A 72089-nucleotide genomic window follows, 5' to 3' on the forward strand; every position below is an offset into this window, starting at 1 on the left:
CCTTTGTCTTGATCACGTTGAGGGATAGGTTATTGTCCTTGCACCACATGGTCATGTCTCTGACCTCTTCCCTATAGGCTGTCTCGTCGATGTCAGTGATCAGGCCTACCACTGTTGTGTCATCAACAAACTTAATGATGGTGTTTGAATTCGTGCCTGGCCGTGCAGTCAGGAGTGAACAGGAAGTACAGGAGGGGACTGAGCACGCACCCCTGAGGAGCAGCGTGGCAAATGTGTTGTTACCTACCCTTACCACCTGGGGGCGACCCGTCAGGAAGTGTGCAACCAGAGTGAAAAAAACTAATTATTCCATTTCTATTCATCACATGAAGTTGTTCAGTTTATGTCTCAGTTGTTGAATCTTGTTATTTTCATCCAAATATTTACAGATGTTAAGTTTGAGCCCCTTTTCTCCCCAATTTTGTGGTATCCAATTGTTAATAGTTACTATCTCGTCTCATCGCTACAACTCTCGTACGGGCTCGGGAGAGACGAAGGTCGAAAGCCATGCGTCCTCCGAAACACAACCCGAAACACAAGAAGTCGCACTGCTTCTTAACACAGCGCGCATCCAACCCAGAAGCCAGCCGCACCAATGTGTCAGAGGAAACACTGTGTACCTGGCGACCTGGTTAGCGTGCACTGCGCCCGGCACAGGAGACGCTAGTGCGCGATGAGACAAGGATATCCCCACCGGCCAAACCCTTTGCCTGGGCGCAAACCCAGCCTGGGCGCGAACCCAGAGTCTCTGGTGGCACAGCTAGCTAGTGCCCTAAACCACTGCGCCACCCGGGAGCTACAATGGGGGAACAATCAGAATCAGATTCTTCAGTGGTACTGTGAGAACTTGCTGCAGACAAAGGACTTATGTTAGCCCCAGGTTTAAACTTGGCTTCTGTGAGGAGGGAGGCATCAGACTGGGATTTTGAAAGTAGAGAGCAGCCTTTGGGCCCCAGTCTGTTTGAGAACACATGTCAGACTACACGTCAGTAAGAGTTCCACAGGCATGTCTACTCTCATTTAGTCTCTTCCTGACAGACAGCTGAGGAACATCATGCCAAAGAATGATCGCATGTCACATGGGATGGTTGATGTTGAGGGAATCTGTCCATCTCTTTCTCTCTCACTCTCCCTTTCTCACACATGTATATCCCCCCCCCCCCCCACACACACACACTCACACACAAACTTAACTAACGTGTTACAGTACAGTGAACAATATCACCTCAATATCATCTGATTATATTTGGGTGAAATAGCACCGTTCATGGACCACACTTTATAGCTTTAGCACTGGAGTGGGAGTGTAAGAATGACGAACAGGTGAGTGACGGTGCATTTACTCAGACAAACCTGTGCTTTATGATCACTATACACACACTTAACCTGCAACACAACAAACATTTTTAGCCAAGCTAAGAGTAAGTTATTTTCAATTTCCTCAAGACTCTTTCCAACTGCATTGGTCAGCTGCGACATCAGAGTCATTAATTAACACATTGGATGTGTCCCAAATGACACCCTATTCCCTTAATAGAGCACTACTTTTGAACAGAGCCCTGTGGGCACTCTACGGAATAGGGTGTCTTTAGGGCCGGCACCATTGAGTCAGGGAGTAACTGGTGGAGGGAAACTCACTGACCATTCGACCATGCTACTGGACTGGTATGTATTGATCTCAGCAGGTAATAAGAAGAGCCAATTGGAAATAACGATTCCTTCTGTACAGATGAGCAGATATTGCTGGGAGAAATAATCTGTGAGATTGGATTATTTTTTGAAACACAGACTGGAGGATCTATAACGATAGGGCCATTAGTGACATCTTCTATTACTCATTATCTTGGACTATCATCTGTTTATCTGTTCCTCGGGGCTCAAGGGCCAGAAAACATTCTGAAGTCAGTCTTCTAGTCTGCCGAGGTGTAATGAGGTCTCCACACACACACACACACACACACACACACACACACACACACACACACACACACTGTGTTATTATGAGCTCCCTGACGGGCTCTCTCTCCGGCATTACTGTTGAGCCACCGGAGCATCCCTCATAACAGGGCTACGACATGAGAGCTGAGATGAACAAAAATAAATCCCCTTAGTAAACATACATTATTAATTGACTTCAAGCTTCCACATGACTGTTGCTGTAGTGTAAGGTCATCTCTTAAAATATTTGAGCATACACATTTCTGTGTGTGCAACAAGTTCTCACAGTACCACTGAAGAATCTGACATTTGTCTATAAATGTCAAATTTCGAAGTTAAATTAAGTTTAGGCTTTCATTCTGAATTAAGGGTTAATACAAGTCTAAACTGTGAATGGGGTGGGGGTCTCAACACACACACACTCACCCACACACTGTGGCATTATGATCTCTTTGAGGGGCTCTCTCCTCTGTTACTGTTGATCCACGGGACATCGGCGGATGTGGTGGATCGAGACACATCCAAAGTAAACTGATGGATTTGGATGGGGATTCTTTTATGTTACTTAGATTAACGAACTGGTGCATCAATTGACTCTAGGGGGTTATGGTTTGGGTTAAAACAAAGCAACTGCACTGTTAAGTTTAGGCATTAATTCTAGCACTAGGATTGAACACACAACCCTCGGTGCCAGAGCTCGCTGCTTGATGGTAATAGTGCTCACCGTTGCCCTTAGGGGCCGGTTTTGAAGTAATCTTCCGATGTCCTGCTTACCTGAACAGACGTCACATTTTTGCAGTGGATCTTGAGCGACCTGGCTGGAGTGTCTGTGTTCTGTACGTGGTGTCCATATGCAGCAGTCTCACTGTTCTGTATTCACACTGCTTCCAAGTGGTGCGGATTTGGCAAAGCCACAGCTCCCTGTGTGTGGTGTGTGTGTGTGTCTGAGAGTGTGGACCATTAACATTACAGAGTGAGAGGGAGAAAACAACGGGCAAAGACCAAACAAGACCCCTCACTGGTTCAGCAAGGATTGGACAATATCAAGTACCCCTAGGCTCGCTTTTTACTGCATCAAGCACAGTAATGTTGACTGGCTGGCATTGCAGCAGGAGATGTCAATTATGACATGTTTTTGTGCTTCCAACAAAAAAAGAATGTGAAGTTCAAATAAAAACCTTGGGGTTGTTCGGTTTCCAAATATCATGGGCCATTGCCTTTACAGGGCTAGCTGAAGATCTTTTGTGTTCAAGTAAGTGATGGGGAAAAAAGCATCTTAGGAAGGAGTTATTCCTTTGTTGACTGCTGTCAAACTCAATTTGACAAAAGAACAGCACTAAGAGAGCATTAAGAGCCTAGCAACTAAATGTACTGGCGCTGACACTCAGTGTTTTCTGTTCTCAAAATACATCCTTGAATTGTTTTCTGGTACCATAACTACCTCTGTGATAAGGTCTGGTTAGACCTAGAACACAATGAATGACAATTAAATGAGGAATGGGCCTGGTGATGTACAGATAAACTACATAATACTCTACTTATCTACTTATATTGTCAATAAAACAAGTGCAGGGATACGGCTGCAAATGTATGTTAAAATGCATAGATCATCTGTAGCGTTAACAACCAAATCCCTTTAGTAATTCAATATGTACTGCAATTTGATACTGCAGTTGAAATAGTTTTTAAAAATAGTTTCTCAAGAGATGAAAGGGCTCCCTGCTCTAGAAGGCATGTGACAGGAAATTAAAAACATTGTCATACCACAGCTATAAAGAGACAACACATCGACGAGGCCGAAGTGGAGCGGGTTGAGAGCTTCAAGTTCCTCGGTGTCCAAATTACTACCCACTGGGCACAAACGTCAATTCAATATCTATTCCACTTTGGTTCAATGTAATTTCAATGATAGGACGTGGAAACACCATTGATTCAACCAGTTTGTGCCCAGTAGGTAAGGACTTAAAATGGTCCACACACACATACAGTTGGGACCCCCTCAGGAGGTTGAAAAGATTTGGCATGGGCCCTCAAATCCTTAAAAAGTTCTATAGCTACACCATTGAGAACATCTTGACTGGCTGCATCAGCGCTTAGCATGGTAACTGCACCGCCCTAGATCGCATGGAGCAACAGGGGGTGGTGTGGCCGAGCTCCCTGCCATCCAGGACCTTTATATCAGGCGGTGTGGAAGGAACACACGGAAAATGGTTAAAGACTCCAGCCACACAAGCCATAGTTTTCTCTGCTTACGAATGGCAAGCGGTATCGGAGCACCAAGTCTGACACCAAAAAGCTCCTGAACAACTTCTATTCCCAAGTCATGAGACTGCTAAATAGCTAACAAAATGGCTACACAAACTATCTGCATTGACCCTTTTATTTTATTTACATTTTTACACTGACTCTATGCACACTCACAGGACTATACACACTCACTCATACACACTGACACTCCAACACAGACACTCACACACTTATTTTGCTCACACCCATAACACGCACATACTTTCATACTGACTCTACTCACACACAGTCATCATATACACTGCTGCTACTCTGTTTATCATATGTCCTGATGCCTAGTCAACTTACCCCTACCAATCCAGTATCCCTACACATCGTAAATGGTACTGGCACTGACCCTGTATACTGTAGCTTACTTACTTTCTTGAGTTCTTCCATCAATTTATAATGTGTTTTTGTTCTACTTTACTTATTTTATATTATAAACTGGGTGGTTTGAGTCCTGAAAGCTGATTGGCTGAAAGCCGTGGTATAGCAAACCATATACCGCGTGTATGACCAAAAACATTATTTTACTGTTTTAATTACATTGGTAACCAGTTTATAATAGCGAAGGCACCTCTGGGTTTTGTAGTATATGGCCATTATACCACAGCTAATGGCTGTATCCAGGCACTGTACATTGCGTAGTGCATAAGAACAGCCCTAAACCGTGGTATATTGGCCATATACTGTACCACACCCCCTCCTGCCTTGCTTAAGTATAATATTTTTACTCCTGATATTGATTACTGCATTGTTGGGAAAGAGCATGCAATAAAGACATTTCACTGTACTTGTGTACTCAACAATAAAACTTGAAACCAACAAAAAGCACTCTGCTCGGTACTGTAGACCATCTAAGGTAAAGGGTGTACTGGAGCTACTGTATGTGCTGTACTGTTACAGCAGTCAGTTGGATAGGAGGAATGTTGTTTTTATATTGTATCTCCTTAATTGGAGGAGGATATTTGGCTCGGTCTCTGTAAAAGGTAAAAAAGCTGCAGAATGCTTGCTCTCAGCTCTAATTGTGGTGCGTCGTATGAGAGCCTGTGTGTGTGTGTGTGTGTGTGTGAAGAGCCTCATCAGTGAGACTAGTGAGAGGTTTAATGCAGCTTTTCTCAATGACCTTCTCCAGATATGGAGTCTGACCTTTTACTCTTCTAATTTTATTAAACGGTTATTATTACTTCCTTTATCAGCTCAATCACAACTCTCCATTCTGTAAAACAACTTCAACAATCTCTCATCTTCTCGCTCTCTGCCTTTCTTTGTCTCGCTCTCCCCTCATTTCGTCTCACTCATCTCCCAATCTTTCTCCCTCAAATCGGTCTTTCCCTCTCCCCTCTCTGCCGTTGGATTTCTCTCTCCATATTTTCCCTTTCCCATGTCAAATTAAAATAATAATGGAATGCATAGTGATACCATGGAGATCTAAGATGTTTGTCTTTCTCTCAAGCGGCATAGGCTTTTATTATGATAATGCAATTTTATTCATAAAAGCAATTCTGCTGCAATCATTTTACAGGTGTGAAGAAACATATGTGTTGATTGAAATAACAGAAATGGGTAGAAGAGGCAATATTATTCATTTACCTTTACCCGTTTCCTGCAGAGCACAGCAGAAGCAGAACATGTGTGATGAGAATAACTTAAAAACGTGCATTATGGGTTACTCAAATGCAATGGGGTTGTCCCATTTTCACAGTTAATTTATCGGAAAATAAATATATATATATAAAAATTTAAAATCTATATGATTTCCTGTATAATGTACCATCTACTGCCCTCAAACTCAACTCTGGACATTGAAGCCAATTACACTGCATTTTTTCATTGTTCCCATCTAATCAGGGACTGATTTAGACCTGGGACACCAGGTGGGTGCAATTAATTATCAGGTAGAACAGAAAACTCCGTACCTGGTAGGGTAAGAGTTGAATAGCCCTGATCTACCGTATATTATGCACTGTATAGGGAGTAGGATGCCATTTGAGACACATCCTAGGTGTACTATAGGACTGAATTTAGTCCTGTATGACCAGGCGAGGTTGTGTGACTGGCATCTCACTGATCCACCTGTTTGAAGAGACAGTGAGAGAGAGAGACACAGAGAGAGAAATACATTGTTTACTGGAGAAACTGACCTATTCATCACACCAAATATCCACCAATGAAACGCTTCAGTTTGTATTTCTCCTGAGGGATCTCCCTATTCTCCCAACCTAGCCCTATGAATCTCATATCCCGTACAGAATTTCATCAAATTGGGGTTTTATGGATATAAATGCAGGACATAAGATTACTGTGTATGAATTATTAAAGGATATACCAGTAGGGAGAAGTCCACAGATAAACACTTTATAATATGGTAATATATTATAGATAACATAATCTAAAGACTACGGTCATCAGGTGGGACCCTGTGTTGTATCAACCATAATGCATTGCTAGAGCTGTTCCAAGCTATCATCCTGCTGGAAACAATACAGCAACGTGTGGTCGTCCAAGTGAGTTTGAAATAGAGTCAGGGATAGGGTCGCAAAATTCCAGGAACTTTCAATCAATTCCCTGGTTTTCCAGAAATCCTGGTTGGAGGATTCTTGATTTCCTGCTTATTCCTTCCCAATTCCAGGAATCCTCCAACTGGGATTTTGGGAAAACCATGGAATTTATTGAACGTTCCCAGAATATCATATCAGCAACATGTTATCTATGATGTCCAATATGAACAGAATATAACCCTGTAGCTAGTAGGCTACATCTGAAGGGTTTAAACACAATATATACACACTTTTCACATGTGTTTTTTCATCAGAAATGATTGGTATGGGGACCTTCATTTGGGTGTAAAATATGACTATTCTCAGATTTTTCATTCATAGGTTTTTGGTTGAATATCCATTGTTTCGCTGGAATGGATTGTTCGTATCCTGTATATGTGTCTCTGATATGTGGTTGTCTCACTGAGCTATCTTAAGATGAATGCACCAACTGTAAGGTGCTCTGGATAAGAGCATCTGCTAAATGACTAAAATGCAAATGTACATGTTTTACATACAGCTCTCATATTACTGTATTGAATTATACGAAAAATACATAAATATTGATGTCACAAATGTATCATTTGAACAGTTCTTTCTTAAAAACAAAACAAATATGCTTTAAGTGAGAATAGGCATTGGTCTAAAGCCGAAAAAGAAATTCACATGAGCACCACAATGCCAATTCCACCAATACTCTAACAAGGTTTTCCAGCACACAGCTTTGACCTACTACAGTAGCTATGTTGGTATTGTACTGCAAACTATGTGTAGGCAGGTTGCTTAGGGTTCAAACCTTCTCAAATAGACAAATTCATACTCTTAGAGAAGGTGCTTCCACAATAATGTGATTAGTACCGCATACAAGATAAAGTTTTGGATTCTTCACACACCACAGTACGACATTATCCCATTACACTATCTTTACAAGCTTTGATTTTATACTTACAGGACTGTAAGTTGGTGCATGCCTGTATTTCCTTAAACCTTTATTTTAGCAAAACATGTCATTGAAACAAATATATCATAATTGTCACGCCATGGTCTAAGTATTTTGTGTTTTTCTTCATGTATTGGGTCAGGCCAGGGTGTGGCATGGGGTTTTTGTATTGTGGTGTGTTTTGTCTTGGGGTTTTGGTGTGTATGTATTGGGATTGTAGCTAGTGGGGTTATCTAGCAAAGTCTATGGCTGTCTGAAGTGGTTCTCAATCAGAGGCAGGTGTTTATCGTTGTCTCTGATTGGGAACCATATTTAGGCAGCCATATTCTTTGAGTTTGTCGTGGGTGATTGTCCTTAGTGTCCTGATGGCCTTGTTCTGTGTTAGTTTACACAAGTATAGGCTGTTTCGGTTTTCGTTACGTTTATTGTTTTTGTAAGTTCGTGTTTCTTTATTATTTAATAAACATGGATTGCAATAGTCACGCTACATTTTGGTCCGATCCTTGCTACACCTCCTCGTCCGAGGAGGAGATAGAAGAAAGCCGTAACAGAATCACCCACCACCAACGGACCAAGCAGCGTGTCAACAGGCAGGAGCAGCCCAAAGAGGAGATTCGCTATAAGGATTTCTGGACATGGGAGGAAATCCTAAACGGAGAAGGACCCTAGGCTCAGCCTGGAGAATATCGCCGCCCCAAAGAAGAACTGGAGGCGACGAAAGTGGAGAGGCGCCGGTATGAGGCGGCAGCACAGCGACTCGGAAGGAAGCCTGAGAATCAGCCCCAAAAATGTATTGGGGGGGGGGGGGGGGGGGGCTCAGGGAGAGTGTGGCAGAGTCAGGAGTCAGACCTGAGCCAACTCTCCCTGTTTATCGTGAGGAGCCAAGGAGGAGACCAGAACCAGAGCCGGTGTTGGAGATGAGCGAAGCAGAGACTGTGAAGGAGTTAATGGGGAAATTGGAGGAGAGAGAAATGAGGGAGTTGCTGTGTTGGTGCTCTTTGCATGGAATTCGCCCGACGGAACGTGTCGGGGATTTGATGGCACCTGGGTTAGCGCTCCATATTCGTCCTGAGGTGCGTGTTAGTCGGCTGGTGAAATTGGTGCCAGCCTCACGCACCAGGCCTCCTGTGCACATCCCTAGCCTTGCACGTCCTGTGCCAGCACTACTCTCAAGATCTCCAGTACGCCTTCACGGTCTAGCCCATCCTGTGCCACCTCCACACTCCAGCCCTCCGGTAGCAGCTCCCCGCACCAGGCTTCCTGTGCGTGTTCTCGGTTCAGTACCACCAGTACCAGCACCACGCATCAGGCCTACAGTGCGCCTCGCCTCTCCAGCGCTGCCGGAGCCTTTCTCCTCTCCTGCGCTGCCGGAGTCTCCCGTCTGTTCAGCGCTGCCAGAGCCTTTCTCCTCTACAGCGCTGCTGGAGTCTCCCGCCTGTTCAGCGCAGCCAGAGCCTTTCTCCTCTCCTGCGCTGCCGGAGTCTCCCGCCTGTTCAGCGCAGCCAGAGCCTTTCTCCTCTCCTGCGCTGCCGGAGTCTCCCGCCTGTTCAGCGCAGCCAGAGCTGCCAGCCTGCATGGAGCAGCCAGAGCTGCCAGCCTGCATGGAGCAGCCAGAGCTGCCAGCCTGCATGGAGCAGCCAGAGCTGTCAGTCTGCATGGAGCTGCCAGTGTGCAAGGAGCTGCCAGTCTGCAAGGAGCTGCCAGTCTGCAAGGAGCTGCCAGTCTGCAAGGAGCTGCCAGTCTGCAAGGAGCTGCCAGTCTGCACGGAGCCGCCAGAGCTGTCAGTCTGTAAGAAGCCGCCAGAGCTGTCAGCCTACATGGAGCAGCCAGAGCCGCCAGTCAGCATGGAGCAGCCAGATCTTTCAGTCTGCCAGGATCCGCCAGTCTGCCAGACTCTTCCAGATCCGCCAGACTCTTCCAGATCCGCCAGACTCTTCCAGATCCGCCAGTCAGCCAGACTCTTCCAGATCCGCCAGACTCTTCCAGATCCGCCAGTCAGCCAGACTCTTCCAGATCCGCCAGTCAGCCAGACTCTTCCAGATCTGCCAGTCAACCAGACTCTTCCAGATCTGCCAGTCAACCAGACTCTTCCAGATCCGCCAGTCAGCCGGGATCTGCCAGATCCGCCAGTAAGCCGGGATCTGCCAGATCTGCCAGTCGGCCAGGATCTGCCAGTCGGCCAGGATCTGCCAGTCGGCCAGGATCCGCCAGTCGACCAGGATCCGCCAGATCCGCCAGTCAGCCAGGATCTGCCAGTCAGCCAGAATCTGCTGAAACCACCAGCCAGCCAGGATCTGGTAGATCTACCTACCTGCCTGAGCTTTCTCTCACTCCTGAGCTTTCTCTCACTCCCGAGCTTTCTCTCACTCCCGAGCTTTCTCTCACTCCCGAGCTTTCTCTCACTCCCGAGCTTCCCCTCAGTCCCGAGCTTCCCCTCAGTCCCGAGCTTCCCCTCAGTCCCGAGCTGCCTCAGTACCGAGCTGTCCTTCAGTCCCGATCTGCTCCTCAGTCCAGTGGGGTTCTGGGTGAGGACTACTAGGCCATGGTCGGCGGTGAGGGTGGACTATCCAGGGACGCGAGGAGAGGGGACTAAGACATTGACTGAGTGGGTTCCACGTCCCGCGCCGGAGCCGCCACCATGGACAGACGCCCACCCGGACCCTCCCTATTGTTTTGAGGGGTTTTGGTGTGTATGTATTGGGATTGTAGCTAGTGGGGTTATCTAGCAAAGTCTATGGCTGTCTGGAGTGGTTCTCAATCAGAGGCAGGTGTTTATCGTTGTCTCTGATTGGGAACCATATTTAGGCAGCCATATTCTTTGAGTTTGTCGTGGGTGATTGTCCTTAGTGTCCTGATGGCCTTGTTCTGTGTTAGTTTACACAAGTATAGGCTGTTTCGGGTTTTTGTTACGTTTATTGTTTTGTAGTGTTTAGTGTGTTTGTCATTAAACATGAATCGTAATCTACACGCTGCATTTTGGTCTGACTCTCCTTCACACCTAGAAAACCGTAACAATAATAAGAAATATTTTTAGTCAGTAGGTGCCCAACATAACAAAACGGTGGTGGTGTGTTGGACACAGTAGATCAGATAGATGCATTCCTGATTTCTGTAATTGGTAGCTCACCTGTGTAATAATAGGCTCAGAACCACTTGCCTTTCAAACATGGCCCTGTTTTATCAATTGCTTTGAGGATCAACGGACAGTTCATTACCTCTGTCAAAAGAATGTGAGGCTTAAAGTTATGCATCACCAGTTATAAAGATGGTGATGCAAAAACAATACACATTTACAATAGGCCTATATCTGAAAATACATAAAGCCAAATGATACTGTAGACATACAGTGCACTCAGAGTATTCAGACCTCTGGACTTTTTCCACATTTTGTTACGTTACAGCCTTATTCTATAATCGTTTAAAAAAATACAAATTCCAGGCAGAAGCCACTCCTCAGTAAAAGGCACATGACAGCCCGCTTAAAGTTTGCCAAAAGGCACCTAAAGACTATCAGACCATGAGAAACAAGATTCTCTGGTCTGATGAAACCCAGATTGAACTGTTTGGCCTAAATGCCAAGAGTTATGTCTGGAGGAAACCTGGCACCATCCCTACGGTGAAGTTTGGTGGTGGCAACATGCTGTGGGCGTGTTTTTCAGCAGCAGGGACTGGGAGAATAGTTATGATCAAGGGAAAGATGAATGGAGCAAGTAGAGATCCTTGATGAAGCCCTGAGTGCTCTAGAGCAGGTTATCAGACTGGGGTGAAGGTTCACCTTCCAACAAGACAATGACCCTAAGCACACAGCCAAGACAACGCAGGAGTGGCTTCGGGACAAGTCTCTGAATGTCCTTGAGTGGCCCAGCTAGAGCCTGGACTTGAACCCGATCGAACATCTCTGGAGAAAGAAAAAAAAATAGCTGTGCAGCGATTCTCCCCATCCAATATGACAGAGCTGGAGAGGATCTGCAGAGAAGAGTGTGGTGTGCCAATACAGGTGTGCCAAGCTGGTAGCGTCATACCCAAGAAGACTTGAGGCTGTAATCACTGCCCAAGGTGCATCTACGAAGTACTGAGTAAAGGGTCTGAATACGTATGTAGATGTCATATTTCCATTTATTTATTTATTTTTATACATTTGCAAAACATTTGGGGGAAAAAGTTTTTGCTTTGTCATTATGGGGTATTGTGTGTAGATTGATAAGGGGAAAAAACGATTTCATTCAATTTTGTCTAACAACATTTTTAAAAAGTCAAGGTGTCTGAATATTTATAGAATGCACAGAATAGCGTTTTGAAATGACACCATAAAATGATATATTTTAAACAAATACAGCTCTGTCATTGAACAACCCCATGTCATGATTAGATTGTGTTTCTTCACTCTCTTTCATAAGATCTTTAAATTAAACAAAAGCTAATTTACCCAAATTTCTGAAAATGCACATATAGCGTTTTGGAAATAAACTAATTTCATAAGGGATGTTTGAGTTGAAAAACAGCATGTAGCATCATTGATGACTTGATAATATAACATACGTATAAATAAAGGTTAAATAAAGGTAAAATAAAATAAAACGTATAAGATGAAATGTAACAGTCATATTCTCATTCTAAGCATGTTTATTTTTAGCAAACAATGGGTGTAGTAAAACCACTAGACGGTATCACAGTGTGTATTACACTTGACCATTACACACCTACTCATACAAAAGACAATCACCTGGATGAAATCAAATTTAGAAAAGTGTTGGCTAATAAACTATTTGCTTGTTGTCGGAGCCTAGGTTGGTGCGGGTGACTGAATTGATAACTACTTGCTGCTGTCAGATGTGTATACACCGGTGACTGCTTGCATTCATTCTTTGCTTGCGGGCTCATTTCTGTGACAGGCCTCAACGATGTGCCTTCATTTCAGTCTTAATGAGAGAGTGTACATGCGGAACAGAAAAGCTTTAGGGTGCCGCAGCCACAACTAATCCAAACAGCCTTCTCTCTGTTGGCGTTCCTTCACTGTAATAACACGAGCGCAGCTGAGGCCAAATTAAACCTGTAATTTTGGGAAATAAAAAATATATAATTGTGTCGGATGTGTCGGCACGCTACAATGCTCTCCGAGTCTGATCCCTGCAGAGAGTCTAGTTGGTGCTGATGAAGGAATGTCCAGTGGGATTATGCAATATACCCATCCTTGTCATTGAGAGTGAGACAATTGGAAGTGTCATGTTTATCATCACCGGTCCAATTACCAGCTTGGTTTGGAGTTCTTGGTTATACCTTTGACTTTGAAACATCCTGGATTTTTTTTGCAGGTGCATTACAACACTGTTGTTTTTACAATGTACTGTATCTGGCCTACACACAATACACCATAATGTCAAAGTGGAACTATGTTTTCAGAACATTTTTATGTTTTATTAAAAATGTAAATCTGAAATGTCTTGAAAGTATTCAACCCCTTTGTTATGACAAGCATAAATAAATTCAGGAGTAAACATTTGCTTAACAAGTCACAAAATAAGTTGCATGCAATCACTCTGTGTGCAACAATTGTGTTTAACAGGATTTTTGAATGACTCATCTCTGTACCCCACACATAAAAGTATCTGTAAAGGTCCCTCAGTCAAGCAGTGAATTTCAAACACAGATTCAACCAAAGACCAGGGAGGTTTTCCAATGCCTCGCAAAGAATGGCACCTATTGGTAGATGAGTCAAAAAAGCAAACATTGAATATCCCTTTGAGTACTGTATGGTGAAGTTATTAATTACACTTTGGATTGTGTATCAATACACCCAGTCACTATAAAGATGTAGGCATCCTTCCTAACTCAGTTGCCAGAGAGGAAGAAACCCGCTCAAGGATTTTCCATGAGGCCAATGGTGACTTTAAATCAGAGTTAAATGGCTGTGATGGGAGAAAAGTGAGGATGGATCAACAACGTTGTAGTTACTCCACAATACTAACCTAAATGGCAGAGTAAAAAGAAGGAAGCCTGTACATAATACAAATATTCCAAAACATGCATCCTGTTTGCAATAAGGAACTAAAGTAAAATTGCAAAAAAATGTGGCAAAGAAATCAACGTTATGTCCTGAATACAAAGAGTTATGTTTAGGGCAAATCCAACACATCACATCACTGAGTACCACTCTTCATATTTCCAAGCACGGTGGTGGCTACAGCATGTTATGGATATGCTTGTCATGGACAAGGACTAGGCAGTTTTTGGGGGGGATAAAAAGAAACAGAATAGAGCTAAGCACAGGCAAAATCCTAGAGGAAAACCTGGTTCAGTCTGCTTTCCAACAGACACTGGGAGATGAATTCACCTTTCAGCAGGACAATAACTTAAAACACAAGGCCAAAAATACACTGTAGTTGCTTACCAATGTTTCTGAGTGGCCTAGTTACAGTTTTGACTTAAATCGGCTTGAAGATCTATGGCAAGACTTAAAACTGGCTGTCCAGCAATGATTAACAACCAATTTGACACAGCTTAAATAAGAATTGTTTATGCAATCCATGTTTGCAAAGCTCTTAGAGACTTACCCAGAAAGACTTACAGCTGTAATCGCTGCCAAAATGTGATTCTAACATATATTGACTCAGGGGCTGGAATACTTATGTTAATGAAATTAATAAAAAAAGTATCTTTTGAAAAACATTTCAAGTGACTTTTTAGAAAAGGATACAGACAAATATTAACTTGCAAATGTACAAGTCTAAGGGGGACCTTTGCAGAGGTGCACTTACTCTTGTACAGTCCAATCAGCCTTAGGGCCATGTCATTAATACTATACTGAATACCAGTGTGACTGTTCATGTGGATATATTCAATTGAAGAATCATTTTGTACACTTTTTCTGCTACAATTGAATGTTCATGAATAAAAATCTAAAGTTCAATGGGTTTCCATCGCATTTGGAACTCTACCGTTTTGTCACAAAAACAGTTGCATTAAATAGAAAATGTGCCTACTCTGGTCTTGGCACGTGTACTCTAGTCAATGGCTTGCAGATACAGTCCAGATCGGCTGTGAGGGTACGCTAGTGTAGTTGAAAATAGAGATAGTGAATAAATGTGAACGATGATGAAGGCCAGTGATGAAGATGTGTCTAGCGACTTGCTGGGGACCAGCTTGATGACTCAATCACAATTTATGGCATTGTTTGGGTGGCCTGTCATCTGTGTACTACCACAGGGTCAAACACACCTTATCTGTGGTAAGCTCGAGGAAGAGCCATTCCCACAGAAGTCATAGGGTCACTGAAGCCAGGAGAGATGTGAAGAATGATGAAACTTGAATCGACTAAATTAATGTTAGTGAATTAAAATGGTCATGTTTGGATTGTTTCAAGAGTTCATAAAGAGCTAAGAATTGTGATATGTTACATTGTACTGTAAGTGGTATGGATTTATCGTTACAGAGGAACTGTTATTCTAATTGTCGGATGGCGGATAGTTCAAAGAGGAGTGACACAGGGGTGCACCCGTATAATTTAGATAAGAGTTGCGATGATTAGATCCAAGAATGTGTGTGTTGTTTTCATGCCTCTGTTTTAATGTTTTGAGTCATGCAAAGTGATGTTAATTAGACGATAGGAGATACTGGGAGTTAGTGATCTTGCAAGAATAAAAGCTGGGCTTATATTTAGATCAGGGAGTCAATGGTTAACCGATCTCTTGATGTACATTTGTATGTCATAGTGGTGGATTTCTATGCTGTTAAGACTTAGGATATTTTGTATTCTTTATACCGTGAAGACTTCTGGTATGTACCATTTGCTTATTGAATTCTTATTGCGTAACTGCAATAAATATGATTACTGTAGTCCTCACATTTGAGTAATATTCCTTTAATTATTATTTGGTGAAATGTCTAATGGTAAATGTTATTCACAATAGATATAGCATATGTGGTTCGTATTCAGGAAACTAGGCCTATGTCGCATGTCACTACTTCACAGGAACTGCATTTGAACATAAACATTTACTTTTTATCAAAATGAGTTTTTTGGCAGAAAGACCTTCAGGAACATGTGAACGTTCATGTGCCTTAATAACAAACTTGTATTTTATCCATAAATCTGAATAAAATTGTTAATTAAATGAGCCTAGTTGGTTTAGCCACAGAAAAAGTCAGAAGCCTTCCCGCTAGCCATGATTGGCTGAGATAAGATGGGCTGGACATGCCGGAAGATGAGTTTGGATTGGTGTGCATGTAGCATGCTTCTGTCTGTAAAGTGAGTTGTTCAGTATGTGTTCATAATCTTTTCAACAGCGCCATTTTTTAAAGATATAACGTTAGCCATCGAGAACTACAAAAAGTTTTGCTCCTTTTCTCAACAACATTGATACCCTGAATTTACCAGGCGCTATCGACAGATCAGCTGGTAAAAAGTGATGGGCTACTTTCTGCACATGCCACGGTCAGTGTGAACCGGAGTGACCTGACACCATGCTGGCCAAACAAGATGTAGCTACAAACAAAACAGAGTTAAATGGTTCCAGTCTGCCGTGAAGCATTCATCCATGTATGCAAGTCAGAGTCTAACAAAATGTTCTAATATTGTCAGAAAGTTGTTTTTATTGCAAGATAAACTGTACTGTTTGCTAGCTAACATTACGTGTATGATCTGTGTAGTAATATTATTTAAATCAGAATCCATTTGCATTGCTAGTTACAGCCTAACGTTAGCTAGCTAACTTTGAACCTAGTTTGTTAGCTTCAGCTACCTGCAGATTCATACTACAGCTATGATAATGTTTGTATTGGTAGTAGTACGAGTTGGAATTATCCCGGTTCATAACTAGCTAGCTACATGTCTAAACAAAAGACTCCACTTCGGCCGCATTATTACATGACCCATCAAATTAGCCAAGTGTGTCTGGGGGTGATTACGGCCATCTATTTGAATTTCATGAACATGTGTACAATGTCTAAACAATAGTGACCCATCCACTTAGCTAGATGTGGCTGGGGGGTGCTTATAGCATTTACTTCACATGACCCATCAATTTAGACAAGTGTTGGGTAAGCGTAGTCTAATAATGATAAAATATTTATACAATACTTTTTTCTGGACACGTTGTTTTTTATATTAATATACAAGTAACCACTTCGCTGTACCGTTTACACCTTCTGTATCCTGTGCATGTCACAAATAAAATGACCTTTCATTTAATATAGTGTGTGTTCACCAAATGGCCTCATGTGAATCCTTAAAGAGATGGATGGGTCTAAGGCTTAAAGTGTGAACGATGCTGAATGGGTGTAGACAAAGAAGAGCTCTCCAGTACGTGTACCAAAATATTCAAGGTCCATTTTCTCAAAAGTGGGGTTACAAGTTGATCAAATTTCAAGGCAGAATTACTTTCCCATTGTTCTTCAATTGCAGTGTATGACCGAATCTTGGCGGTCGGTCACATACATGCTTGGTCTCTGACTATACATCTCTGAGTCAAGGTTAACTCAATAATTTAATGCTAGGACATTGATTGCAAGACATTAACTCCTTGTCCCTTAGCCTCTTAAAAATTGCATTGTAAACCTAGACACGTGCATCTTATAGTATTTTGAGCGGTGACATAAGGGCAACCTTGGCTATTCCCACTGTATACGATTATGGGCCTATAGCATTCATATGGTAATGAAGTTAGATGGCATATCATAGTAGGGTCAGAGACCCCTACACACATTCTCTGTCATCCTCAGACAAACTGAATTTTCACTATCCTACATCAGTGCTCGACTTGGACTGATATTAGGTTCCGGTACTCATTTTGGGTGCCGGTAGTATTTATATTAAGGTGCAGGAGCTCCACAATACCTTTGAGCTAATATTCTATAAGAGAAACATGAGCTCAAGCAGTAGAAGATTTGAGGTGCCGGTACTCAAGTTCCAGCGATCTCCTGCCCAAATCAAGCACTGGTCTACATGTATGATTATTATGGATAAGAGCGGGAACATTGTTAAAATGTCAGCCTAGAATCAATCATCATGTCACCAGAATAAGACCCTCCATACCCTGGACCCAAACTGTTACAGACCTATATCCATCCTGCCCTGCCTATCTAAGGTCTTCGAAAGCCAAGTCAACAAACAGATCACTGACCATCTCGAATCCCACTGTACCTTCTCCGCTGTGCAATCTGGTTTCCGAGCCGGTCACGGGTGCACCTCAGCCACGCTCAAGGTACTAAACGATATCATAACTGCCATCGATAAAAGACAGTACTGTGCAGCCGTCTTCATCGACCTGGCCAAGGCTTTCGACTCTGTCAATCACCATATTCTTATCAGCAGACTTAGTAGCCTCGGTTTTTCCTAATGACTGCCTTGCCTGGTTCACCAACTACTTTGCAGACAGAGTTCAGTGTGTCAAATCGGAGGGCATGTTGTCCGGTCCTCTGGCAGTCTCTATGGGGGTGCCACAGGGTTCAATTCTCGGGCAGACTCTTTTCTCTGTATATATCAATGATGTTGCTCTTGCTGCGGGCGATTCCCTGATCCACCTCTACGCAGACGACACCATTCTGTATACTTCTGGCCCTTCCTTGGACACTGTGCTATCTAACCTCCAAACGAGCTTCAATGCCATAAAACACTCCTTCCGTAGCCTCCAACTGCTCTTAAACGCTAGTAAAACCAAATGCATGCTTTTCAACCGTTCGCTGCCTGCACCCGCACGCCCGACTAGCATCACCACCCTGGATGGTTCCGACCTAGAATATGTGGACATCTATAAGTACCTAGGTGTCTGGCTAGACTGTAAACTCTCCTTCCAGACTCATATCAAACATCTCCAATCTAAAATCAAATCTAGAGTCGGCTTTCTATTCTGCAACAAAGCCTCCTTCACTCACGCCGCCAAACTTACCCTAGTAAAACTGACTATCCTACTGATCCTCGACTTCGGCGATGTCATCTATAAAATAGCTTCCAATACTGGATGCAGTTTATCACAGTGCTGCCATCCGTTTTGTTACTAAAGCACCTTATACCACCCACCACTGCGACCTGTATGCTCTAGTCGGCTGGCCCTCGCTACATATTCGTCGCCAGACCCACTGGCTCCAGGTCATCTACAAGTCCATGCTAGGTAAAGCTCCGCCTTATCTCAGTTCACTGGTCACGATGGCAACACCCACCCGTAGCACGCGCTCCAGCAGGTGTATCTCACTGACCATCCCTAAAGTCAACACCTCATTTGGCCGCCTTTCCTTCCAGTTCTCTGCTGCCTGTGACTGGAACGAATTGCAAAAATTGCTGAAGTTGGAGACTTTTATCTCCCTCACCAACTTTAAACATCTGCTATCTGAGCAGCTAACCGATTGCTGCAGCTGTACATAGTCCATCGGTAAATAGCCCACCCAATTTACCTACCTCATCCCCAAACTGTTTTTATGTATTTACTTTTCTGCTCTTTTGCACACCAGTATCTCCACCTGCACATGATCATCTGATCATTTATCACTCCAGTGTTAATCTGCAAAATTGTAATTATTCACCTACCTCCTCATGCCTTTTGCACACAATGTATATAGACTATTTTTTTCTACTGTGTTATTGACTTGTTTATTGTTTACTCCACGTGTAACTCTGTGTTGTTGTCTGTTCACACTGCTATGCTTCATCTTGGCCAGGTCGCAGTTGTACTCAACTAGCCTACCTGGTTAAATAAAGGTGAAATAAAAAATAACATACAAAAAATATTTATAGGAAAGGAGCATCAAGATCACTTTGCACTTTCACCACCCTGTGAAGTGGCCTGATAAACTACATGGTTTCCCCGAGTCGTATCGCGTGACTCCAAGTTTACTTCGAGATGGTTATTATATCAACATTTATGCATAAAGGCATTTCCACCCACATTTATCGCATAATTAATTTTACCGACAAAAAGATCCAACCATGTCGAACGAACAAATTATCTGTCAGTATTTATAAAATTGTATCATAGCTGTCGTGATTTCTTTTAATAAGATGACTTTACTCGTCTAAAAACTGTGGATGGAAACGTGGTTAAAGTCATTAATAGTATCTTCAGCTCCTGCACAATTTGCCCATTCAGAGTGGACTGTCACTCATCTACCTACAGTAGGGTGCCAGTCTGCCTCTGCTTTGTCCATGTCTAGCACAGAAAAATCCAGGGAATCAATAAATATAGAAAGAGAAAGGGAGGGGAAAAAAGGGAGAGCGAAATAGAGACAGAGAAAGAGACAGCTATGGAAACAACCCTGGTCTTACAGCCACCAGTTATTACCATTGTACCAGTCAGACAGTTTAGCCATTGAGTGGAACATAAGAAGGAAGGTAAATGTATACCTAAATAAATCATTAAATCAACAGACATGCTTACTTTGCCTTGAATCTGAGCAGTAGCAGCATCTTTCTGGCAAGTGTGTTTCTGGTTTGTGTGTCTAAACAAACTGGATCAATCCACTGTCGTAATCAATGCAGTCGCTTCAACAAATCTCCATTCAGCAACAGTAGGAGTAACAGACTGTTCCCACGCATCAACAGACAGACAGACACCACAAAAAGACAGTAATCTGTTTCATATCTGCCTTCACCAGACGGTACTACGACCATCCTAACAGATGACAAAAAATCCTTCAAATTATCAGTCCTTTGCAAATGTTTTTCATCAGTTTGGACACATTTGAACTTCTGTCTGTCATCACCTCAGTTCCGTTTTCTGCAACTTCCCTTTGATGGTTTGTGAAAAATATCATTGGAATATAATATATTTTGTCTTATACAGCATGTATTATACAGCATTCTGTACCCTTTCCACAGTCATTAATTATAATCTAAGCTCACTACTTTATGATAAATGTAAATCTCTAGTGGAATATACCACATTGCATTCAATTTCCCAACCTGCTCAACCAATAAACAGAGTTTGATTTCCAGGCTGTACAACATGGGAGGCTGTCTTAACCTCATCCGTTTTGATTTATTGTGGGGAATGTATGTACAGTGCATTCGGGAAGTATCCAGACCCCTTCCCTTTTTCCACATTTTGTTACGTTACAGCCTTATTCTAAAATGGATTAAACATTTTTTCCATCAATGTACACACAATACCCCATAATGACAAAGTGAAAAGAGGTTGTATTAAACAAATGTATTAAAACATAAAACTTTATTTACATAATTATTCAGACCCTTTGCTATGAGACTCGAAATTGAGCTCAGATGCATCCTGTTTCCATTGATCATCCTTGAGATGTTTCTACAACTAGAGTCCACCTGCGGTAAATTCATTTGATTGGACATGATTTGGAAAGGCGCATACCTTTCTACTTAAGGTCCCACAGTTGACAGTGCATGTCAGAGCAAGAACCAAGCCATAAGGTCGAAATAATTGTCCGTAGAGCACTGAAACAGAATTGTGTCGAGGCACAGATCTGGGGAAGGTTATCAAAAAAATGTATGCAGCAATGATGGTCCCTAAGAACACAGTGGCCTCCATCATTCTTAAATGGAAGAAGTTTGGAACCACCAAGACTCTTTCTATAGCTGGCACCTCAGACAAATTGAGCAATCGGGGGAGAAGGGCTTTGGTCAGGGAGGTGACCAAGAACCCGATGGTCAATCTGACAGAGCTTCAGAGTTCCTCTGTGGAGACGGGAGAACCTTCCAGAAGCACAACCATCTCTTCAGCACTCCACCAATCAGACCTTTATGGTAGTGGTCAGACGGAAGCCACTCCTCAGTAAAAAGGTACATGACAGCCCACTTGGAGTTTTCCAAAAGGCACCTAAAGGACTCCCAAACAAATCCCAAATCATATCTTATTGGTCATATACACATGGTTAGCAGATGTTATTACGAGTGTAGCGAAATGCTTATGCTTCTAGATGCGACAGTGCAGCAGTATCTAACAGGTAATATCTAACAATTCCACAACAAAACCAAATATCTAACAAATTCCACAACAAAACCCACACAATCCAGTAAAGGAATGGGACAAGAATATAGAAGTATAAAATATATGGATGAGCAGTGACAGAGCGGCTAAGATGCAATAGATAGTAAAGAATAGATAGTGAATGATATTATATACATATGAGATATGAGATATTATATACATATGAGATCTCGCATAATGCGATCTCGCATAATGCGAGATATGTAAACATTCTTAAAGTGGCAATATTAAAGTGACTAATTAATGTTCCATTTATTAAAAAGTGGCCAATGATATCAAGTCTGTAGGTAGGCAGCCGCCTCGCAGTGCTAGTGGTGGCTGTTTAACAATCTGATGGCCCCCTCTCTCGCTCTGTCCCAGCTTTGATGCACCTGTACTGACCTCACCTTCTGTATGGAAGCGGGGTGAACAGGCAGTGGTTCGGGTGGTTATTGATATTTTTGCCTTCCTGTGACATTGGGTGTTGTAGGTGTCCTGGAGGGCAGGTAGTTTGCCCCCGGTGATGCGTTGTGCAGACCGCACCACCCTCTGGAGAGCCTTGCGGTTGTGGGCGGTGCAGTTGCCATACCAGGCGGTGAAACATCCCAACAGGATGCTGTTGTTGTTGCGCTGTTGAAGGCACTGTTGTGCCTTCTTCACTACACTGTCTGACCGTGGACGATTTCAGTTTGTCAGTGATATGTACACTGAGGAACTTAAAACTTTCCACTTTCTCCACTGCTGTCCCATCTATGTGGATAGGGGGGTGCTCCCTCTGCTGTTTCCTGAAGTCCACAATCATCTCTTTTGGTTTGCTGACATTCAGTGAGAGGTTATTTTCCTGACACCGCACGCCGAGGACCCTCACCCTGTAATGGTTTTGACTTGAGGTTAATATTTATAGGGGTGCCTGGTAGTTTGTGCCTACCAGAGAAAACATTGGTTTCTCCTTTTGGTTTGGGAGGGAATGAGTCCCATCTGGTCCGTCAAGTCTACACCAATACAAAGGACTCATGTAAAAGTCAGGATGGAAATACACTTTTATAAACCCTTAAAACATTGGAAAAAACTTCAAAAACAACTGTATTCTTTTGCGTGGGTTGTATTATAAACATAAATGAACACATACACATAACAATATAACAAACAATGAGCTCTGGTTCCTCCAGAAATGTCCTGTACCTCAGGCCTAATAAGAGTCCAGCCCGGTAAAGAAGTTCAGGGAACTCAAGTGACCTTAGTCACACAATGTTTGTCCGTTCATACAAGTGTAGCATAAACCCAGTATCAAATCATACAATCAAATAACAATTATTTTACCACACAACCATCAAGCGTTTCAACTCTTAAGTCCTCAACTACAACTAACTACATAAATCATCACGGTATAATACATCACACCAAAACAAATGAAATACTGTATACAAAAAGGTTGTAGTCAGTCGGTCAGTCAGACAATCCAATCCGCCAATATATCTCCAGCGGAGAAAGGCCACGAAGAACAACGGAGAGGTGTAGTTCACGGACGCAAAGAGTGGAGCCGATCCTGGGTAAACTCTATTAGGCTACAAAACAAACGGAATAGAGAAGCTTCGGAACTGAGGGTTGAACACATCCTCCTTCACGTCTCCTTCCTCCTTCACGTCTCCATCACAACCCCACTTTTGCGCAGCTGATGCTGGCTATTTAATTGGGAATTAAAGGGGAAGCGCCCTATTGGAAGGAGAAGCACAGACGGTTAAGAAAAATTCAGGGCCGCCACAACCTCCTCCCTGTAGGCTGTCTCGTCGTTGTTGGTAATCATGCCTACCACTGTTGTATCGTCTGCGAACTTGATGTTTGAGTTGGAGAACTTCACTGTGAAGCATGAAGATACAACGTTTGTGGCAACCATCAAAGAGAAGGTGTGGGAGACCTCTCTGAGCACTATCAGGATGAGGACATTCAAGCCTTTCTGCATGAGGCCACAGCAATGGACCCCAGATTTAAAGGGAGGCCGGTGAGTGACACCACCTGGGACAGGCTGAGGAAGGCAACTGTTGAGGCCAATGTGACAGAAGCAACACCAGAGAAGCATAGTGGTGGCAGCACCATGCTGTAGGGATGTTTTTTAGCGGCAGAGACTGGAAGACTAATCAGGATCGAGGCAAAGATGATCAGAGCAAAGTACAGAGAAATCCTTGATGAAAACCTGCTCCAGAGCGCTAAGGACTTCAGACTAGGGTGAAGATTCACCTTTCAACAGGACAACGACCCTAAGCACACAGCCAAGACAACGCAGGAGAAGCTTCGGGACAAGTCTCGGAATGTCCTTGAGTGGCCCAGCTAGAGCCCGGACTTGAACCCAATCTAATATCTCTGGAGAGACCTGAAAATAGCTGTGCAGCGATGCTCCCCATCTAACCGGAGAGCTTGAGAGGATCTGCAGAGAAGAATGTGAGAAACTCTCCAAATACAGGTGTATCAAGCTTGTAGAGTCATACCCAAGAAGACCTGAGGGTGTAATCACTGCCAAAGGTGCTTCAACAAAGTAATGTGTAAAGGGTCTGAATACTTATGCAAATGTGATTAAACATTTTTATTTATTTTTTTAAATACATTTCCAAAAATGTCTTAAAAACCTGTTTTTTTTCTTTGTCATTATGGGGTGTTGTGTATACATTGATGGAGGGGGGGACAATTTCATCCATTTGAGAATAAGGCTAACGTAACAAAATGTGGAAAAAGCCAAGGGGTCTGAATACTTTACGAATGCACCGTATACTGCGGGTTGGTTCAGTCTTTCTCTGAGTGGTAAAAACACACATTTCATACCAACTCCGTCCCTCCCGTTTACTTTCACAACAATACCAACCTCGTCTGATCACGGTAGACACCAAAACAGGTCTCAAAAAGCTGGTTCAGAATTACAGTATCAAATTTGGTTCCATCTAAAATCGAAAATACATTCAGAGTCAATAGAAGACAGTCTGATGGTTGGATTAAATCTCTCTCTCCCTCTGTCTGTCTCTCTGTCTCTCTCTCTCATATCAGTGCATGTTGTTACGTGCACCCAATACCAGACAGACTGTATGGTCTCTCATTCTTCTCCACTGAATTTGTCATCGTCTTCACTGATTCCCTTTCATCGTCCTCCTCTTTCTCATCAGTATTCCAAGGGGTCAAAACTAGGAAGACATTTGCACTCTTTATTTTGCTCCCTCCCTCGCTCACTGTTTCTTTCTCTCTCTCTCTCTCACTAACACAAAATCTTGGAAGAATACTACAGTACAAGCTGCTTCATTGTATCCATTGTCTATAAATGGTGTATTGTGTCTTGTTAGAAATTAACCTCTCTCCATGGGATTCAATATTTTGATTATGAAACACGTTGATTTCAACAAAGAACATTTCTGTATTTGTATTGCAAATCCAAAGGAAATTACAACCTGCTTTTGTCAGCACGTCTCTCAAAATGTGGTCTCCAGCTAGTCACCCACCCATGCATGCACACTGCACAAGGTATACAGCCCTATTTTGGTGGCCTCTGATACATTATAATGCCATGATTCCATCTGAAATACACAGCAAAATTATTGAATACTTGAACAACTTAATCTCCCAGTTTGGTAAAATGAATTGTGGTATTGTGTAGAAAGACAAACATTTAAATGACTGAAAATGCATGAATTCAGTGTGTTGTTAGTTGTTTGGGATATTGCCTACATCTATACTGTATGATCAGGACTATATCAGGACCCCCAGACTCCCACCATAGTGTGCACCCACACTTTTATACAAAGTCATGCTTTCATGAATAGACCTACAGGTATGAATGAAGAATGAATTAAGAAAGAAGCAGTTGTTAAACATGGGCTTTGCTACACAGACAGCAACAGTTGGCAACTCCATAGTCAGCACTTCATTCAAATCAGTAGGCCTATATCAATATCTTTAATAATACCATATAATTATCATTAGATTTTATAACCGTCAATTTTATGTTTTTTTTATATCATATTTTGGTCCAGAATGAGGCTCTCTCCAATACCTACTTCAGTGATGATTCAACATCTTCCTCGAATGTTTTCATAATTTATCTGCAGATAATCACCGAAAAACAGTAATAGCCTACCATTATGCAAATTAGGGAGCCAAACTAATGGTCCTCACACCTATGCAATTCGGTTCCTGACATTCACCTAAAAGAGACATTCAAAAATAGCTGTTCGTTCACAAACAACCCATCACTAGGCTACACTGACGTCACTTTAGTGGTCACTGGAAAATCTCGACATGAGCTTGAATCCTAAGAAAATACACACAAGATCTTTAGTTTAGTTTACTTGTCCCGACGCGATACCATGGACTTATAACTACGTTGTTTGATTTATGAATAGCAAGGGGATATAGGAGTTTGACTTTATTCAGTTCGGCACCTTTTATAATCTAGTCAACACAATCAAAGCACAGTAAAACACAGTCAATAGCCTATGCGGCCCAACTCCGTGGCTTGCTAAATTAAACACGCAAAATAAATGAATGTGCCACAAAACGAGAATTAAGTGGATTTCAACTCATCGTTACCACTTACATTTCAAGGGACGTATAAATTCACTCACAGGAGACGAAGAAGCATCATGCTTTCTCTTCTCTCTGAAAATAAATTTGACTGCAGCCAACCACAGTGCACAAAAATAACACAGGTACCGAGAGGCGGGACAGGCAGCAGATTGACAGACCAGCAGAGTTTCCCTGTCATCGCTCCATTTGAATAAGCCCTGTCAATAGATCACTAGAAGATGCATCATTTCATTCACTCTAGGGGGAGAAGGCTATATGGACTTTTCTGACTAGAGAATTGAAACTTTTAAATGAAAAGAAACGATTGCCAATTGATCTGTTAATGGCCGTTTTGCCGATTACTGTTATTCTTATTGTGTTACTTTTTATTATTACTTTTTATTTTAGTCAACTTGGTAAACATTTTCTTAACTCTTCTTGAACTGCACTGTTGGTTAAGGGCTTGTAAGTAAGCGTTTCACTGTAAAGTCTACACTTGTATTCTGCGCATGTGACAAATAGTTTGATTCCTTGGGAAACCGCTGATCATCCTTAACCTGTCATTACTTCTAATTCTAGAATTCCAACACAGCCAACATCAAATTACAAAAGATAATTCCACAGCACAGCACCCTACATCTGTGATTTGTTCACTAGTTAGGACATCTACTTTGTGCACGACAAGTGCTTTTTCCAACAATTGTTTACAGACAGATTATTTCACTTATAATACACTGTATCACAATTCCAGTGGGTCAGACGTTTACATACACTAAGTTGACTGTGCCTTTAAACAGCTTGGACAATTCCAGAAAATGATGTCATGGCTTTAGAAGCTTCTGACATCATTTGAGTCAATTGGAGGTGTACCTGTGGATGTATTTCAAGGCCTACCTTCAAACTCTGTGCCTCTTTGCTTGACATCATGGGAAAATCAAAAGAAATCAGCCAAGACAGCAGAAAAAAGATTGTAGACCTCCACAAGTATGATTCATCCTTGGGAGCAATTTCCAAATGGCTGAAGGTACCACGTTCATCTGTACAAACAATAGTACGCAAGTATAAACACCATGGGACCAGGCAGCCGTCATACCGCTCAGGAAGGAGACGCGTTCTGTCTCCTAGAGATGAATGTACTTTGGTGCGAAAAGTCCAAATCAATCCCAGAACAACAGCAAAGGACCTTGTGAAGATGCTGGAGGAAACAGGTACAAAAGTATCTATATCCACAGTAAAAAGAGTCCTATATCACATAACCTGAAAGGCCGCTCAGCAAGGAAGAAGCCACTGCTCCAAAACCACCATAAAAAAAGCCAGACTATGGTTTCAAACTGCACATGTGGACAAAGATCATACTTTTTGGAGAAATGTCCTCTGGTCTGATGAAACAAAAATAGAACTGTTTGGCCATAATGACCATCGTTATGTTTGGGGAACAAAGTGGGAGGCTTGCAAGCCGAAGAACACCATCCCAACCGTGTAGCATGGGGGTGGCAGCATCATGTTGTGGGGGTGCTTTGCTGCAGGAGGGACTGGTGCACTTGACAAAATAGATGACATCATGAGGGAGGAAAATTATGTGGATATATTGAAGATACATCTCAAGAAATCAGTTAAAACTTGGTCACAAATGGGTCTTCCAAATGGACAATGACCCCAAGCATACTTCCAAAGTTGTGGCAAAATGGCTTAAGGACAACAAAGTCAAGGTATTGGAGTGGCCATCACAAAGCCCTGACCTCAATCCTATAGAAAATTAGTGGTAAGAACTGAAAAAGCGTGTGCAACCAAGGAGGCCAACAAACCTGACTCAGTTACACCAGCTCTGTCAGGAGGAATGGGACAAAATTCACCCAACTTATTGTGGGAAGCTCGTGGAAGTCTACCTGAAATGTTTGACCCAAGTTAAACAATTTAAAGGCAATGCTACCAAATACTAATTCAGTGTATGTAAACTTCTGACCCACGGAATGTGATGAAAGAAATAAAAGCTGAAATAAATCACTCTACTTTTATTCTGACATTTCACATTCTTAAAATCAAGTGGTGATCCTGACTTTTCTAGGATTAAATGTCAGGAATTGTGAAAAACGGGCTAAAGTGTATAAACCTGTAAACTTCCGACTTCAACTTGTATGTATGTATGACTGAATGTGTGTGTGAGTTAGTAGCAGCAGCATGGTTGGGAGGGGGCAGCCACCATGGCCCCAAGGCAGCAGCCCCAAACCCACAGCCTGGGGACGATAACGTAACCGCCCCCCTCCTCACTACACCATCCACGCACGCGTGCACACACACACAAAATGGGGGGCAGGTACCCTACCAGTTAGAGTGTTAGGCCAGTAACCGAAAGGGTGCTAGTTCGAATCCCTTGAGCAAGGCACTTAACCCTAATTTCTCTAGGGTTGGCGTGGATAATGGCTGACACTGGCCATGACCCCACTGTCTGAGGGTGTCTCTTAGGGGGAGATGGGATATGCAAAAACACATTTCCAAATCACACATGCGTATTAATACACACTTTTACATGTGTGAAATAGGACAAATAAGCACTAACCACCTGACCACATGTTGCTTATATTACAGGGACCACTACATTACTTAATACCTCAATTACCAAAGACAATGGCTTAATTATAGAGTGGCAAGAACATCAAATGTGGACTGTCACAATGAATTGAAAGGATGGTAATGGAGTTGGTAGTGTCTGTTCAGGGCTCCAGCCAGTCAGTCATAGGACGCATCCCAAATCGCACCCTACTATTCCTATAGTGCACATCTTTTGACCAGAGCTAAAGCGGTTAGTGTTTAATGGTATCCCTGTGCGTCACAGTTGGAATTCACTTATTGTAGCCTACATTATGCGTTGAGGTACAGCTGGTTCAAATCCCCGAGACGACTAGGTGAAACATCTGTTGAGGTGCACTTGAGCAAGGCCATTTCTCCCATAAGTCACTCTGGCTAAGAGAGTCTGCTAAATGACTCAAATGTTAAATGTAATTGGTATACTACTGTATGTTTCATACATTTCCTTACATGAGTTTGACGTTGTGTTGACACCATTAAATTATATTACGTTTCTGTACTGTGTTGCTACACTAAAGCAAAACCTATTGCTGATGTTGAACAACATGGTAGGGCAAAATAGTGATATATGTTGGACCACCCTGATCCCTGGTATTGTGGCAGATAGAAACAGCTAAACAGACTACAGGCTTTCATTTATAGCCATTTACTTCATGTCCATGCATAGAATAGAAAGGTACAGGCATGGAGACCGACGGTCCTGTACTGTATTCAACATTCAAGTGACAGCTCAAAAGTAAGTGAATAGAATTAATCAATTAAATTACAAAATCAATAAAATCTATTTAAAAGTGGATACCCATCTCAGCTTCAGACTAAACGGTTCACTCCCCATGAATAGAAACCTAATACCTATCAGCAAGCAACCCACACCCAGGAAATTAAATTACATTCATCCAGTAGCGATGATTCCTCCTCACTACAATTATACCATATTGTACTATGATTACTTTCTCCATTGTAAATTCAAATCACACACACATTCTAGGAAATGAATTACTGAAGTAATCAAAGTCTATTCAAGTGAAGATTACTTAAGTGTCTGAAAAAAAGTTAAAAGACCAAATTGACCACAAAACTATCGGTTAGCGGCATGTTATGTTAGTAAATGTAATCTTAATTCCTTATTGCCCTTTTGAAAATACTTTCATTTGGAGTAATAATCATACAATTTTGAGAAACCCTTGAACAATTAACCTTTTGAAATGTTAATTGCCTTTATGTCCCCTTCAACCAAAGTGACTGCAGCTAAACCTGCATTTTTTACGGCGTACAGTGCATTCAGAAAGTATTCAGACCCCTTGACTTATTCCACATTTTGTTACTATACAGCCTTATTCTAAAATTGATTAAATATATATACACGTTTTTCTAAAATATACATACAAACCCCATAATGACAAAGCGAAAACAGGTTTAGACATTTTTGAAAATGTATATACAACTCTTTTTTTTATATAGAAAATACCTTCATTACATAAGTATTCAGACCCTTTGCTATGAGTCTCAAAATTGAGCTCAGGTGCATCCTGTTTCCATTGATCATCCTTGAGATGCTTCTACAACTTGATTTGAGTTCACCTGTGGTAAATTCAATTGATTAGACATGATTTGGAAAAGACACACACCTGTCTATATGGTTCCACAGTTGATAGTGCAAAAACCAAGCAATGGGGTTGAAGGAATTGTCCGTAGAGCACAGAGACAGGATTGTGTCAAGGCACAGATCACGGGAAGGATTGAAAGCATTGAAAGTCCCCTAGAAACACAGTGGCCTCCAACATTTTTAAATGGAAGAACTTTGGAACCGCAAAGTCTCTTGCTGGAGCTGGCCAAAATGGGAGAACCTTCCAGAAGTACAACCAGCCCGCTAAGAGTTTGTCAAAAGGCACCTAAAGGACTCTGACCATGAGAAATAAGATTCTCTGGTCTGATGAAACCAAGATTGAACTCTTTGGCCTGAATTCCAAGCGTCACGTCTGGAAGAAACCTGGCACCATCCCTACGGTGAAGCATGGTGGTGACAGCATCATGCTGTGGGGATGGTTTTCACTGGCAGGTAATGGGAGACCAGTCAGGTTCGAGGAAAAGATGAATGGAGCAAAGTAGAGAGATCCTTGATCAAAACCTGCTCCAGAGGGTCCAGGACCTCAGAGTGGGGTGAAGGTTCGACTTCCAGCAGGACAACGACTCTAAGCACACAGCCAAGACAACGCAGGAGTGGCTTCAGGACAAGTCTCTGAATGTCCTTGAGTGGTCCAGCCAGAACCCAGACTTGAACATGATCTAACCTCTCTGGAGAGATCTGACAATAGCTGAGCAGCAAAGCTCCCCATCCAACCTGACAGAGCTTGAGAGGATCTGCAAAGAAAAATGGGAGAAACTCCCCAAATACAGGTGTGCCAAACTTTTAGCGTCATACCCAAGAATACTCGAGGCTGTAATCGCTGCCAAAGGTGCTTCAACAAAGTACTGAGTAAAGGGTCTGAATACTTATGTAAAATGTGATTGGTTTTTATTTTTAATAAATTAGCAAAAATGTCTTAACATGTTTTTGATTTTTTTTATTATGGGGTATTCTGTTTAGATTGAAAGTAAAAAAGATTTAATACATTTTAGAATAAGTCTGTAACGTAACAAAATGTGGAGAAGGTCAAGGGGTCTGAAAACTTTCAGTACACATGTAGGATTTTCATTTGAGCCAATTTAAACCTGCAACAATAGGAAATGTGAATTATTACGTGGATTATAATTAATGTGCAGTTTTGTATGGGTTGATACATTTTTCATAAGGGAAAAGTAAGTAAAATTTCTGAAGTGGAAATTACAAACTTCTAAAGCCTTTTTAAACCTCAAATGCACTATAAGCTTTACATTTCCTGCATTGCAGGAAAGTTCTCCTGCAACAGGGTGATTAAATATAGATCCTACATCTATACATATGACTCCTTATCGATCTTTATTCTTCTCATAGACCGCACGTCCATGCCAAGACTTGAATCATCGTGTGTCAAAGACAGACACTTTCTAACAACTGAAGTAGTTTGAAGATTTCTGATTGCTAAACCATGGTATTTCATTGTAATATTTTTTTGTTAAATGGTTATCAATAAGTTATATAAAGACAACAGGCAGGTGACTTACTGCATTAAGATGAAGATGATGAGTGTGAAGCCTGCCATGACGATGAAGGGCATGCCAGGGAAGGTGGGCAGGGTCAGAGGGAACAGGCCATTAAACATCACCGCTGCAAACATAATACATGTGGTCTCCACAGACGCAGAGAAGGAGAACATCGCACCTGCAGGGTCACAAAGAAACACGGGTTTATGCAGAGCCTTACGTTGACAGAGTGACATCAACTGAACTCATGAACGTTGCAATAGTTGTTGAAACTCTCCAAATATAAGGCTCTGAGTTTTCAGTTGTTCTAAGTTTGAAGACACAAATTATTCTAAGCATTGATTTCTGTGTTACAAATTCATTTTTTTGGTGTGACTGTAAAAGAAAATAGTTGACTACCCGAGAAAAGAAGAGTTTAGACTACCAACAGAGGTTTAAATATGTAATGTTTTCAGATGTCTGTACTTTCATTGAAAGCATTGTTTAAGTACACACAGTCCAGGTTGAATAACTTTGAACATGAAGACAAAATTTGATTTGATATCATTGTGTATTTGTCACATGCACTGAATACAACAGGTGGTAGACCTTAAAGTGAAATGCTTACTTACAAGAGATTAACCAACAACGCAATTAAGAAAATACCACAAAAAAAAGAAAAACAAATAATTAAAGAGCAGCAGTAAATAACAATAGCAGGGCTATATACAGGGGGTACCGGTACAGAGTCAATATGCGGGGGCACCGGTGTCGAGGTAATTATGTACATGCAGGTAGGGTTATTAAGGTGGCTATACATAGATAATAACAGAGTAGCAGCAGGATAGAGAGGGGTGCAAATAGTCTGGGTAGCCATTTGATTAGCTGTTCAAGAGTCTTATGGCTTGGGGGAAGAGGCTGTTTAGAAGCCTATTGGACCTAGACTTGGCGCTCCGGTACCGCTTGCCATGCGGTAGCAGAGAGAACAGTCTATGATTAGGGCTACTGGAGTCGTAGACAATTTTAGGGCCTTCCTCTGACACCACCTGGTATAGAGGTCCTGGATGGCAGGAAGTTTGGCCCCGATGTGATATACTGGGCCGTACACATTACCCTCTGTAGTGCCTTGCGATCGGAGGCCGAGCAGTTGCCATACCAGGCAGGAATGCAACCAGTCAGGATGGTGCAGCTGTAGAACCTTTTGAGGATCTGAGGACCCGTGCCAAATCTTTTCAGTCTCCTGAGGGGGAATAGGTTTTGTTGTGCCTTCTTCATGACTGTCTTGGTGTGTTCGGACCATGTTAGTTTGTTGATGATGTGGATGCCAAGGAACTTGAAGCTCTCAACCTGCTCCACTACAGCCTCATCGATGAGGCAGCTCTACCCTTTAGCTCAGTGCGAATGTTTCCTGTAATCCATGGCCTCTGGTTGGGGTATGTACGTACAGTCACTCTGGGGACGACGTTCTCTAAGTACTTATTGATAAAGCCAGTGACTGATGTGGTATACTCCTCAATGCTATCGGAAGAATCTCGGAACATATTCCAGTCTATGCTAGTAAAACAGTCCTGTAGTTTAGCATCTGCTCATCTGACCACTTTTTTATATACAGAGTCACTGGTGCGTCCTGCTTTAATTTGACTTGTAAGCAGGAACCAGGAGGATAGTTATGGTCAGATTTGTCAAATGGAGGGCGAGGGAGAGCTTTGTACACGTCTCTGTGTGTGGAGTAAATGTGGTCTAGAATTTTTTTCCCTCTGGTTGCGCATTTGACATGCTGTTTGAAATTCGGTAAAATTGATTTAAGTTTCCCTGAATTAAAGTCACCGGCCAATAGGAGAGCCGCCTCTGGATGAGTTTTTTCCTGTTTGCTTATGGCGGAATACAGCTCATTTTGTGCGGTTTTAGTGCCAACCTCGTTCTGTGGTGGTATGTGTACAGCTACAAAAAATACAGATGAAAACTCTAGGTAGATAGTGTGGTCTACTGCTTATCATGAGATACTCTACCTCAGGCTAGCAAAACCTAGAGACTTCCTTGTACATTGTGCACCAGCTGTTGTTTACATAAATGTGTAGGCCCCTCCCCGTGTCTTACCAGAGACTGCTCTTCTGTCTTGCCGATAGAGTGTATAACCCGCCAGCTATATGTTCTTAATGTCATCGTTCAGCCACGACTCAGTGAAACAGAAGATATTACAGTTTTTAATGTCCCGTTGGTAGGATATCCGTTCTTTCAGTTCGTCCCATTTATTTTCCAGCGATTGAACGTTAGCTAGCAGACCGGAAGGCAAGGGCAGATTAGCCACTCATCGCCTGATTCTCGCAAGGCATCCCGATCTTTTGCCTCGAAATCTCAGTTACCTTCTGCAGCGAATCACGGGGATCGTGGCCTGGTCGCGTGTCTGAAGTATATCCCTCGCGTCCGACTCATTGAAGAACTCCTCGTCCAATTTGAGGTGAATAATCCCGGGTTCTGATGTCCAGAACCTCTTTTCGGTCACAAGAGACGGTAGCAGCAACATTATGTACAAAACAAGTTAAGAACAGAGCGAAAATAAATAAATAGCATGATTAGTTGAGAGTCGATAAGATGGCAGCCCTACCCTCCGGCGCTATCATGAATGACATAGTATTGCTCTGCGATGTTGTGACTGTGCTTATGTAACGGTATAACTTTAGACCGTCCCCTCGCCCATACCCGGGCGCGAACCAGGGACCCTCTGCACACATCAACAACAGTCACCCACAAAGCATCGTTTCCTATCGCTCCACAAAAGCCGCGGCCCCTGCAGAGCAAGGGGAACCACTACTTCAAGGTCTCAGAGCAAGCGATGTCACCAATTGAAAAACGCTATTTAGCACGCACCACAGCTAACTAAGCTAGCCGTTTCACATCCATTACACTTACAGTACCAACTAGAGATGAATAAGATGATTATGGAGCAGAGGGAGGGAAATCTTAAGTGGTTCCAACATGGAATACTTATTGATCTGAGAGAGAGAGAGAGAGAGAGAGAGAGAGAGAGAGAGAGAGAGAGAGAGAGAGAGACTGGCTGCTAGCTACGTACTTTTTTATGTCAACTTAAAAGTGACAGTGCAACATGCCTTTAGAATAAAAACAAAACATTGTTTCTTACATGAACAAACGGTACAGGTTGTACATAAATGCAACAGCAGGCTTTGCATTTCACATAATTATACAGGGGCATTTAAGTAGCTAAGTATCGAGACAAGGTAGCTATTTAACTCTTGAAAATCTTGATTGCTATTCAATGTTATTTTGCCTGCAAGAACAGTATCATTACTAGTGATGCAATGATTTGAGAAATAATACAAATGTTTCAATGCAGGTATACATTCTACATAGTATTGTTTCAATAAAATGACTGAATAAGAGAAAGGAATAACAAAATGTTACTGTGCATCATTTGTTCACCCAACCATTCTCTGATGTGGCCATGATGGACTTACGGAGAACACGGAATATCCACGAGGCTGCTGGCCCTTTTCTCTATGCTGAGGAGGTCAAGGTTCATCAAAATATAATAACATGCATATTTCTCTCAGGAGTTGGACTTGAGGAACAGGGAACATTCTGGGTCAAAAGTCCAATGTTAAACTGTCTCTTCATTTCAGTCACGTTGAAGTGTAATGTAAGGTACGTCTTGCAACTTATTCCGCTTGCTCTTTAGGGGGCTAGGTCAGGTTACTGTGAGGCACTTTGTGAACACTTGATGTAAAAAGGGCTTTATAAGTCAAATGTGATGGAGCAAATGTGGTGGAGCTCAAGACCCACCTTGTTCGTCTGGCTCTACGATGGTGGAGGACAGAGAGCGGATGACAGCCTGAGTGATGCCAGCAGGGGCAGACACCACAGCCACTGGGGGGAAGGGAGAGACAGGAAATGGCAGGGGAGGACAGACAGAACAAAATGAGGACAGACAGGACAGAACAGGTGGACAGGACAAATGGGCAGATGGGACAGGGGACAGACAGGACAGAGGAGGACAAACAGGATAGAGCAGAACAAGACAAAAGTTACATTAAAAAACTATGAGACATATTAGCCAATAAACTGCATTATCTATGAGATAAGGTTGATGTTATTAAGCTCAGGTTCGTTAAAGGGGAGGTGAGGGTAAGGCATTGCATTCTCCTTTATTAGAATACAGTTTAAAGCCGAATCATCACAAATGAGGATGTGTGTGTGTTCGTGTGTGTGCACGCATGTAGGTGTGCTGTATGTGTACTTATTATGTTTTTTACTTAAAAGGTGCACTACGTAGAAAAGGCTCCGTAATTTCCTGGTGGCTAAAATTCAAATAGTTGGCCTAATTTACCATAACCAAACATTTGTATTTTCAGCTGTTAGAAGCTGGTGTACAAAACCGAAAGTAAAAGATAAAGAGGAAACGTAAGAACGGGAAGCAGAAATAGCACCCCCAAAAAGTGACATATTGCAGCTTTAAAACATGCAGTCAGACGAACCAACTCCTGCCTGGCTATGGAAATGGGGGTGATGACTCTGAAGCTGTACCAGCGTGCTAACCCTCATTATTCCAGACAAAGGAAGAGAGCGGAATGCAGATATCTGGTGAGGTTGCAGCTAATTATTCACATAATGCTTAAAAGTGTGTGTGTGGTCACGCCACTCATCTCCCCTCTAAAATGCTTTAGTCCACCTCCACGTTGATTAGAATAACAATTTCCACAACTATTTATTTAATTAAGGATATCAATACCCATCCTGTACATCTCCCTTGGTCTCAAAAGCCTGTCTGACCACTAGGCTGGCACAATGCACTGTTATCCTAAAAGAGTCCGTGTTAAAGCAGCTCGTCAGGAAAATGACAACTTTACATACTCCAAGACAAAAGGATTTGTGTTTCTTTTTAATTAAAGCACAGCAGTGTCGAAGTGTGTCAACATCATCACAACAACTCCTGGCTAAAATCCAATCCAGCCTGTACTGTAACGTTGCAGTCTTAACCTCATCAGTTACGAAGGTCTCTGCATGAAACCTTTCAAATAGGTTTTATTTTATACCAGGGGTGGCCACCCTCCTCCCAGAGAGGGAGAGGCCCTGCATCTACATGCTTACTCCAACCCTGCTGTATCACACCTGATACAGCCAATCAGGGTCCTGGTGGGTAGCCAATTCCTAGAATCAAGTGTTAGAATAGGGTTGGAGCAAAAGCCTGCAGGAGGGTATCTCTACAGGAGGACGGTAACTCTACAGGGGGACGGTAAGGCAGGCACCAAAACTTTTATATTTGAGAAAACGTCTGGGATTTTATTCATAGTGTCTCAGAGTAGGAGTGCTGAACTATCCGTATTCTTAAAACACTTTGTGAATAGCGGCCCAGAATTTCATATTAGTTCAGTACATCATCAATCCGTGCATAGGTCCCCTCACCTAGAAACACCATCCATGTGTTAGTGGAGAAGGCCATTAGAACTAAGCCTGCTGTCCTGAAGAGAACACTCACTTTGGCCAGAGTCATCTCTCCTACCACTCTCATAAGCAGTGGGAAGATCCCCAGCAGGGTAAACCCCTAGGACAAAACATGACATACCTTTAGACATTCTTTACTTCTTGTTGCATATTAATGATTGTTTAATGTTTGATTGGAAGTTGAATGAATTGGATACATTGAGTGATGGGATCATAGAGTCTTATTATTCCTAACAATTAACAATCTGCAATTACAGTTGGGCAATAAATTTACTAGTCGCTACTAAAAACACAATTTTGGGTAATTTGGGAAAGTTTGCTGTTTGGCTTTTGTTCTACAACGAGTCATTATATGTTGGAACCGCATTCCTTAGTTTGCCAAAACACTGCATCAATTAACCTTTAGAGATTGTGTCAAAACAACAAACATGGATATTTATGTACGTGTGTGTGTAGGCTATATATGTGCGTGCATACACTTCACGCCCGAGTGTGTGCACGCACGCGTCTGTCTATGCCCATCAGAGTGCCTGTGTGTAATGTGACTCATTTGCCCTCTTTGTCTAAAAGCTGACAGATTTGATTTAATTATCCCGTCCAGCTCAGGGTGACAAGTTGCCAGTGTCCTCATCCCCCCTCTGCCCCCTTCCCTCACCAGCAGTCTCAAATCTACACTAGGAAACATAATAGGAATGCATAAACATTTCCCTGAGAAGGTCAGCTCTCTATGTTTTTACTTCAATCAACTCATTAGAGCTTGTGGTGTTTGTGGTGTTTAATCATTCTTAGGGAACTCTGCTCTGCCCTAATTACAAGTCAATCTCATTCTCAACCTTTAAGCCAATTATTAAAAGCTACCTCAAGGAGAGGAGCCGTGAACCCACCCCTGCTGCCCTCCCAGACCTGCTATGGAGGAGAAGTAATACATTTAATTGACAATTCCATAACCCTTTGATATTCTATTATGTAACTAACATTAATATTGGGGATGGATTACCTGTGTTAGTTTAGCCGAGGCTACAAGCTGCTCATTTTCTCCTCCCAATTCCCCGAGCTCTACCTTGTTTTTTCAACTTTCACTGTTTGAATCCCGAGAGCTAAAAACAAACCCTGTAGTTTTCCCCCCTTATAAAGTCTTTCATCTGTTGGTAATTAAAGTATGTTTGTGTGTTTGTAGCAGAGGGCAAGAAGCAACACTCAGACATCCCCCATAGACTACGGACATAATACACCTCCTCCTCCAAATCGATGCGGCTGCCTGCCTCAGAGTCAGCCCAACAAAAGGCAGCAGAGCGTTCTGAGAGCCCCTGTGGCACCGTGCGGAGCAGTTGAGCCGACAGACTAAATGGGAAAGCGTCGCCTCTCCGATCTGGATTCTGAGCTCTTTAACAAGCAGTCTTTGTTTAAGTGTCACATCAAGGCAAGACATCGACCCAGACTCATTCATGAGATCACGAAGGACGAAGAGAGACACACTCAAGTACCCGCACCGCACCCCCCCCCCCCCCCCCCCCCACTCCTCCCACACACAATCATACACACCCCCAAAGGGTCCCTTGAGATACATACAGCATCTGAGTTGTAACTGCTGTGAACATATTAAAACTATGGTTGCTATTGGTTCAGATCAGTAAAGGTATTGTGTAAGTACATTGTTTGGATGTTTTTTGTGTGGTTTCAGCTATTTTTATTTAAACTATTTTTGTTTCTGTTTTGCCGTTATGTGGTTTGGGATTTCTAAAACAAGGTGAAACGGTAAGAATGTGTTATTGTAAATGTGTGGGGACCGGATGGTACTATGCACTCTTGCTCCGAGCCATGGGACATAGCTAGTGCATATCATTAACTATCATCCAATCCATGGCCAGTCAAGTGGAGACCTGTGGACCTTGGTTTGGAAAGTCGCACGTGGGTAACTAACCCCAGTACGCAGACAGAGGAACCGTAATCATGTGATCTGAGTCATGTGCAAATGTTTTCACAACATTATGCAATGACCATTGGCAGTACTCTAGGAACATATAAAGCCAAAGGCCATGGGATCATCATTTTTTCAGTTAGATTTAGTTTTATGATTGAATCAGCTGAACAAATAAACCCATAGGTGCAAGTGGTAATGCAAACAACTGTAGCTTCCATTTGAAATGTACAGTACAGAGCTGGACCTCTAGATATGTGGATCAGACTTTGCACCATATCATCCAAATCTTTATATATTACTGTCTTATTACAGTATAATTGTCAATGCATTTCTCAGTGATTTGAGTCTTTAGTTGCTGGGAAAATCAATTGATGTTTGCCTTTTGGTGCATCTAAATCACAATAATGACCTTTCTGATGAAGCAAAGCCACTTACTAACAGCAGCATCTGGGCTGATTTGAACACGCCATACAGTTCAGTTGTGAACTCCCTTGGCTCGTACTTCAAATAGAGCAGGGAGATAGCCTGCTCTCCTGGAGGGAGGAAACACACACACACACACAGAGAATTATTGCAAACGTAATAAATGTTTAGAGCGAGTTTAAGATATAGAGGAAAGGTTCATATAGAGTTGTAATGCAGTTATTGTGGTGGAATATTACTTGTCGGTTATATATATACAGTACCAGTCAAAAGTTTGGACACCAATTCATTCAAAGTGTTTTTCTTTAAATGTACTACTTTCTGCATTGTAAAATAATAGTGAAGACATCAGAACTATGAACACATATGGAATAATGTAGTAACCAAAAACGTGTTAAATAGAAATATATTTTATATTTAAGATTCTTCAAAGTAGCCACCCTTTGCCTTGATGACAGATTTGCACACTCTTGGCATTTTCTCAACCAGCTTCACATGGAATGCTTTTTCAACAGTCTTGAAGAAGTTCCCACAAATGCTTGTTGGCTGCTGTTCCTTCACTCCGCGGTCCAACTCATCCCAAACCATCTCAATTGGGTTGAGGTCGGGTGATTGTGGAGGCCAGGTCATCTGATGCAGCACTCCATCACTCTCCTTCTTAGTCAAATAGCCCTTACACAGCTTGGAAGTGTGTTGGGTCATTGTCCTGTTGAAAATCAAAATGATAGTGGAACTAAGCGCAAACCAGATGTGATGGCGTATCGCTACAGAATGCTGTGGTAGCCATGCTGGTTAAATGTGCCTTGAATTATAAATAAATCAGACAGTGTCACCAGCAAAGCACCCCCACACCATTACACCTCCATACTTCACGGTAGGAACTACACATGCAGAGATCATCTGTTCACCTACTCTGCGTCTCACAAAGACACGGTGGTTAGAACCAAAAATCTCAAATTTGGACTCATCAGACCAAAGGACAGATTTCCACTGGTCTCATGTCCATTGCTCATGTTTCTTGGCACACACAAGTCTCTTCTTCTTATTGGTGTCATTTAGTGGTTTCTATCCAGCAATTCGACCACGAAGGCCTGATTCACGCAGTCTCCTCTGAACAGTTGATGTTGAGATGTTACTGTTGCTTTTACTCTGAAGCATTTATTTGGGCTGCAATTACTGAGTCTGGTAACTCTAATGAACTTATCCTCTGCAGCAGAGGTAACTCTGGGTCTTCCTTTCCTGTGGTGGTCCTCATGAGAGCCAGTTTCATCATAGCGCTTGATGATTTTTGCAACTGCACTTGAAGAAACTTTCAAGTTCTTGAAATGTTCCCAGATTGACTGCCCTTCATGTCTTAAAGTAATCATGGACTGTCATTTCACTTTGCTTATTTGAGCTGTTCTTGCCATAATATGGACTAGGTCTTTTACCAAATAGGGCTATCTTCTGTATACCACCCCTACCTTAACAACTGATTGGCTCAAACACATTAAGAAAATTAACTTAACAAGGCACACCTGTTAATTGAAATGCAGGGACTACCTCATGTTTGGTCACTATATAATTCCATGTGTTATTTCATAGTTTTGATTTCTTCACTATTATCCTACAATGTAGAAAGTAGTAAAAATAAAGAAAAAACCTGGAATGAGTAGGTGTGTCCAAACTTTTGACGGGTACTGTACGTGAACCATAGATTTTCATGACTGTCTTTAAATGGGTCATTTTACATGTAGGTGTACAGGGCAATCACATACTTCTGTAAATACAGACTGTCACTGAAATGGTACATCTCATTTTCCATTTCATAAAATAATTGCTAGGAATGATTCTAAAAGACATTTGAGATACTGGCATTTTATTCACTATTTAGGGTTCTAGGACATTGCTTGAACACATGGCCTCTTGCATGTATAGACATGAGCTCTGAAGTACATTTGTAATGTATTCATAACCAAGTATGAATTACTATAATGGTGACTACATAACTGACAGTCTTGGCCATTTAAAAAATGGATTGGGTTTATTATGAAGTGTACCATAACTGTACATGAATTCACAAATCATGTGTTCATGTATGGATGACAAACTATACATTGACATTGAGGTACTCAATGGTGTTTAAGAAACATTATCTAACATGCAGGAAGTAGACTTACATATTCCAGTATTCAAAAGAAAATATTATATGACATGAGACTGGGAATGTAAACACTGAACCACATTCAAAATGGTTTCTTGGTGACAGTGAGTGCACAGATGCGTACTGCTAATACTGTAAGGGCCTACCATAATGTATGTGTCAAATAAGAAAACAATATGACAGCTCGATTGAAAACCCTCAGGGCAAGAAGCAACACTCAGACATCCCCCATAGACTACGGACTTAATACACCTCCTCCTCCAAATCGATGCGGCTGCCTGCCTCAGAGTCAGCCCAACAAAAGGCAGCAGAACGTTCTGAGAGCCCCTGTGGCACCGTGCGGAGCAGCGAGCCGACACAGACTAAATGGGAAAGCATCACCTCTTCGATCTGGATTCTGAGCTCTTTAACCACATTCAACATTGTTGAGTGCACAGATGCTGTATTGCTTATACTGTGAAGGTCTATCATACTGTATGTTTCAAATAGGAAAACAATGGCATTAATAGCTCATTTGAAAACCCTCAGTTGAACAGCTGTGTTGAGACAATAATGATCAAACAACAGATGGAGTTTACTCACCTACAGCTACCAGGTTGTTGATGAATGTGCAGACTATAAGAAGGTGGAGTTTCTGCCTCTGCTGTCCTGGCCTCCTCCTGAACATGGCTTTGAAGGACCTCTTGACATCAGACAGGCACAACAGGTTGGATGATGGTTCCGTGTCAGTGTCACCAGCTTCACATGGCAGTCTGTCTCCATCTTCCCCTGAGGGTGGAGGTGGGACTGAGCGTTCAGGATCCCGTAACCAAACCAGAATATAGAGCACAGAGAGAACATGGCAGGAGCAGTATGCCACAAATGCAGACATCAGCCCAAACTCCTGTATCAAGAAACCAACTAACAAGAACCCCACCATCCCTCCTACGTAGATCATCGACTCTGCCACCGCCATACGCAGAGTACGGTTACTCCCCAACCCGGCTGTGACATCTGCTAAGTAACTAAACGAGCTAAGGAATACTGAGACGTATCCTCCAGAGAGGCCCGTTACCCCTGCGGCGACTAGCGACCAGTACACACTAATGTCCTCCAGTAGAGACATTGCTATGAGCACACCACCACTGACCAGAGACATAAGGCAAGGCAGCAGCATGACAGCCTTGCGGCTGGAGCGGTCAGACCAGGAGCCTAGCAGCATGGCTGGAAGGATGGACAGTAGGCTGGTCACACATGTGTAGATCAGGAGGATGTAGGAGGAACGACCCTCAATCAGCTCCTCCTCATCCTTGAGGTGCGCTGGGCTGCTGCAGATGTAAGAGTCTTGAAACAGCTCATAGCACACCTGGACAGAGGAACAGACACTTTAAGGTTTCCAGATCAAGGTTAAGCCTAGTCCTGGAATAGAAAGCGTGCACAAAAGAGACTCTATTTAATAAAAAAAATTGTCCAGGAAAAGGCGTAATCTGTACACAGGAATTGTTCCCTAATTTAGTAGGTACTCATGTTAGGGACTATTGCTATTATACACTTTTTTCATAATATAATTTCATAATGACTCCCAGAGCTAATGCCTAGGCTTCAGCTCAAAATACGTATGCAGTGTTGAGGCATGTAAAATGACCTTAGTCAATCCCACAGTTCCCATTGCACAGACTCAAGAACACATTTAATTCAAACCATACTTCTGCTTCCCTGTCTACATTCATCATTCACATTTTACTGGATAAAATCGAACCTGCAGAGCTGAACTTACTCTTGGGGAACCATTTCATCTGCTATGCATGCTATTGCAACATGGAAAGTGCTGCAGCATTAATGAGCCCAAACAGACAGATAAGATGTCAGTCTGAAATTATTAAATAAATCTGGACAATATAAACCAGAAAAACAGAGAAAAACGACACAGAGAAATGATGGTCCTCGCTGCAAGAGGCACATTGTCTGCAGAGTTTTATGTACAGTACATACAGACGTTGTTTGACGGTTGAACTCTGTGGTGTATTATATGTATGTGCTGCCTCACCTATACATGGATATTGAATTGAGTTCAGCAGAGGTAGGAGAGAGAGGAGGGAGTAGACTGTATATTAATGAAAAGGCAGGGAGCTGTGAGAATCAGATATTTGCATATCTATGCTATTTGTAACCCACAAGCATACAGTAGCCTATATCGGTTCAGTCCTATGTCTGAGCTTTACATTTGCTTTGAGTTCCATTGAAGAAAAAAAAAAAGTGCCCAAATTGTATACACTCTACTCTAAATTTCGGGATATTATATCTAATGGTAGGCCTACTATTTTAATCTTAATGTCAGGTTGATTTATTTAGACTTTTACTGTTCATATGTCACTGGAACTGACAGGACTGTTTCACCTCATTTTGGTGGAAACATTGGTCTAGTTGAACATGTATAAGCAACAAAAATCGAGTATAGCCGATGCTACTGAAAATATCAACCATAGTTCTGATAGTTTAATGAATAGCCTAATACGCGAACATGTGTAAGTAAACAGGTGTGTTTGATAATGCCGCGAGCAGATCGTTGGCCCACTGTACCTTTGCGATGACCAGCTGTTGATACGCAGGCGTCACGATGAACGTGCTGGTCATGTAGAAAAAAATGACCGGCTCCACGGTCACGAATGTTCGGACCCGTTGTCCCCATGTTGACATATCGTTGTTGAGTCGCTCTTGCAATAGCAGACAAGTGCAAACACGACTGGCGTAACAGAAATGCAAAAGACAAGGTAACTCTTGCTACAATTAGCCTATAGGAGGTTATACAAGTTATCGAAGTCTTACAGAGGAGTCACATGTTTGTCAGTATAACGCATCATTACCTCGTCCCTACAGTAAAAATGACAAGTTCCATGTTATAAAAATGAGTCACAGCAGCTCCTCGTTCCGCAATAAAGTAAAAGGTTGCACTCCCAAAAGACACTCAATTCCCAGTATGCACTAGCTAATTTTGTCCAGGGTAGGACTCGATTCAAAAGTAGTGTACTATGTAGGGACTAGTCTATAGGTTACCATTTGGGATGAATTAATGTGCAAAAGGTCAAACCTTGGCCACCATGGTTTTGCAGACTAGGCTAAACAATAAGACCATGATACACCTTCCTGTTTTGCTTCAGTGGAGTTGGAAAGAACACTACAGAGAGATGACAGCGACCACCTGACATAAAAAAAAATATGTTGCCTTTTTAACCCGTGTGAAATGGCTCACTAGTTAGCGGTGCGCACTAGTAGCGATTCAATGGTGACGTCACTCCATCTGAGCCCTTGAAATACTTAATTAAGGTATTACATTTATTGAGGAAAGACAATTGGGTACTTTGGAGACTGACATGCTGACCAGACTGGACACGTCGCGCGCGAGCGTTGCAAAATACATTTTCACATACATGTTATTCAAACATTAAACCCACACTGCTCGCTGGTCTGCGTGGCCAGTGTTGCCAACACATTTTAAGTGGAAGTTGCTAGAGGCAGGTCGATTTGTTGCTAAAAGTTGCTAAATTACGTTGGGATGTCATTGCGTGATGACGTCATTATGTAATAACGAAAATCGCGTCGTTACGTAAATACACAATGACGTTACTGAAATTGACTGGCCAAATTTTTTCCCAAGATGGCATAAGTCCTTTGTCATGTCCCGTGTATATATATATTTACATCTTTTCCTCGCATATATTTTTATATATATTTTTTCTAAAAATCTCAACTTCAAAACACTCTCCTGCAAACCACCTCACCAATTTAAACCAAAAAAAAGGATTATTCACCTCAAATCTGAAATCCACAATAGAAGCTAGCCACGGTTGGTGGTCATCAGCTATCCTTTGGCTCGAAAAGCTATCGACAGTTTTGTACCACGCGACTCAGACCAGAGCATACTGGACCTATTTTCTCTCCATATCCCCAGATTTCACAAGGTGGCTAAAAACAGACCTCCATCCTCTGCCAGGTTGCTACCCATGACTAGCTGTCTGAATCGCCGTGACCCCAACCAACCTCACTACTCACTGGACCCTTATGATCACTCGGCTAAGCATGCCTCTCCTTAATGGCAATATGCCTTGTTCATTGCTATTCTGGTTAGTATTTATTGGCTTATTTCACTGTAGAGCCTCTAGCCCTGCTCATTATACCTTATCCAACCTTTCAGTTCCACCACCCACACATGCGATGACATCACCTGGTTTCAATGATGTTTCTAGAGACAATATCTCTCTCATCATCACTCAATGCCTAGGTTTACCTCCACTGTATTCACATCCTACCATACCTTTGTCTGTACATTATACCTTGAAGCTATTTTATCGCCCCCAGAAACCTCTGTTCCGGACGTCCTAGATTACCAATTCTCATAGCTTCTAGCCGTACCCTTATCCTACTCCTCCTCTGTTCTTCTGGTGATGTAGAGGTGAATCCAGGCCCTGCAGTGCTTTGCTCCACTCCTATTCACCAGGAACTCTTTTTTGAGGACTTCACTAGCCATAATAGCCTTGGTTTCATGCATGTTAACATTAGAAGCCTCCTCCCTAAGTTTGTTTTATTCACTGCTTTAGCACACTGCGCCAACCCGGATGTCCTAGCCGTGTTTGAATCCAGGCTTAGGAAGGCCACCAAAAATCCTGAAATTTCCATCCCTAACTATAACATTTTCCGACAAGATAGAACTGACAAAGGGGGCGGAGTTGCAATCTACTGCAGAGATAGCCTGCAGAGTTCTGTCATGCTATCCAGGTCTGTGCCCAAACAATTCGAGCTTCTACTTTTAAAAATCCACCTTTCCAGAAACAAGTCTCTCACCGTTGCTGCTTGTTATAGACCCCCTTCAGCCCCCAGCTGTGCCCTGGACGCCATAAATGAATTGATCGCCCCCCCATCTATCTTCAGAGATCTTACTGTTAGGCGACTTAAACTGGGACATGCTTAAAACCCCGGCCGTCCTAAAATCTAAGCTAGATGCCCTCAATCTCACACAATTTATCAAGGTACCTACCAGGTACAACCCTAAATCTGTAACCATGAGCACCCTCTTAGATATCATCTTGACCAACTTGCCCTCTAAATACACCTCTGCTGTCTTCAACCAGGATCTCGTCACTGTCAAACGCTCCCTAAAACACTTCAGCGAGCAGGCCTTTCTAATCTACCTGGCCTGGGTATCCTGGAAGGATATTGACCTCATCCCGTCAGGGGTGCAACAGGGTACAATCCTCAGGCGGACCCTTTTTCTCTGTATATATCAATGATGTTGCTCTTGCTGCTGGTGATTCTTTAATCCACCTCTACTCAGATGACACCATTCTGTATACATCTGGCCCTTCTTTGGACACTTTATTTAACCAGGTAGGCTAGTTGAGAACAAGTTCTCATTTGCAACTGCGACCTGGCAACAAACCTCCCGATGAGCTTCAACGCCACACAACACTCCTTCCTTGGCCTCCAACTGCTTTTAAATATGAGTAAATCTAAGTGCATGTTCTTCAACCGATTGCTGCCCGCACCCTCCCGCCCGACTAGCATCACTACTCTGGACGGTTCTGACTTAGAATATGTGGACTACAAATACTTAGGTGTCAGGTTAGACTGTAAACTCTCCTTCCAGACTCACATTAAGCATCTCCAATCCAAAATTAAATCTAGAATTGACTTCCTATTTTGCAACAAAGCCTCCTCATGCTGCCAAACATACCCTCGTAAAACTGACTATCCTACCGATCCTTGACTTCGGCGACATCATTTACAAAATAGCCTCCAACACTCTACTCAGCAAACTGGATGTAGTCTATCACAGTGCCATCCGTTTTGTCACCAAAACCCCATATACTACCCACAACTGTGACCTGTATGCTCCCATTGCCTGGCCCTCACTACATATTCGTTGCCAAATCCACTGGCTCCAGGTCATCTATAAGTCTTTGCTTGGTAAAGCCCCGCCTTATCTCAGCTCACTGGTCACCATAGCAACACCCACTCATAACACGTGCTCCAGCAGGTATATTTCACTGGTCATCCCCAAAGCCAACACTTACTTTGGCCGCCTTCCCATCCAGTTCTCTGCTGCCAATGACTGGAACGAGTTGCAAAAATCACTGAGGCTGATTTTTCAGCTGTCAGAGCAGCTTACTGATCACTTTACCTGTACACAGCCAATCTGTAAATAGCACACCCAACCTCATCCCCATATTGTTACTTATCCTCTTGCTCATTTGCACCCCAGTATCTCTACTTGCACATCATCATCTGCACATCTATCACTCCAGTGTTAATGCTAAATTGTAATTATTTTGCCTCTATGGCCTATACATTTGTTTATGTGTAAACCTGTGTTTATTTTGTCGCACTGCTTTGCTTTATCTTGGCCAGTTCGCAGTTGAAAATTAGAACTTGTTCTCAACTGGCCTACCTGCTTAAATAAAAATAAATAAAAAATAATGATTCTACTATTATTTCTTAGTTTTTTCAAATGTTATATATTTAAAAATATATATATTTGTTTGTAATTTTATTTGTACTTATTTTTTTCAGGATGGCGCCGACAGATGGTCGCCTCGCTTCGGGTCCTTCAGAAACTATTGCAGTATTTTTTTTCAATGTATTATCTTTTACATTGTTAGCCCAAAAAATCTTAAGTGTTATTACATACAGCCGGGAATAACTATTTGATATAAGAGCGATGCCAACTTACCAACATTACTACCAGGAATATGATCCTTTGTTCAGACCACCGCCCAGGACGGTGGATCTACAGCAGAGGGAGCACCCCCTATCCATATTGAAGGGACAGTAGTGGAGAAGGTGGAAAGTTTTAAGTTCCTTGGCGTACACATCACAGACAAACTGAAATGATCCACCCACACAGACAGTGTGGTGAAGAAGGCATGTCTCTTCAACCTCAGGAGGCTGAAGAAATTTGTACGGCAACTGCACCACCCTCAACCGTAAGACTCTCCAGAGGGTGGTGCGGTCTGCACAACGCATCACCAGGGGCCAACTACCTACCCTCCAGGACATGTCACAGGAAGGCCAAAACCATCATCAAGGACAACAACCACCTGAGCCACTGCCTGTTCACCCCACTACCATCCAGAAGGCGAGGTCAATACAGGTGCATCAAAGCTGGGACAGAGAGACTGAAAAACAGCTTCTATCTCAAGGCCATCAGACTGCTAAACAGCAATCACGAACTCTGCTGCCTACATAGAGACTCATATCACTGGCAAGGTTAATAAATGGATCACATGTCACTTTAAACAATGCCACTTGGGTAATGTAAGATATGTTAACAACATTAATCTCATTACTCATTACCATCTATTGCACCTTGCCTATGCCGCTCGGCCACCGCTCATCCATATATTTATATGTACATATTCTTATTCCATCCCTTTAGATTTGTGTGTATTTGGTAGTTGTTGGAGAATTGTTAGATTACTAGATAGATATTACTGCACTGTCGGAACTAGAAGCACAAGCATTTCTCTACACTCGCATTAACATCTGCTAACCATGTGCATGTGACCAATCAAATTTGATTTGATTTAGAAAATAGTCAAATAAAGAAAAACCCTTGAATGAGTAGGTGAGTCCAAACTTTTGACTGGTACTGTAATTGGACGCAAGTGGCATTTTGACAACTATGAAATACAAACTTAATATCAGAATTATGCCTGTTTTTGCTTGGTCATTATGGGGTATTTCTGAGGTATTATGGGGTATTTCTGTGTAGATTTCTGAGGAAAATGTTTTATTTAATCAATTTTAGAATAAGGCTAAAACAAAAAAAAATGGAAATAGTCAAGTGGTCTGAATACTTTCCGAAGGCACTTGTAACAGAATTCCTCCCCTTTTTCTGAGGAGGAATAAGGATCGGACCAAGATGCAGCGTGGTAAGTGTCCATATCGTTTATTTTAAAACATAAACTGAACACTAAGAAATACAAAACAATAAATGTGAACATGAACGAAAACCGAAACAGTACCGTGTGGCGACAAACACTGACACGGAAACAAACACCCACAAACCAAAAGTGAAACCCAGGCTACCTAAGTATGATTCTCAATCAGAGACAACTAATGACACCTGCCTCTGATTGAGAACCATACTAGGCCTGTAACAGAAACCAAACATAGAAAAACAAACAGACTGCCCACCCCAACTCACTCCCTGACCATACTAAATAAAGACAAAACAAAGGAAATAAAGGTCAGAATGTGACAGCACTGTACTTGTTAACAGGACAAGTTTAAATAAATGGCACTAACTTTGATTATACTAACACTCGTATTTCATATGTCACAACGTTTCACCGATATGTATGCTATGATACTGGTAAAGTTTTGTCTGGCGCCCGTGTCGCTGTCGCACTAGCCCAGAAACACTTCCCCAAGTTCTGGTGCTGGCCGTAAATAAGCTAGCTAACGTTAGCTGATGGATACAAACAATGTTCTTTCCCAAAAACATAGCAAAACTACATAATCTGTTTCTTTAGCTATAGTTAGCTAGCTAACTATCTAGATAAGTGTCATCATCTAAAATATTCCTAATTTACAAGACAGTTCTTACTTGATTAATGGTGGCCGGACCCACCTATGTGAAGCTAGCCACAATAAGGATTAGCCACAATAGTGGAATTTGCCGGTTGCCTTCAAAATAAAAGTCTCTCAATGAAAGTAATTCAAAAAATCCACAAAAAAGTGTAATCATGCCATAAAGGAATAGATCATGCTAAACGAGGTTGGATTGAAATGTTCTTATATAAATTGAACAAAATACAATTGTTAATTTGACAAAAGTCTGTCAATCACACTGGATGTATTAGACTTTAAAATTGCATTGGGGGCATACTTATTTCACTGTATAGTCTTACCTACAGTATGGATTGTGGATCAATCACATGGGGTATCAGTCTACTCAGAGAACATTAGCGTCGTAGTTCTTATTGCGGGACTCTGAAATCACTGTGAATTGAGCCACATGTACAGTGGGGCAAAAAAGTATTTAGTCAGCCACCAATCGTGCAAGTTCTCCCACTTAAAAAGATGAGAGAGGCCTGTAATTTTCATCATATGTACACTTCAACTAAGAAAATCACATTATAGGACTTTTTATGAATTTATTTGCAAATTATGGTGGAAAATAAGTATTTGGTCACCTACAAACAAGCAAGATTTCTGGCTCTCACAGACCTGTAACTTCTTCTTTAAGAGGCTCCTCTGTCCTCCACTCGTTACCTGTATTAATGGCACCTGTTTGAACTTGTTATCAGTATAAAAGACACCTGTCCACAACCTCAAACAGTCACACTCCAAACTCCACTAGGCCAAGACCAAAGAGCTGTCAAAGGATACCAGAAACAAAATTGTAGACCTGGAGGAAATATGAACATTCTATTTGACATTTTCTAGAAAACAAGTGCTAGGGGTGGCCTAAGAATCCTATTGACATTTTTCAGTTTGACTTCAGCAAAGATTCATAATAAACCATTATAATTCAACTGCCCATTTCAGACTCATAGCAATAACTATTTTAGTGGGTAAAACATAATGTTACTAACACAGGGTGGTTAAGCTAGCTAGCATTATTCCCTAGCTAACTAGCAGCAAGCTAAGCACAGGACCTCACACATTGTTGTTAACACGTTTTCCAACTTGGTCATTAAATCATGAAACAATTGATTAACAATCGTATTTTATTATTCTAAGTCTTACATTGTACTTATTCACATTACAAACCTTTTAAAACAGGACAAAATGTTACTTTTGTATTTCGTGTTGCTTTCATTTTGGCTGCAGACAGGGAGAGAGGTGAGAGGTCAGTGTGACATCACTTCCTAGTGGTGAGAGCCCAGCATTTTTCATTAAATACTGAATCAAAAAAATGTACTTGCTAAAAGTTTCATTAGTTGTTTTTTTGTATGACAATTTTATAGAAGCAAGATGTCAATGGGAAATGACATTTCACTGACCTCTTACTTCTCACATTCTTCTGCACAGCCTAAATGGAAACAACATGATGTTTCTGTCCTGTTTTTATAAGGGTTGTAATATGCAACATTTTATTAAACCACATCAGGGGATGACATTTGAGGTCTGGGAAAAATCTAAGAAATGTAGATTTTTGAGTGTAGTTGCCATTTAATTCAGTGAGCATGCCCTTCGCTGTTGTTTGGTTAGCTGGTTTTCTGTAGTGCAGTAAGTGCACATGTGATGTAATTCGGCTGTCGATGGAATGGGTGGAGTAGAAGGCCAGCAACACTCCGTATTATTTAGAGCCCTTGAAATGACACCATACAGTACATACATTCTACAGACCCTACTGAGTATTCCCTGCTGCTGCACCCAAAATAGTTCTTGCTCTAAGCCAATCTCTATTCCATATACAGGGATTCGCATTGGATTCACATTTGTTTGACCTTGGAACATGTTTTAAAACCTACATTTCATGCAAATGTAACTTAAATATAAATCATTGTTCATGTTCAGACAATTATTTTTCATATTTCATGAATGGTTATTGGTGCTTTTCTACTGTTAATGTGGGGGGACTTTTATTTAAAACATTTCAAAAAGTTTGTCATCCATGTCAGGACCCGGGTCTCCGGTGTGAGAAACAGTCCCTTAGCAAACTGAGCCACGAATAGTCGGCAGAACCCAGAAGATGAGGCAGACACAGCAGTACTTGAGACGGTGATTTAATAAAGTAAAAGGAAAGTTCTTCAGGCAAAAATATAAATCCACAACATCAAAAGTAATTCCAAGAGAACAAAGGTAATCTTACAAGACAAAAAGGTAAATCCACAAGGTGGTAGGTACAGCAGAAAAAAGCCTCAAAAGATAATCAAAAATAAATAAACAAGAACAAAAACTGAATACCACAAGAGCGTCCAACCGGAGAAACAAAGGTTCACAGCATCACTGGGGCTGGGTGCCAACATTCAAAAACAGAGCAAAGAACTGAGGAAAACTAAGGGTTTAAATACAATCAAGGGAAACGAGGCACAGGTGCAAATAATAACTGGGAACAAGGGAAAACAAAAGGGTCAAAAAGCACAATGGGGGCATCTAGTGACCAAAACCGGAACAACCCTGGGCAAATCCTGACAACCCGGATGTACTTTTTTTAGTGTTGCTGACGAGATGCTAATCATGTGATGAGGTCGCAAATCAAATGCCCCACTTGTGCTGCCACTGGACAGCGTAAAAGTTGACATTTGTTTATTGTAATTTAAATTAGTAGGAGTTAAACATTGAGTTAGATTACATACTGTAGCTACCTCAATCATTATTTCAAATAATTTCGGTGACTTCACATCAATTGCTAGCTAGCTGAAATGTAACTAGCTAGCAGGCTCAGCTAAATACAAATCCCCATAGATATAGCCACATCTCATATGTAAATGAAAGAGGAATATAATAATAGGAATTTAATGTAGTTTCACATCTTCCCATTTAGAGTTTCTGGCACAGCACAGAAATGCCCCTTATCCAGATGGTGTGACAAAGGCATTTCCTAACAGACCTGCAAACTTTGTTACTTTTAAGGTTGGAACCAACATGCAGTACCTCCAGCAGGAAGAGAGACAAGCACCATTCGTCCGCCAGCTCAGGGACAAGCTACACTATTCACTGCCCCGTGTAATGTTCAATGTAATTGCATTGCTCAACTTTTTAAAACATAATGTATTTATATTGTTCAAATTGTTAGTGATAATTCTCTAAGTGTTAATACATTTGTGTTTACATCATTAAGCCTTTATGTATGTGTTATGAATGCCCAAAGGTGTCTGACTTTATAATAAGTACAGCGCCATATGATATCAGGCATTTATGTATGTGTTAGGAATTATCAAAGGTGTCTGACCTTATAGTGAATATACAGCTTCATACGATAGAAGGCATTTATGTATGTGTTATAAATGATCAAAGGGGTTTGACTTTGAGTTAAGTACAGCGTCATGCGATATAGAGTGTTTATGGATGTATTATGAATGACCGAAGGTGTCTCACTTCAAGCTAAGTATTACAGGACACAACGTAAAGTGTCAATAAATAGGTTATTAACATTATGCTGATTTATGAAGGTTCCCTCATGATCGACAGGTTACTGTGGGTAAAATGGCGCCGGAGAGGAAGGAAGACGTTTGTGTTTTTTTGTATAGTTTATTTGCGTTGTTTGTAACTTATTTTTTTAACTTATTTATACTTATTAGACTGGCAGAATCCTTTTTGTCCTTTAACGAGTCTGACGAGCCGGACGCAAACGATATACGGCTTTCTCGGGAACAGGACCAGATCCCCGTAATATGCGTGAAGAGGAGGCGGAGAAAAAGAGGCCAGAGTGCGGGCTGCCTTCTGAGAATTTGTAGGCGCTCGAATAAACCCCCACTTCCTTCCATTCTGCTAGCAAACGTGCAATCTTCGGAGAATAAAATCAATGACCTACGCAGAAGATTAAACTACCAACGGGACATTCAAAACTTTAATATCTTATGCTTCATGAAGTTGTGGCTGAACGACGACATTATCAACATACAGCTGGCTGGGTTTACCCTGTACAAGCAGGATAGAACAGTGGCGTCTGGTAAGACAAGGGGCGGACTATGTAATTATTATTTTATTATTTTTTGACCCCTTTTTCTCCCCAATTTTGTGGTATCCAATTGGTAGTTACAGTCTTGTCTCATTGCTTCAACTCCTGTACATACTCGGGAGAGGCAAAGGTCGAAAGCCGTGCGTCCTCCGAAACACAACCCAACCAAGCAGCACAGCTTCTTGACACAATGCCCACTTAACCCAAAAGCCAGCCGCACCAATGTGTCGGAGGAAACACCGTACACCTGGCGACTGTGTCAGATGCACTGCGCCCAGAGGAGTCGCTAGTGTGTGATGGGACAAGGAAATCCCTGCTGGCCAAACCCTCCCCGAACCCAGATGACGCTGGGCCAATTGTGCTCCACCCCATGGTTCTCCCGGTCGCAGCTGGCTGCGACAGAGCCTGGACTCGAACCCAGAATCTCTAGTGGCACAGCTAGCACTGTGATGCAGTGCCTTGCGCCACTCAGGAGGCCCAGACTTTGTATTTTTGTAAATAACACTGGTGCACGATGTCTAAGGAAGTCTCAAGCTATTGCTCGCCTGAGGTAGATTATCTCATGATAAGCTGTAGACCACACTATCTACCTAGAGAGTTTTCATCTGTATTTCTCATAGCTGTTTAAATACCACCACAGTCAGAGGCTGGCACTAAGACAGCATTGAATGAGCTGTATTCCGCCATAAGCAAACAAGAAAACCACCTTAACCCCCACACACAGAGACGCATACAAAGTTCTCCCTTGCCCTCCATTTGGCAAATCTGACCATAATTCTGTCCTCATGATTCCTGCTTACAAGCAAAAATTAAAGCAGGAAGCACAAGTGACTAGATCAATAAAAACATGGTCAGATGAAGCAGATGCTAAGCTACAGGACTGTTTTGCTAGCACAGACTGGAATATGTTCCGGGATTCCTCCGATGGCACATCAGTTATTGGCTTCATCAATAAGCGCATCAATGAGGTCGTCGCCACAGTGACTGTACGTACATACCCCAACCAGAAGCCATGGATTACAGGCAACATCCGCACTGAGCTAAAGGCTAGAGCTGCCGATTTCAGGGAGCGGGACTCTAACTCGGAAGCTTATAAGAAATCCACAGGCTCTGACACTCGTCGGATGTGGCAGGGCTTGCAAACCATTACAGACTACAAAGGGAAGCACAGCCAAGAGCTGCCCAGTGACACGAGCCTACCAGACGAGCTAAAATACTTATATGCTCGCTTTGAGGCAATTAACACTGAAACATGCATGAGAGCACCAGCTGTTCCGGATAACTGTGTGATCACCCTCTCTGCAGCCAATGTGAGTAAGACCTTTAAACAGGTCAACATTCACAGGACCAGACGGATTACCAAGATGTGTACTGCGATCATGCGCTGACCAACTGGTAAGTGTCTTCACTGACATTTTCAACCTCTCCGTGTCCGAGTATCAAATGCCAACATGTTTTAAGCAGACCACCATAATGTCTGTGCCCAATAACACTAATTTTATTTATTTATTTTACTAGGCAAGTCAGTTAAGAACAATTCTTATTTTCAATGACAGCCTAGGAACAGTGGGTTAACTGCCTGTTCAGGGGCAGAACGACAGATTTGTACCTTGTCAGCTCGGGGATTCGAACTTGCAACCTTTCCGTTACTAGTCCAACGCTCGAACCACTAGGCTACCCTGCCGCCCCAAGGATGTGAGAATATTATTGATTGACTACAGCTCAGCGTTCAACACCGTAGTGCCCTCAAATTTCATCAATAAGCTAAGGACCCTGGGACTAAACACCTCCCTCTTAAACTGGATCCTGGACTTCCTGACGGGCTGCCCCCAGGTGGTAAGGGTAGATAACAACACATCCTCCACACTGATCCTCAACACAGGGTCCCCTTAGGGGTGCATGTTCAGTCCCCTCCTGTACTCCCTGTACACTCATGACTGCACGGCCAGGCACAACTCCAACACCATCATTGAGTTTGCAGATGACACAACAGCGGTAGGCCTGACAAGACATCCTATAGGGAGAAGGTCAGAGACCTGGCCATGTGGTGCCAGGACAACAACCTCTTCCTCAAAATGATCACGACAAAGGAGATGATTGTGGACTACAGGAAAAACAGGACCAAGCACGCCCCCATTCTCATCGACGCGGCTGCAGTGGAGCAGGTTGAGCGCTTCAAGTTCCTTGGCGTCCACATCACCAACAAACTAACATGGTCCAAGCACATCAAGACAGTCGTGAAGAGTGCACAACAAAACCTATTCCTCCTCAGGAGACTGAAAAGATTTGTTATGGGTTCTCAGATCCTCAAAAGGTTCTACAGCTAGCTGCACCATATAGAGGATGGTTGCATCACTGCCTGGTATGGCAACTGCTCTACCTCCGCAAGGCACTACAGAGGGTAGTGTGTACGGCCCAGTACATCACCGGGGCCAAGCTTCCTGCCATCCAGGACCTTTATTCCAGGAGGTGTCAGAGAAAGGCCCTAAAAAAAGTCAAAGACTCCAGCCACCCTAGTCATAGACTGTTCTCTCTGCTATCGCACGGCAGTCTAGGCACCAAGTCTAGGTCCAAGAGGATTCTATAAACAGTGTCTACCCCCAAGCCATAAGACTCCTGAACACCTTATCAAATGGCTACCCAGACTATTTGCATCCTCCCCCCCATTTTACACCGCTGCTACTTGCATTTGTGTGTGTGTGGGAGTCAGAACCAAGATGATTTGGAGTAGCCCAACCTGGAGACCAAGGCTGGCATGATTACAACGTGTTACAATGGTGCCAACATTTTGTGGCTGATCTTTCAACGGGGGAGTGGGTGAATGTGTCAAAGACCTGACTGGGCCCAGCACTGCGCAGTATGGCTGTAACGGTTTTCTTCTGGTGAAAGAGAGGCGGACCAAAATGCAGGGTGGTTATTTTTGTACATCTTTAATAAAGATGAAAATACAACAATCTACAAAACAAGAAACGTGAAAAAAACCAAACAGTCCTATCTGGTGCCACAAACACAAAGACAGGAACAATCACCCACCAAAACCCAACACAAAACAGGCTACCTAAATATGGTTCCCCATCAGAGACAATGACTAACACCTGCCTCTGATTGAGAACCATATCAGGCCAAACATAGAAATAGACAAACCAGACACACAACATAGAATGCCCACCCAGCTCACGTCCTGACCAACACTAAAACAAGGAAAACACACAAGAACGATGGTCAGAACGTGACAATGGCTAGCTCTTATTGTGTTTGTGTACTGAGGAACATGTAACTTGGTTCCAGAAGAAAGACACTTTCAATTTCTTTAGGTTTCATCAAGGTATTTGTTTCTTCATGTAATGTCCTCCCCATGCTATTGCACACACAGCACACATAAGCCTGGGATATCAATCAAAGTTTGCCTTAGTGGGAGTGACCATAGAATTCTATACATTATTGACATTACTGAGTAAACACTTTGTCATCATCAGTACTTAACACAGATAAAAAGTCATAATTATTGCTAAATCCTGCCCATTTCCACAATTTACCTTCTTAAAACTTGATTTTTAACCTAACCCTAACTAATGAAGGCCAAGTTTGATGCGTTGGTCCACCAGACCTTCTGTGGATTTGTGTATGGGAATGAGATTAGGTGTAAGGTGACTAACATGAAGTCACTTCAGAGCGTGTGCCATCCTTTAGCACAACATGTCACCCTTTATAAAGCACATGTTTATATCATATTCGACATAGGGGGTTATGTCACATTTGACATGGGTGATTATGTCACACAGTTATGCCACATTTATGAACCCTTTATAAAGCATGACATACGGTTATAAATGCTTTATAAACACATTGATGTAGTGCTTATGAAGGCATTATGAAGACTTTATGAAGCCTTTATAAGCTGATGTAATTTAAAGCGGGACCTATAAGGGTAATATTTTCATTATGTGTTGTGTGTCTATTATTTTTTACATGTAACTGATTTCTTTTCATATAAATGCTTTATGAATGGGAAAATAGAAATGACAGTACATTGACTGCATAGAATTCATACATAGACCCTTCATGTGTGTGTTATAGACCAGTTTGACCAATTTTATCGTGATGTGGAGGAGGGCTGTTAATAATTTACAAACAAATGATGATATTTTTAACCTTTATTTAACTAGGCAAGTCAGTTAAGAACAAATTCTTATTTACACTGACTGACAACCCTGGCAGAACTCGGACGATGCTGGGCCAATTGTGCTCCTCCCTATGGGACTCCCAATCACGGCCGGATGTGATACAGCCTGTATTCGTGCCAGGGACTGTAGTGAAGCCTTTTGCACTGAGATGCAGTGCCTTAGACCGCTGCGCCACTCGGGTGCCCTATATGACCCACAACTACATGATTTGATCTGTAAACTTTACCCTGAGGAATCATCCCTGTGGGGATCTTCATACACCATTGACCTCAGTGAGAAGAAGGTAAGTAGCGGGCTATACCTGGGATCGGGAATAAGCTTGGCAGTCGAGAGTACCTGTTTTCTCTGTTCTTTTTTTCTCTGTTCTTTTTCTCTGTCCTAATCAGCTCACTGGCCGGTGGGGGGAAATAGGTCTGGATACAGGCTATATACTAGAATACATTTCAAAACGTGGTTTGGCCTATTAACATATTCACTAAAACTAGTATGGCAGAAGCAAACTTTTGAGAACATCCATAATGATGACACCACGCTGTCATTGTAATGATGCATATGTTAAGATACTTATATGAGCGCTTGCATAGCATGTCATGAATGCACTGTAGATATGCTATGGATATATTTACTAACCTTTAATAATGCGGTTGGACCTGTTATAACACACTAATTAAATGCTTATAGATGTGTAATAAATGCATTATGGCGATGTAGTCAAGGGTCCATTAAAAATCATTTATAAGGCATTTACAAACCATTTGATCACCATTTACTAATCATTACTCCCACATTTGTAAATGTTATAGTGCTGAGCGATTACTGCTTTTTTGCGGTTGGTTCAGTTTCGGTTAGATTCTAGATTCACGTTTTTTTATTTCGGTTTCGATATTATTATTATTATTATTTATTTTTTTACATGTAATGCACTGTGTGGGTGGAAAGCTGTAACAACACACAATACAAATTAATACAAGTCCCATGATGGTAGTGACTGCCCATTACTGCTTTATCACTTATTAACCATAATTTATTCTCGTTACTTATTTAAAATATTTCAGTTGTGTATATTACATTTGTTTTATTTGACGACTTTATTATTTCATTCCAAGTCATCATCTCATCGCTATAGAGCTGCTGCCTATGCTCTCTGACAATTTCACTACTTTGTAGTTCTTCAGAGTAAACAAGGCATACGTTTATGGATGCTGAATACAAACTATTGATCACGTAGATCATTTCAGGTAGAGATCCCTCATAAAGCAACAGCTGCCCTCTATATCACTCTAAGTCACGACCACGTCTAAATCACGACCACGTAGCAGGCGTAAAGAAACAGACTGGAGATCCGCAATGGATTATGATCATTATGATCATTGTAGTTAATTACCACGTTTTATACGCTACACTTCGTAGAATATTTGTCTGTCGGAAACTACAACTCACACAGTTCAGGCTGGATCTGATATATTGAGCTCACAGAAAAAAAATGGAATTCAAATAATTTTACCGAAGTCGGTCAATTAGTTGTATAAAAACCTACAAATATCTGATATTTTGGTTAATTGCTCAACAGTAAAATGTTACTAAGCTAGTTATTCACACATGTATATATTTCCTTAAACCACCTTGTCCTTATTTCTTTTCCAGGTACACCCTGTATATAGCCACATTATTGTTATTTTATTGTGTTATTTTCTTTACTTTAGATTATTTGGTAAATATTTTCTTAACTCTATTTTCTTAAAACTGCAATGTTGGTTAAGGGCTTGAAAGTAAGCATTTCACGGTAAGGACCTGTTGTATTCGGTGCATTTGATTTGATTTATAAAGCATTTATAAAGTATAAATAGCACTCACTCTAGATTATGGACTGCAAATATACTTTATTAATGATAAGTAAATGTTTATTAACATGGGAGTAATGATTAGTAAATGGTGAACACAATTTATAAATGCCTTATAATTGGTTTATATGAATCCTTAAAATAAACTCTTACCGGTGTGTCTAAAACCCAAAGTTTCACTTGGTGTTACGCAATTTAAATGAAGGAAAATAACATTACGCAAAATGATTAACCATATCACTTCAGTAAATAAATATTTGAAGTAAATGTTTACTTCAAATAGCTTTAAACGACCATAATAAAGTGGCAAGGGTCAAAGAATAAATGCTTTACGGATGGTTGGGCGTTAATCAGCGACAGTTTAGCATTTCAAAGGTTGTGAGTTTGAGTCGCGTTGGGGACAACTGTTGCATTTTAGCTCACCCTTATGTCAAATTGTTTTGTATTCTACTTGTAGCCCTGGTTATCCTGAAAAGTTAAACACTTACAGTAATTGTGATTTTGCTGGGGTCTCAGGACTGACAGGATTTTAAACATCAAATACACTACAAGTTTTAAAAAATGGGCATTGCAGGAAAGTTCTCCTGTAGATGCTCGTCCTGCTGGTCTGTTGCAGACAGTCATTTGTGAAATATACAAGATAAGAGACGAGAAAGCAGACTGCATGCGAGATGGCTGCTTGGGGGTGATAGTGTTGTGTTGATGACCGTCCTCCCTCTGGTGTGGTAGATTTGTCAAAAGATTGGCAAAAGATATCCAGGTCCAAGTGGCTTTTTCAGATGGTGTTGATAAACTAGTGGCAGGGCGTCTTTAGACGGTGTTGATGAACTAGTAGCAGGGCGTCTTTAGACGGTCTTGACGAACTAGTGGCAGGGCGTCTTTAGACGGTGTTGACGTACTAGTGGCAGGGCTTCTTTAGACGGTCTTGACGAACTAGTAGCAGGGCGTCTTTAGACGGTGTTGATGAACTAGTAGCAGGGAGTCTTTAGACGGTGTTGATGAACTAGTGGCAGGGCGTCTTTAGACGGTGTTGAACTAGTGGCAGGGCGTCTTTAGACGGTGTTGATGAACTAGTGGCAGGGCGTTTTTAGACGGTGTTGATGAACTAGTAGCAGGGAGTCTTTAGACGGTGTTGATGAACTAGTAGCAGGGCGTCTTTAGACGGTGTTGATGAACTAGTAGCAGGGAGTCTTTAGACGGTGTTGATGAACTAGTAGCAGGGAGTCTTTAGACGGTGTTGAACTAGTGGCAGGGCGTCTTTAGACGGTGTTGATGAACTAGTAGCAGGGAGTCTTTAGACGGTGTTGATGAACTAGTAGCAGGGCGTCTTTAGACGGTGTTGATGAACTAGTAGCAGGGAGTCTTTAGACGGTGTTGATGAACTAGTAGCAGGGAGTCTTTAGACGGTGTTGAACTAGTGGCAGGGCGTCTTTAGACGGTGTTGATGAACTAGTGGCAGGGCGTTTTTAGACGGTGTTGATGAACTAGTGGCAGGGCGTCTTTAGACGGTGTTGATGAACTAGTAGCAGGGAGTCTTTAGACAGTGTTGATGAACTAGTGGCAGGGCGTCTTTAGACGGTGTTGATGAACTAGTGGCAGGGCGTCTTTAGACGGTGTTGACGTACTAGTGGCAGGGTGTCTTTAGACGGTGTTGACGAACTAGTGGCAGGGCTTCTTTAGACGGTGTTGACAAACTAGTGGCAGGGCGTCTTTAGACGGTGTTGAAGAACTAGTGGCAGGGCGTTTTTAGACGGTCTTGACGAACTAGTGGCAGGGCGTCTTTAGACGGTGTTGACGTACTAGTGGCAGGGCTTCTTTAGACGGTGTTGACGAACTAGTGGCAGGGCGTCTTTAGACGGTGTTGTCGAACTAGTAGCAGGGCGTCTTTAGACGGTGTTGATGAACTAGTAGCAGGGAGTCTTTAGACGGTGTTGATGAACTAGTGGCAGGGCGTCTTTAGACGGTGTTGACAAACTAGTGACAGGGTGTCTTTAGATGGTGTTTTGGCGAACTATTGGCAGGGGACCTGCCTCCTCCCCATGGTACAAATGTGGAAAGCCTAGATGCGTGCTCATACAGTTGGTGGTAATGTGTTATGTGCGGCTTATGAATATTAAGTCCTTATATTGGCCTAGATGCCCTTCAAATAAATTGTTCCTATGTGGAAACGATAGCAGAGTAGCCTAGCGGGTAAGAGTGTTGGGCCAGTAACCAAAAGGTCGCTGGTTCAAATCCATGTGCCAACTAGGTGAAAGATCTGGCAATGTGCCCTTGAGCAAGGCACTTAACCATAATTGCTCCTGTAAGTTGCTACATTGTTATAGTATATCTCAATATATTAGATTATATACAGAGGTCCTGACTCCCTGTTATCACGACTACTCAGTAACACAAAGGAGGTTAAGGGATTAACCTGATACGACAGGGCCAAATCCCCATACAACACAGCAATCTCCTCACTACACTAGCTAATGTGGGGTGTTTAAGTGTCAAATGGCCACTCAATGTCAGCTACATGAGTTCTATATGGTGCAGGTGCTGGAGGAGAGGACAGCTATTCATACACTTTATGTAAAGCTCTTTCAGATCAGTGCAGGCTATAGGCCTACTGTAAAAGCTTGAGTGCAACTACATCCATTTTGAGGGAAAGTTGAGGCATTATTTAATGGAATCGTCGTGACAGCATAAATTGCTATTTAATTTATGTGAATGGAAATCCGCTAAAATATCACGAGAGTCTGAGATTCAAAATAACAGAGTAATGTGATTTAGTTTAAACGTTAGAGAGAGCGAGACTTGTATTTGGGTACTTACTTGCTAATAACACACCAGAGAGTATCATTCCCAACGAGAATACAGTGTTACACATCTACCATGACTGGAACGTTTTCCCTCTTCAGCATCGTCAATAATCTCCTTTAACGTTACTGACGATGAGCACTTCTGAAATGAATGTAATTTCCTCTCAGGTTTCAGCAGAATAATATGCATAACCTTAACTTTTGATGTTGACAGAGAAAAGACAAGGGAGCAGAGCGGGGGGGTGGATGGATGCGGCTGGCTGCTGCATCTTTGAATACTTTCACCTCACTGACAAGGCTATATCAAGAGGTTCCCATGGGGGCCTTACCTGCTGTTTGTTTTTTCAATATTTACACAGCAGGGCTTCAAGCTGAGAATCAGGAGTGTGTCTGCGTTTATTGCATTGGACTGTCTTTTCATATTAATAGTGAGTTGACAGCACTCTGATAGAAAGCCTACACATCAGACAACTCTATGCAGAGTGTAGTGCATGGGGGGAAAAGGAACTACTATAGCTTAGGGATGAGAGTCTAACTAATGAATCTGACCTTCAGTGAAACGCTGTTTGTATTTAGTGATTTTTACGGGGGTTGATGGTGGTAGAGATCTACAGATCTTATAATGAGAATGTGACCAGTAGGCCAGCCGCTATTGTTAGTCTACTGCTCCTTTTCTTGGTGGTAGTGACTCATACATCGCTTCAGCCTTCAAGTGGCTCGGGGTAAACAACAAGACAACAAGATACAATATTAAGAAAGGAGTAGGAAGGAGGCTCTTAGTTGTGTCGTATGAGGAAACTAGATTTTCATTAGACAAGGCCTTAGCCTTCTCACGACATATGTTCTAATGTGGCCGTTTCTTCTACAGACCATTGGGTCTCATCATCATTATTTGCACATAAATGCATTCTCATTATAAAGTATTTGATACTTTGCATCCCTCATTTTTACTGTGCCAGCAAACAGTATCATTAAGTAATGTGCATGTGTTTACATTAAACTCTCCTCACGCTGTCGCGTAAAGAGAGTAGCTTACTGTTGGAGATCACAAGATACAATTATGATTTGCTTTTACATCTGACTCATGGGTATGACCCAACAACAGTTTTTATTTGATTTGTTGATTTTTATCCCTGGTAATGTCTGATGTTGAATAAAGAAAGAAAGTGGAGCAACTCGAGAGCAAACCCAAAACAGTCATTATCAAGGAGAATTGTATTCTATTTATCAGATAACAGTATCAAGGCCTATAGACTCTACTGTATGCAATGTATGCTCTTCTACATTTCCAAGCATTGAACTTTGTATGGTTACATTTTGCTCTGTAAGTGTTTTTCTCGGGTGGATGAAGAGATGGAGAAGAAAAGAGAGATGTCTTTTGATGTCTGTGGAAAGTGATTACCTGGTGTGTGTGTGTCTCTAGTGTACCCCTTCTTTTTTCGTTATCTTATCACAATTCCCTGTGATCTTTCCCAGGGGATCAGAGTTAATCCTGTCTGCATAAGGCCCTCTCAATAGTCTTCACTCAGCTCTCTCCCATGGAGAACTGGGGCTGTGTGTGTGTGCGTGCGTGCACATGTGGGCTGTGTGTGTTTCCGTGCGTGTGTGCATTCGTGGGTGCACATGTGGGCTGTGTGTGTTTCCGTGCGTGTGTGCATGCGTGGGTGCACGTGTTGGTGGGTGTGTACACTGAGTGTACAAAACATTAAAAACACCTGCTCTTTCCATGATATAGACTCTTCAGGGGAATACAGGTGAATGAGCGTACAAAACATTAAGAACACCTGCTCTTTCCATCATATATAGACTGACCAGGGGAATCAAGGTGAAAGCTAAGATCCCTTATTTATGTCACTTGTTAAATCCAATTCAATCAGTGTAGATGAAGGGGAGGACACAGGTTAAAGAAGGATTTTTAAGACTTGAGACAATTGAGACATGGATTGTGTATGTGTGCCATTCAGTGGGTGAATGGGCAAGACAAAAGATTGAAGTGCCTTTAAACAGGTTATGGTAGTAGGTGCCAGGCGCAGCGGTTTGCTGCAGCACTGCTGGGTTTTACATGCTCAACAGTTTCCTGTGTGTATCAAGAATGGTCCACCACTCAAACGACATCCAGCCAACTTGATACAACTCAATATTTGGAAGGTATTCTTAATGTTTTGTACATTCAGTGTATATGTGCTTGAAATTACACTGTGACAAGTACTGTAGGTCTAGTGATTTTTGGTTTACAGTAGGCTATCCTCTAGCAAATGATGTTAACAACTGCCCACACTCAGTATGTGTGATTGCATTACTTCTAACAATTACCATATTTGAGAACCCCCTCTGAGCTACACTTTGGCAGTGTCTTACAAGTACTTCTGAGATATAGCTAGCTAGATCACATTTCTCAACGCCTCTTCTTTTTCAGCAATTGACTTTCATAGTACTAGTGTTATAGGTTAACAGCATACCACAACCTTTTATCTGGCTCACCCTAGAAAATACATGATGTGGAGACAGAGAGAGCGAGTGGGGGAGGGGGGGGGGGGTAGAGTGAGAGACTTAACAGAGAGAAGAGTGAGAGACTAAACAAAATGCTATAGCTCTGTCTCTGCTGAAGTGCCCTAACTTGCAGAAGGAGCAGTAGGCTTACAGGCTGCAGGCTACGAGAGAGAGATGGAGGAAACTCACACAGGTTTATAATTTTTCTGACACTTAATGAACAATGGCACCGAAGTACAAAGCCATAATCTGGTAATGTGTTTGGTTTCTCATACCAAGCTCCAGTAGGCAGGCTTTGTCATCTCAATAAAAAGTATTTTTCTTGTCATCCCAAAATATAAGCTTGTTTTACTCCAATGTTTGTAAACGAAGTAAACAAACACTATATAGCCTCAAAACATGGTTTAAACTATAATTTTGATATCATGGATGGTCAATCGTCCTTGCATCCTTCAGCCTTTTACCGAAACTGCTGATTGCCCCTTTAAGTGGTAGAACAAAGTACAACTAAAAGTTATATGGGATATCAGAAAGGCTGTACAGTGGCAGTGCACATATACTGTTTTGCTGTTTGATGTTTCAATAGGATTAATATCATGGTCAATTATGCATTATGTTATTCAGGGGCCATACAATGGACAGTCAGTAAAGCCGGAAATGGAAACATGAAGTAGTGCACTGAACAATATCATGCTATTGTGTTAATAGTCAACAGAATTTATTGTTGTAACATGTTCAATCTAATTTCAACATCCCATAATTGTGACAGGTAATCTATCATTATGGTTGCTCTGGCAACCACTTTGTTTCTTCCAGATTATAGCCTTTGATTTGTTCATTGTTTGTTCTCTACAAAAACATGTGATTTCAGTTTCCCTGGAAAAGAAAAGAGGGAATCGTTTTGAGCATCAGTTTTGCAAATGTTTGGCAAATAATCGTTAGGGAGAAAGCAAATGAAACACATCTGTTATTTTCAATAATTCGTTCACTAGGTTGTACTTACCCTATACGTTTCTCCATTCCTCCAGGCCCTTTTAACTTTTTCCCTTGTTCCATTATTCTTCTCATGTACTTTCAGACAATTAAACACATACAGTATGTGTAAAGGGCAGAATTACGTTTTACAAATGCCACCACACTTATTGAATTTGGCACAAAAAAATGTATAGGAACCAGACATACTGTATTTGTTGGTAAACAAGAGTCTTGGCCATAAGAGGTTTCACCTCATGAATATGGTGGTAATGAAGGTCTGAATGGATTGGAGTCATGATGGAGGGCTCCATCAGGCTGGGTGAATCCATTGCTGTGTCCCAAATGACACCCTATTCCCTATATAGTCCACTACTTTAGACCAAAGCCCTATGGAGCCCTGGTCAAAGGTAATGTACTATTAAGGGAATAGGGTGCCATTCGGGGGACAACCCATGGTCTGGATGACGTACTCTTTGACAGAGCCACCATGACATGAAAGGAAGAAGTTAAGCAGGAGACAATTTTTCTTTCAATGGTAATGATATTATGCTAGATTCAAATTTTTTGGGTTGCTGTTATTTTTCACTCCTTTAAAGATGCACTGCGGGATCTTAAGCAAAACAATGTATAACATATAGCAATAATTGGATTCGTAACATATCACAAGAATTTCAAATTTTGCATGATATCATATAAATTGCAAACAATGACGTAGCACAAAAAACCTGTGACCACTTCGGCTCGTGAGCAACACTTTCAAAACTACAGGCTGAAATTATCCGAACATTTGAGACTGCATCGTTAAGTGTACTTTTGCCATTGTCTTCCAATCTGTTCAATTTAATTGATGATGTGCCTTGGTAGGAGGATGTATTGTAACTTCATGTGAGGACTAGGGCTATACTTAATTAAATGTTTCCATTGACATGCAAGAACTAGTATGATATGTTGCATTTAGTATGGTTACATAAAACAGAAGGTTACTTAAAGCAAAAATTAAAAGAGGGTTAATGGTCAGGGTGGATGGGTAAGCATATAACATGACTGTTTAGCAACCCAAAGGTTGCGTGTTTGAATTTCATCATGGACAACTTTAGCATTTTAGCTAATTAGCTACTATGCATCTACTTTTTAGCTACGTTGTACTATTTAGCATGTTAGATAACCTTAACCCTTTAACCTAACTCCTAACCCTAACCCTCAACCTAACCGTAACCCTAACGTTAACCCCTAACCCCTAGCCTAACTAACATTAGCCACCTAGCTAACGTTAGCATTAGCCACCTAGCCCAGGTTGGATTGTGCTACAATCTACTGTGACCTTTTGATCCAGAGTAAGCAAGCACACTCTCCCCTCAAACAGTCACCTCCTCCGGTGCAGGTTGAATCCCCAGCAGGACTTTTCCTGGCTGTTTGCTGCACTGCTGGGGCTGAGTGTGTTGATGCAGAGGGCCCAGGGAGAGAGGAGAGCCGTATCTAGCCTACCGAGCCGTCAATGGCCCCTGGGCATCAGCTGACAGCTACTCCCTTAGGATGCTCGTGGAGCCAGTGACCTCCGTCCATTTCATCATCCACTACACTACACCATAGGATTCCTGATCAATCAAGTGAGCACAGTATAGCGCTGCAACCTTTTCCCTTGGTCATGGCCACTGTCACGCACACATTTTGACATCAAAGGCACAATAATAACACAGCATTTTCTGGTCTTCATGGTAGGATGAAAAAAATTTGAACTATATTTTGCTAGAAAAAATACCTTGTGAAATTAAAGTCTCTATTCTCTTCTTTCTCTTGCAGGCACAAGTAGGCACCCAAACAGACCAGGAAACAAGGAGGCCATGTACAAATATAGGATCTTAATTTGATCACCCGGTTTCTGGAGAACCTTCGTGCAATACAGGACATTTTTATCTTGTAGTGTATTTGAGGTTTAAAAAGGCTTCTGAAGTTTGGAATTTACACTGAAATTTCATTCTTGATTTTTTTATATAAAAATTCACATTTGCTACTGCTGTTATTTTCCAGCTGTAGCAAACTGGCTCAAATTAAGATCCTACATCTGTATGTGAATCTGTGTGTATGATCTAGAGTGACAGGATCCTCATGCCACATGCACAACGTTGAGCAAACTGTGTTCATTTTCCTTGGTCATCAGTATTATTATTAAGGAACGCCCTTTCTCCTAGTTCCAAAAGGGTACTTGTCAATCACATACTTGTACCCTATAAAGGGTGATGATGAGCGGGGTTGTTGGATGGATAATTAGTTTTGGTGATAAGCTAGATTTTATGTAATGAGAATCTGGGATGCGCCACTGGGTCTCCGAACCTTGACAGTATGCAGTAGAGCTGGGACGATAAACCTACAATGATCCACACCGATCATGCCGATCACTTATCGCAGGCATTTTGTTGATGTAATTCATTAGATAAGTAGCCTATAGGGGAGATCAGGGTTAGTTTTCTCATGGGTTGGTTGTCACAGTGCTTATTACTCAAAATCCAAGGGGGGCTGTGGAATAATCTCGAAATGAAAATGTGTGTCTATGTTAGAGGTCATCCATGTGATCAATTCAGGTCAGGATCACAAAAAACTGAGGTGAGAGGAGTATTAGATTTTATCATGGGTGAAAATAAATATTTGTCTGCTTGTTATTTATTTAATAAATAGTTATATTATGGGAGTATCCATACACAATTACTTTTATTGAAATTAGGAAATAGATTTATTTCAACCCTATTTGTGAGTTCCTAGGTCAAGCCATGTGGTAACTACAGTACAGTACTAGCATCTTTATTAGCATTGGGTGGTGATTGAATGGTTGTCACATTGATGTTGGGGATGCTTGTCACAATCTGACAACCATACCCATTGTAACAATGTCCCCAGTAAGCTAAATGACATTGAAAGACACTTAGAATACTTATTTTCCAGAAAATAAGTATTTTAGGTGTCTGTTCAACGTCATTTAGCTTCCTGGTATCAGGAATCAAGGTAAGACCCAGATGAAGACACATCAAATTGACAATGGTTTAATATTCCAACAGGGGCAGCAAATAGACAGGTCAAGGCAGGCAGGGGTCAGTAAACCAGAGGTGGAGCAACAGTACCGGATGGCAGGCTCAGGGTCAGGGTAGGCAGAGGTCAACAATTCAGAGGTAGGGCAACGGTACCGGTCGGCAGGCAGGCTCAGGGTCAGAGGCAGGCAGGCAGGCGGGCTCAGAGTCAGGACAGACAAGGGTCAAAACCAGGAGGGCTAGAAAAGGAGAGACTGAGAAAAGCAGGCGCTGATAACAAAAACGCTGGTTGACTTGACAAACAAGACGAACTGGCAACGGACAAACAGGGAACACAGGTATAAATACACAGAGGATAATGGGGAAGATGGGCAACACCTGGAGGGGGGTGGAGACAATCCCAAGGACAGGTAAAACAGATTAGGGTGTGACACCTGGGTATGTTTCACAAGTTTGGACAACACAGTAAAGCACAGCACAGTCCAGTAAAGTTTAATTCAGCAGAGTACAGTATAGTGTACTTCCGCCAGAAGTGATTGCCGCCTCGCTTCGCGTTCCTAGTAAACTACGCAGTATCTTGGTTTTTTAGGTGTTATTTCTTACATTGAACTATTGGATATAAGAGCAACGTCAACTCACCAACATTATGACCAGGTATACGACTTTCCCAAAGCGGATCCTCCGTTTTGCCCACCACCCAGGACAATGGATCGGATCCCAGCCGGTGACCCAAAACAACGATGCTGTAGAAGGGGCAGACGGAGCGGTCTTCTGGTCAGGCTCCGTAGACGGGCACATCGCGCACTGCTCCCGAGCATATTACTCGCCAATGTCCAGTCTCTTGACAACAAGGTAGACGAAATCCGTGCAAGGGTAGCCTTCCAGAGAGACATCAGAGACTGTAACGTTATTTGTTTCATGGAAACACGGCTCACTCGAGACACGCTATCGGAGTCGGTACAGCCAGCTGGTTTCTTCCCGCATCGCGCCGACTGAAACAAGCATCTTTCTGGTAAGAAGAATGCCTTATGATTAACGAGATGTGGTGTGATCATAACAACATACAGGAGCTCAAGTCCTTCTGTTCACCTGACTTAGAATTCCTCACAATCAAATGCCGACCACATTATCTACCTAGAGAATTCTCTTCAATTATAATGAAAGCAGCATATATCCATCCCAAGCAGACACATCGATGGCCCTGAACGGACTTCATTTGACTCTATGTAAACTGGAAACCACATATCCTGAAGCTGCATTTATTGTAGCTAGGGATTTTAATCTATCAGCATATCGATTGAGTTACCAGGGCTGGCAAAACCCTAGATCATTGCAATTCTAACATCCGCGACGCATATAAGGCCCTCCCCCGCCCTCCTTTCGGAAAAGCTGACCACGACATCCATTTTGTTGCTTCCAGCCTATAGACAGAAACTAAAACAGGAAGCTCCGGCGCTCCCGCGCTCAGGTCTGTTCAACGCTAGTCCGACCAATCGGATTCCACGCTTCAAGATTGCTTCGATCACGTGGGCTGGGATATGTTCCACATTGCGGCGAACAACAACATTGACGAATACGCTGAGTCGGTGAGCGGGTTTATTAGCAAGTGCATCAGTGATGTTTTACCCACAGCGTCTATTAAAACATTCCCAAACCAGAAACCGTGGATTGATGGCAGCATTCGCGCAAACCTGAAAGCATGAACCACTGCTTTTAATCAGTGCAAGGTGACCGGAAATATGCCCGAATACAAACAGTGTAGCTATTCCCTCTGCAAGGCAATCAAACAAGCTAAGCGTCAGTATAGAGACAAAGTAGAGTAGCAATTCAACGGCTCAGACACAAGAGGTATGTGGCAGGGTCTACAGTCAATCAGGGACTATAAAAGGAAAACCAGCCCCGTCGCGGACCAGGATGTCTTGCTCCCAGACAGACTAAACAACTTCTTTGCTCGCTTTGAGGACAATACAGTGCCACTGACACGGGCCGCTACCAAAACCTGTGGGCTCACCTTCACTGCAACCTACGTGAGCAAAACATTTAACCCCATGACCCCTCGCAAGACTGCAGGCCCAGACGGCATCCCCAGCCGCGTCCTCAGAGCATGCGCAGACCACTGGCTGGTGTGATATTCAATCAATGCTTATCCCAGTCTGCTGTCCCCACATGCTTCAAGAGGGTAACCATTGTTCCTGTTCCCAAGAAAGCTACGGTAACTGAGCTAAATGACTATCGCCCCGTAGCACTCACTTCCGTCATCATGAGGTGCTTTGAGAGACTAGTCAAGGACCATATCACCTCCACCCTACCTGACACCCTAGACCCACTCCAATTTGCTTACCGCCCCAACAGGTCCACTGACAACGCA

At 42.2% G+C, this 72089-nt stretch overlaps 1 protein-coding gene across 1 annotated transcript; it reads right to left on the reverse strand.

Moving 5' to 3' along the window:
- Window positions 1-5698: 5698 nt before the first annotated feature.
- On the reverse strand, window positions 5699-44988 carry zgc:174356 (proton-coupled folate transporter). The gene is made up of 7 exons (XM_031828762.1): window positions 44363-44988; window positions 42386-43148; window positions 39673-39770; window positions 37278-37416; window positions 35658-35741; window positions 31902-32058; window positions 5699-6303 (listed from the first exon to the last, which is right to left on the reverse strand). Exons 1-7 carry the CDS (start codon window positions 44477-44479, stop codon window positions 6252-6254), a joined length of 1410 nt encoding a protein of 469 aa, XP_031684622.1. The 5' UTR covers window positions 44480-44988; the 3' UTR covers window positions 5699-6251.
- Between the last annotated feature and the right edge of the window lie 27101 nt (window positions 44989-72089).

The sequence above is a fragment of the Oncorhynchus kisutch genome, linkage group LG7 (genome assembly GCF_002021735.2).
Source record: "Oncorhynchus kisutch isolate 150728-3 linkage group LG7, Okis_V2, whole genome shotgun sequence".
Classification (NCBI taxonomy): domain Eukaryota; kingdom Metazoa; phylum Chordata; class Actinopteri; order Salmoniformes; family Salmonidae; genus Oncorhynchus; species Oncorhynchus kisutch.

What these genes read in the sequence shown, in the direction of transcription:
- zgc:174356 (XM_031828762.1), bottom strand. Translation starts at nt 44,479, where the DNA reads ATGTCAACATGGGGACAACGGGTCCGAACATTCGTGACCGTGGAGCCG. An exon ending in CACATGGATGGTGTTTCTAG is followed by an intron (nt 35,742 to 37,277) that starts GTGAGGGGACCT and finishes CCTTCCCCCCAG; the next exon opens with TGGCTGTGGTGTCTGCCCCT. An exon ending in ATCATCTTCATCTTAATGCA is followed by an intron (nt 6,304 to 31,901) that starts GTAAGTCACCTG and finishes CTCTTCAAACAG; the next exon opens with GTGGATCAGTGAGATGCCAG.